We start from the raw sequence: 72,089 nt of genomic DNA on the forward strand, positions 1-72,089 counted from the left end.
TATGGTTTGATAGTCAAGCTTTATGTGAAGCTCTAAGAGAATTGGATTCGGAGCCTTGAATTGGACTATGGAATATCAATTGGCATTTGAGACAATAAAGGAAAAATTGGCAAATGTCCCAGTTCTAGGATTACCAAACCCTAAAAAGCCCTTTAAGCTATACATACATGAAAGGCAAGGTCACAGATTGGGGGTCCTCATACACATTCTTGAGGATAGTCCACAGTCAGTGACCTATTTCTCTGAGCAATTAGAACCCACAGCCAAAGGATAGCTCCTCTGTTGGAGGGCTGTTGCAGCTATTTGTGACATACTACAAGATGTTATGTTAACAAGATGAAGTGTTAACACTTGGGCAAGAGATAATGGTGTATGTGCCTTATCAAATATTAACCCTTTTAGAACAGAAACAGGATATTGGCTAATAGCTACAAGAATGAGTGGATAGCAAGCTATATTGTTAGACAATCCAAATGTGACTTTATAGCAACAACAGCATTGAATCCAGCAACTTTGCCACCTGATAACTTGAACACCACCTCAAGTAAGAATGAATGTGTTAAGATCATTGATGCAGTATATTCTAGCCAGTCAGACCTCCTCCATCAACCACTGCCGGCACCAGATTATGGGTTATTTACAGATGGTAATAGTGTCATGGACAATGGCAAGCAATGATCTGGATATGTAGTGGTCACACTGGTTCGGATAATAAAAGCACATGCTTTCCCCCCAACTACCTCCTCACAAAAGACAGAACTGATTGTTCTAACATGGGCCCTGGAGTTATCACAAGTGGAAAAGGTAAATATTTATACCGACTCAAAATATGCTTTTGTGATAACTCATGCACACCAATTTGGAAAGAGAGGGGTTTATTGATCTTCCCCAACAATGACATTAAATATTCCCAAGAAATCCTGTGATTATTAGAAGCTATCTATCTTCCTGCTGATGTAGTGATTATGCATTACCCAGGGTACCAGAAGGGGAATTCTCAAATATCAAGAGGTAACTGGTTAGCAGATGCAACAGCCAAAATAGTGGCCAAAAACTCACACTCAAGAGATCCTTGAGTGGATCTCTCTGCCTTTAAACCCCAGTACAGGCAATAAGATGAAGAGAGAACACACACAAAAATGGGGCTTTACTCAAACAGACCCCACTGCTTCATGGAAAATGAACTCCCACTGGATAATACTATTACCTGCATAGATAGTATTACCTATGCCCTGATAGTGAATCTAGTCTTAAAGCATATGCATGAAGGATCACACTATGGGAAGGATGCTTTAATGGATTTTATTAGGCCTCATTTGAAGGAGACTTATCTATAGAAAATGGCCCACACAGGCACCCAGAGATGTACTGTACGTGCAAAGAATAATCCAAACAATGAGAGACACTTACCAGGTCAAGGGATACAATATAAATTGGAATGTCCTTTTGAGGATTAGCAGATAGGCTTTACCCACATTCCTAGGACTACTTGGAATTGTAAATATTTACTAGTATTTGTAGGTATCTTTTCGGGATGGTTTTAAGTGTTTCCCACCTAAACAGAAAAAAGTCCAGATATTGTAAGACTGTTGCTGAAGGAAATTATTCCTAGATTTGGTTTATCCAGCACTATTCAGAGTGATAATGGGCCTGCCTTTCTATGTGAGGTGGTATATAAAGTAAATGCTGCTTTACAGATCATCCAGAAATTGCATCCTTCATGGAGACCTCAATCAACAGGAAAAATGGGGGAAAGATGAATCATACGTTGAAAAAGACTTTGACTAAAAGCTGTCAAGAAACTAACCTGAAATGGGATAAGATTGTACCTATTTCCCTTCTCTGCATTAGGATTGCCCCCAAAAGTGGGCTAAAATTAAGCCCTTTGAGATTGTATTTGAGAGACCCTTTTAAACCGAGGCTCTAGGGACAGCACCCTTAGACTTAGAAAATGAAAGTAAGATTAAACAGTATGTACAACATTTGAGTCAGGTATTAACTGTTTGCACAAGTTTGTCCTCTCCAGGTCTATGTATGCTTCAGATGAGCCACTTCATCCTTTTAGACCTGGAGACAGAGTACTATTATAAAAGACCTGTAAAAATCAAGAGCCTGATCAAAAGTTGGCTGAGAAATGGATGGGGTGTTATGATGTTTGACTAACCATCATACCTCTCTAAAATTTTCAGGTATCAGCCACGGATACACTATACCAGAATGAGGAGGGTTCTAGCTACTGATGACAAAGAAGCCACTGAAAGTCCCTGCTGGGAAAGCCATCCTATTCAAGATTTAAAAGACCTCTTTAGGAAAGGAAACCTATGACAACTATGTTCGTTCTGTGGTCCATATTAATGATGTCTTCTCTCTCCTTAGGTTGGAAAGACAATGCACTCGTACAGGTAACTCCGAATTTGGCTATAGTACATGTTCTACTGATTGCTGGATAGGTCATCCAAAAGCTCAGTGGATGCTGGACCATGGAGACCTCTTGGCCCACCCTATTTATAACACCTGAAGGCAACTGATTTCCAATTACAAAGGCCCAAATACTAATGTATAGGCTTAGAATAGTTAGATTCTTCCAAAATGATCATGAGGTACCCAGTGTGTTATGATCCCTCCAATTACTGAACTAAAAGAGTTAATCTTCAAAGGACAGAGCAGGCATATATTCCTCAATTAGCTATCATGTGAAACCACCTCCCAAAAGGGAGCAACTCCCTACGTGTAAACGATAGTCTGTTTTCTTTCTGGCTATGGACAATATCCATAGCCAAGTTCAGGTGGGCAGGAATTGGATGGAATTAGCTGCTCTATTACTGAGCTGATTCTAAGACCTGAGGAAGTCTCCACATTTTGTCTTTGTGCTCTATTTGGGTTTGTCTTTATTTGCAAATTAGTCATGGCCACAGACCATATTACAAAGTTTTTTAACCCCAAACGGTGTCGTCTGGCCACCCTGGTGATCCCCTTCTCCCTTCATCCTAACAAAACCAAACATTGAGCCACCTCCCTAAAATTATTTCCCAGACCGACTTGTGATCTTCCAGGCAATATCCCTGATGGGGATGAATATTTCTTTCATTATATATTGCTGTGGTGGGGGAGCTGCTGCCCAATAACATGTGCTTTGCAGTCTGTCTCAAACTCTCCACCACTGGGGATAATACAACTGCCAAATATTTGGCTAACTCACAGAAATCAGTAGAATCCCTTGCTAAAGTTGTCCTGGATAACCGTATGGCTCCTAACTGAGCAAGAGGGAGTTTGTGTTGTTGTTAATTTGTCTTGCTGCACATATATCAATACCTCCTCAGAGGTAGAAACCGGTATTGATAAAATCAGACAGCAAGCCACTTAGTTACAGCAAACCCTATATTTCTACCTGCTCTGTTCCAGGGAGGATATGATTGGTTCACAAACCTCTTCTCCTAGATACCATCAGTATTTAAGTCCACATTACAAGGCATTCTAAAATTAGGACTCACCCTGATGTTAGAGGTACTATGCGTACACCTAAGACTTAAGCTCACTACATTGTGTATATAAAAAACTTCAAGCAAGCCACATCAGCAGTCATAAATTAATGCTTCAAATCCACATTAACATATTCCATCCCAAGGTCCTGAATATACCCTTTATCAGCCTGAAGAAGCTACAGAAGGTGAGTCTTCTCCCTCAATACCATAGATACGGAATAAAATTAACAGTGGGGAATTAAGGCCACCTTGACCTTTGTAACTCACATGGTGATCTTTCATATGTGTTCTTAAGTTCATGTGATTGACTTCCTAACCCTCATCTTGTATCTATAAATCTTACATTCCTTTCTAGGAGGAGAACAGAAAGCCCTCATACATCACTGAACAGGAATCAGACCTCTTGTACAAACATCAAGCACCTCTGAAAATAAGCACCACTAAATCTACATGGAATCAGGAAACGTTTCAGGCTACTGCACCCCCTCACTGATCAATGACACTCTGTCCCTTTAAAACCCTCTTGGCTAGGCAGAAACACAGAGTTGGCTTTTGGACAAGAGTCTGCCTTCTCCCCAGCTGGCTGGCCTCCTGAATAAAGCTCATATTCCTTGCCAACCAACAGCCATCTCTTGAGTATTGGCCTTTTGACCAATGGGCAGCCGAACATGGGACTTGGTAACATGCCCTTCTCATAGTTGGAGACCACTGAATTAAAAGCTATCAGAAAAAAATCCTCTTCTCCTATACCTTCTCAATCTTTATATCTCTTTCTTATATTTCTTATTTGAGAAGCCTTGAATTCTTGAGGACTAAGAAGTCTTCCTTGTTTTCATTTGAATTTTGATACAAATAACTTTGTTCCAAAGAACATCAAAATAGATAGCTTACCAGGGGTGCCTGGATGGCTTAGTCAGTTAAGCGTCCAACTTCAGCTCAGGTCATGATCTCATGGTTGATAAGTTCAAGTCCCGTGTTGGGCTCTGTGCTGACAAATCAGAGCCTGGAACTTGCTTCAGATTCTGTGTGTCCCTCTCTGTCTGCCCCCTCTCCTCCTGTCTCTCTGCCTCTCAAAAGTAAATAAACTTTAAAAAAATAGTTTAGCAGATATTAATATTCATGCCCTATTAAAATAATGTTTTATGTAATATTTTGTAGTATTTATAGATGGACTATGAATAGTCCTTCTTGAAATGGTTTTATACTTTAAATAATATAAAATTAATTAATGCTTTATATATTTAAATAGTCATACAATAGGTAGAAATGTTGAATGACTAAATTAAAGGAATTTAGAAAAGATTATTTATTATCCACTGTACTTAAAGCTTAAAAGTGCTGCAAACAATTTTATTAGTTGTCTTTAATTAGAGTTTAAGGTAAACAATAAAGGAAACTTAGATATACTAAACTCCCCATAATACACCCTATGCAACAATACAGAATTATGTCTAGTATGCTACTCAAGATTAAGCATTAAAGAAAAAGCAGCAGATATCAACATTTACATTGGCAAATGCATTTATCTTCAGTAGATTAGAGCAAATATGGTCTTTTCAGACAAAGTGGCTCTAGTGAGGTGAATTTACTTCTTGGTTTTAAATTCTGTACAATAAAAAGTAAAGGGATCTCAATTTAAAGCTGAATTCTTCTATGCAGCACATTTTATATCTACCTGAATTCAAGTTTATGTGCCTAATGAATGAGTTACAATGCTCAAGCACCTATTAATAATGAGAAGATGAAGTTAGATAAGATGCGGCTTGCCTGATCTTTGCAAGTCTCCCAGAACCAAGGTGCACTGCCATTTAAGCATGCATCTTTAAGAATCGCAGTGTGTGCAAGGATGCTTAGGTTTCAAAAAAATCCCTCAATGATGAAGAAGAAATTATCTGTTGTGTCATCACCTCCCAAGAAGCTCTTCTATAAATAAGGTTAACACAGACCAAATAAGACTTTTCCTTTTGGAGAAACAAGGACCACACATGTGCCTGTGATAACTCATATGTGTTTCATAAAAATGATAAAGTTATTATGCGGTGGCCTATTTGGCCAGTTTTGAATTAGAAGCCTTAGAACAAATTCCATATGTCGGAAATTGAGTGAGTAAACTCGTGTTGAATAATGAGAATGATAAATTAAAGAATATACGTGTGATTTATCATTCCTTCCTAGAGAACACCTTTAGCAATAGCAAATGTAAATTAAGATGACATTACAAAACAGATTAGGGGAGAATAGCATGCAGAATTCCAGCGAGATTAACAATGAGGACAGGAGGCATTTTAAAAATCACAGAAGATATTCAAGCACCTACTGGTCTTGGAAAGAGTCAGTGTTCGTCTAGTCCCTTTCATCCAAGAATCTCACTACATTTAAATGTATTTCAAATTGATTTCCACGTGCTAAAGCATTCATATTGTAATTTAAATCCAACAGATCAAAATAAAAATCACAGTGCCCTGTGTTTATTAAAAACTACAAAACAGAAAGAAAACTACTAATGAATCCCTCTTGGTAAATTATTCACAGACACAAACACAGGGAAGATGAGCAGAAAACACTGTGCTTCACTAACACTGTGGGGTAGGATAATTTATTGGAAAATTCATTTGTGTTTTGGTTTCTCTGCTAAGGAAAAATCAGAAAGAATGAGTTCACAGTGTTTTGTGCTCTACATTTTTCCATCCGTTCTGACTAGGTCCTTGTATTTCTTTGCCTCAGGGGCTTCTCAGGGCCTAAAGCAGAAGGTGCTTGAAAATAACCTCTCTTCCTGGCTTTTTTAAAAGTCCAAACCAGGGGTCACACTCTCAAATACCAACAGAGCCAGGCTGGCACCTAAGTGAACAAAGTTGGACTGGGTTTAATTTTTCCCACGTAGGCTCCATTTAATTGCATATTTATCTATGAAGGAATGTTTTTACACTAAGGAATACATTTTTCCATTTTCTAAAAAAAAATTATTTAGAATTTTGGTCCACTTCTCTTTTGATAGTGTCAATGAAAAATTGCACCGGAATTAAACAGGAAAGGAAAACTTTATTCAAGATTATAACAATAGAGGTGAAGACCGTTGCCACAGGAAAAAGACACTGAAGTCAACTTTGCTGAAACAGAAAGTAGGAGGATTCTTAAATGCTGGAGAGCAAGCTAATGAAAAATATAGGGGAACATTGGGGAAGGCTGGTCTATGTGGTTAGGCCATCTGTGTTGAGTTCCTATCATCCCAGAGAGATTGGGATACAGGGGTACTAATTCTTTTGATTATTACATTTGAAAGGAATAGCCCCCAGGTCTTTGAGAAAGACCTTCCAAGGTTACAAAAATGGGCAAGAACTTGGGAGAAGACTTACATCTCAGAGGGGCAGAGAAAAAATTCAGAGGACTAAGTTTTCTAAATAAGTAAGCTCAAAAAAAAAAAGAAGGTCAGAGACCTATTACCAGGAAGAAGCCTATACGAAATTTAGTTAAACCAGGGGGAAACTTAAGGCCTTCATGGTCAACAGTGACATAGCTGTAGGGAGATATTTCTCTTATACTAGGAAGACAACAGTGTAAATGTGATAACTGGCAAGGACCAGCAGGTTAATGTCCTGGGAGATGTTAGTTGTCCTGATGAGGAAACCTGAAGCCTGCAAGCCTCATCTAAAGGGAGCAGTAGTACACTGCCCCAGCTAGTGTTCTCAGAAGGAACTGCAGACCTAGTTTTGCCAGATCTGTTAATTTTTCAGGAGTATCCATATTTTTATCTAGGCAATTAATTTAAAGTTTTTCATCACTTTGAAATACTAGCAATAGACAAACCTGGCCAGTAAGTGACCAAGCTATCATCTCTGGCCAAAAAAAAAAAAAAAAAAAAAAAAAAAAAAAAGTGTGTGTGTGTGTGTGTGTGTGTGTGTGTGTGTGTGTGTGTGTGTGTAAAAGCATCCTAAGAAGAGAAGAAAGAGGGGAAACTGCCCTTTTTATTCAGGGTTTGGGGATAAAAGAAGTGAAAAAGTGAAAAGACAGTTTAAAGGGAGGATTAAGGACTGTCTGCATGGGTAATGGATCATGAAATCAACTTGACTCCAAGCTTCCCTTCCACTGGAATCATAGGAAGCTTAAGGCTTGGAGTCAAGTTGATTTGATTCAAATTAAAAAAGAAATTTGATATTTTCTTTTCAGTGAAATTTGTGGAGTAAGAATCATACCCAGATAAAATGCATGTGTGATTTTACTGTTCTCATAGGTTACTTCATATAATAGGTATGTTCATTAAGGAGAGAGGGATATGATTCATATTCTACCATTCTAACAAAAATATTAATATTACTTGTTTTCTATAACTGATGTCACTCTCTTGGTTAACCCCCATTCCCATCTATAGGGTACAGCATAGGAGCTGAAGGACTTCAAATTTGCCAAACCAGTCTTTCCATTTTTCAGACTTTCTTCTTTGCCTTTTCAGTCTCTTTTGAATCCCATAGTCAGAATTTTAAAGTTAAATCTTCAAGTCAGGGCTGTCTCTCTTACTTCAAAAAGGTCACCATTTCTTCTCCCTTTTTTCCTTTTTTCAAGTGGCGCCTGGTTGCAGGAAAACACATATTCTTAGTGAAAGAAAGAGTCTCACCAGTGTGCACTAGAATCTGATTGTCCTGGTTCTTTATCTTGGGCATCAAACTTATAATAAGTATTACATCACAAAGACCGGTATGTGTAGAGTTTAAGAGCACAGAAAGTAGGATAATATTGCCTAGGTTCACAGCTCAGCTTTGCCACTTATTAGCTATATGACACTGGGTAATTAAACTTTCTGCATCTTAATTTTGTCCTGTACAACAGGGAGATAAAAATAGTACTTACTCATGGAGGTTTAAGAGGATTGAATTATTTAATATGATCCAATTATTTCATATGAGTGCCTGATCTATGGCAAGTTCTCACTAAATATTATCTATACTACATTCTATGACTGATGCCAGCTGAGGAGTGGTTGGTGATGTACTGACATCTCTATGGTTGTTGCTATTGCTTCTGGTGAAGATGATACACATACATACATGGTCCCTTCCTTGCCCCAAACCATGGCTATATGGTCAATATCTTCATAATTGTCCCAGAAGTTCTTTGCTATCTTCACCACGAAAGACATTGGTAGGTTTGGTTAATTCAATTATGATACATGACTCAGTTAATGATTATGACCAGTAGGAATTTAGAATCTATTTACTATGAAAATATTATAAAGTTATTTAAACTTTTGTCATTTCCATTCAAATAGTACTTACTGAACATTCATGATCTGCAAGAAAGCAGGTTAAGAGCTAGATATGGGAAAAGGGCTTACTCAAATTATAAAAGCATAATTTCTACTTCTTTAGAGTTGACTGTCATCAAGAAGTAGAGACAATTATATTCATATGCATAACACCAGAAATAAGGCAAATGTACCTTAGTTCAGAAAAGCATTTTACGTAAATACTAATACCCACACAGAATAAGGCATTTCCACTGAGAAAAATGCCTCTAAGAAGAGGTAGCACATACAGTTTAAAACATCTGTAGGGATTCAATTATCAGAGAAGAAACACAATTATAATAGGGTAAATATCATTAGGGAAGATGTGATTAGTTTTTCTTTTTTAATAATTCTTAATTTGAGACCTGTTTTGGGGTTGGGACTAGAGATAAAGATTGGATAAATTACACGAGGGAGTAACAAAGGATATACTCTGGGCTTTACTCCCTGAGCAATGAAGAGGCTTCAAAGGTGCACAAATGTGTGAAGACTCACATTTGTGTTTAAGGATAAATACTCCACTGATAAATGTAACATAGAACTGAAAGAAGAAAAGTTAGAAACATGTGGACTAAATAGTTTCACTTGCAAAATTTTCCCTAATGTCCCTAATGGGCATTTATTTATTTATCTTGAGAAGTTGGGTGCATTTGAAATCTATTTATTTACGTTGATTTTAGTTGTTGGAAGAAAAGGGTGTATGAGGAACTAACCCGGTTGCTTAAGTAACAAGTTCTCTTTGCTGGGTTGTTTTACATCTCCAACGTGCATATATATATGTGTGTGTATATATATATATATATATATATATATATATATATATATATACACACACACACACACACACATACATGTGTATATATATATGTATATATACACGTATATATACATATATATACACATGTGTATATATATGTATATATACGTGTATATATATATATATATATATCACAATAATTCTGAATTGATTTTGAGTGACTTAAACTCAAAACTTAAAGGTAAAATGAAGACTAAAGGAAATGGAAAAATATCTCTATTGTTAAATAAGGAAATAGAAGAAAAGATAAAACTCTGAACCTAGTGTCACAAAAGAAGCAAAATATGAGTGTTGATAAAAAGCACTAGGTTAGCGTGTACAACTGGACAGAACTTCAATAATGTGATTTAGAAGCTAAAGACTAATCTGTCAAAAGTATCTCTTTGCCAAAAGGTTATGGCGGTCACCATTTTATATAAAGTTCCATTAGGGATAATGTGTTCATTCCAGAAAATGTTTATATATTATTTTATAGGAGTTTCCTCCAAGTATAAATTCAACTCTCCAGAAATATTTCTTGGAAATTGTTTTCTTTTTTTTTTAACATTATAGTGTAGATAATGGAGTCGGCTATATTATAATCCTCAGTTCTGAATTATTTGTCATTGTATTTGTCTTTTCCCTTTAATAATGATTGCCTTTCCGTTCCCATATCCACTGGCAAGTGTTCCTTGTTTTCATAAAATGTGTATTGTTATCTTGTGTGCATATATTTTAATATACATAAGTTGATTGTGCCATAGATCTCACTAAACATTTTTTCCCATTAAGCATTACACTTTTTTTTAAGTTTTTATTTTAACTCCAAGTAGTTAACATACAGTGTTATATTAGTTTCAGGCATACAATATAGTGATTCAACACTTCCATACATCACCCCAGGCTTGTCACGACAAGTACACTCTTCAATCCCCATCACCTATTTAACCCATACTCCCATCTCCTTCTTCTCTGGTAACCATCAGTTTGTTCTCAATTAGGAGTCTATTTCTTGATTTTTCTCTATTTCTCTTTTTTCCCTTTTCCTCATTTGTTCTGTTCCTTAATTCCACATGAGTGAAATCATATGATATTTGTATTCTCTGACTTCACTAGCATTACACACTCTAGCTCCATCCATGTTGTTACAAATGGCAATATTTCATTCTTTACTATGGCTGAGTAATATTCCATTGTAGATATATATATGTACTACCTGTTCTTTACCTATTCATCCATCTATGGACACTGGGAGGCTTTTATCTTGGCTATTGTAAATGCTGTGATAAACATAGGAGTGCATGTATCCCTTTGAATTAGTGTTCTTATATGCTTTGGGCAAATACCCAGTAGTGTTGAGTAACTTTTTGAGTAAAAAAAAAAGTTTTTCTCAAAAACTTTGACTTGTTCCTTTCAGAAATATTCATTTTTACTAATTTTGTATTTCTTACTTTTATACCATCACTTTTAGTCTCTCCTTCCCAAAGAGCCCCCTTTAATAATTCTTGGAGGGCTGGTTTAGTGGACATAAAATCCTTCAGTTTTTGTTTTTCTGGGAAAGTTTTTATGTCTCCTTTTCTGAATAATAATCTTGCTGAGTAGAGGATTATTGGCTGCAGATTTTCCCCATTCAGGAATTTAAATATATCATGCCACTCCCTTCTGGCTTGCACATTTCTTTTGTAAAGTCTCTTGTTAGCCTTATGGGTTTTCTCTTCTAAATTACTTTCTTTTGTCTTGCTGCTCTTAAATTTCTTTATCACTATATTTTGCAACTGTAATTATAGTATGTCTTGGTGTGGTCTGCTTTTGTTGATTTTGATGGGAGTTCACAGTGCCTCCAGGATCTGGATGTCTTTTTCCTTCCCAAGATTAGGGAAGTTTTCAGCTATTATTTCTTCAAATAAATTTTCTTCCCTCTTTTCTCTTTTTTCTTCTTCTGGGACTCCTACAATGCAAATGTTGTTGCAATTGACAGAATCACTGTGTTCCATAAGTCTATTCTTGTTTTACGTAATTATTTTTTCTCTCTTTTGTTCAACTTGGTTACTTTCCATTACTTTGTCTTCTAGGTCACTAATTCTTTCCTCTGCTTCTTCCATCTTGCTGTTCATTCCATCAAGCATGTTTCTCATTTCATTTATTGAGCCCTTTACCTCTGCTATGTTATTCCTTATCTCTGGGTTAAGGGTCTCACTCATGTCTTCCACTCTTTTCTCAAGTCCAATGAGTATCATTATGATAATTGCTTTAAATTCTTTACCAGGCAAGTTACTTATATCTGTTTTGCTTAGCTCTCTGGACATTCCTTGTCCTATTCTTTCATTTAGAGTAAATTTCTCTGTCTCTTCATTTTGTCTGCCTGTCTGCATTGCTTTAAGGATGTCAGCTATGTTTTCTGGTCTTGAAAGTGGTGAGTTTACGAAGAGAAGGTCCTAGAATGTCCTGCAGTGCCATGTCTCCTGCAACAGAACCTAGTGCTTCAGGAGAGTATCCTATGTGTTTTGTGTCTCAGTCACTTTTCCTTCAGATGACTGTATGGACTGTCTGTTGTAGACTGTGTTTGCTCTCTGTGGTGTCAGTGGGACCCAGGCAGGCCAGCTCTGAGGGATCATGCCCACTAGGTAACTTGTAAGCAGGGTGGTGGTGTTAGCAAAATTTGCACTGGGTCACTAATTCTATGCCAGATCCCCGAAAGTACTATGGTAGCTGGCGACCACACAGGGGTGGCTGGGGACACAAGGCTGAGGGCACTGGCTGGTGATGGCTGTGCACTCAGCAGCTGGACACAGTGTGCATGGCTTTAACAAAATTTGCTCTGAGCCCAGGGCTGAGGCTAGCAGGCATGGAGTGGGTGAATCCTTAGGAGAACTCACTGGCATGGCTCACTGCTAGCAGACTAGGTAGTAAGTATCTGTGCAGCTCCACCTCCTACACATGGCCCCGTGTTTATTCTGAGGGTGAGGGAAAATGGCACCTGCCATAAAGATTAAACTTTTAAATTCCCTCCTTGTTTTTATATGTAGATATATTGCATTGCCTTTGACTTCTACTTGAGTTCTGTGGAGTGTATTAATTACACTTTATCAATTCCGACAGTGATGGACACCATGATTAACTCTAATTCCCTACACTCACAAGAGTGCTGTCGTGAATACTCTTGCATGTTTCCATTAGAAATCTCTATGATAATCTCCTAGGAGTGGCATTTGTGGGTTATAGGCTGTACTTACTCATATGAATTATAAACAATGTGATCTCCAGAATAGATATGCCAGCCTCTCTCTTACCAGCAGTGCATGGACATTCCTGTATTTCTACATCCTCACCAACACTTGCAATAACCCAGCTTTCTAATGAATGTAAAGTGATATCATATCATGTTTTCATTTTCAATTCTTTGTTTATTAAATTAATAAATGAATTTGAGCATGTCTGCAATATGCTTGTTAGCCTTTTGTGTTTTCTCTCCGGGGAACTGCATATTCTATTTTTCTAATAAACTGGTGCCAAAAAATTGATATACAGAAATTCATTATTTATTCTACATATATGTCTCCTCAACATTTTCAGGCCTCCCAAAAACAACTTTTCAATCTTTTGAATAACTGTAATCTGTTATCTTGGCCTTAATAATTTTTCACTGAGAACAAATGCTTAATTTTGTTTTAATGAAACTCTCAAAATGTTAATCTTTTCTATTTTTGCTTTGAGATTTTTTGGGGGGGGGGCACAGAATTCTTCCTCACTCTAAGGTAACAAAAGTCACTACCTTATCTCAAATTAATTAAAAATTTTACCACTCACATTTTTATTTCTAAGTTTTACTTTAAAGCACCTGTACCCATGCAATCTTATGGAAGTAATCATTTTACATGTCCTTTAAAACAGGGAAAAGTGAAGATAGGAAACAGAAAGGATAAAAATTCATCTAAAAAAAATAACAATACATAGTTCCTTGATAGAAAACAATACAGAGAAGGGTATATCCAAAGGATCAAATCACATAAAAGTTGTTAAATAGTGGTGGTATGGACTGAACGAGGCCTTACCAACCCCATTCATATATTGAAACTCTAACGTGACTATATTTGAAGATAGGGCCTTTAAAAAAGCAACTGAGTTAAAATGAGGCTATTAGGGTGACCTTAAGTCAATCTGACTGGTGTCCTCTTCAGAAGTGGAGATTAGGATGTACAGAAAGAACCACAGATGCCCCTGCAGAGAGAGGAAACCATCTGACGATACACTGAGAAGGGGGCATCTACAAGCCTGGGAGAGCTAGGCTTCAGGAGAAACTGCTGACACCTTGATCTCAGAACTCCAGGCTTCAGAGTTTAGTAAATAAACTTCTGTTGTGGAAGCCACCCAGCCAGTGATACTTTGTTATAAGCAAGAGTAGACACTTCATTTAACATGGATCTACCAAACTAATACAAGTGGATTAACATGAAAGTGAAACTTCAGATGGAATTTCCAGAAAACATTCCTGCTACTAAATAATATTGGAATTATAAGACAATTACTCCAACTAAATGATGGAAATAGCATCCCTTGAAAAGATTTACAGCTACTAAGTGATAAATGCTAAATATCTTGTGCTTCAAGTGGTGTTTAACAGATGGGGCTGTGGATTGTTAGCTCATTTGTAGCACTAACTTCCATGTTCTATTAACTATTGTTCATTGTTTACTGAGTTATGCTGTTCTAAGAAGAAATGTGAATGGTGAATATACTGGAGAATAACAACATAGCTGTACATAAACAAAAGTAGCTGTTAGCTTAATTCCCCTTAAATAACAGTTTTAAGAAAGCACTGATCCGCTCTACTCAAATAAATCATTTATTCTTTAACCAAACATAAGTTGAAGAGTAACTTCTATTTCTTAGTTCCTTTGGTTCTCTTTGGCTCTCTAGTTCCCATTTAATAAATAGTTCTTTATTAGGATAACAGTGACTACTATCCTTATGCAAATAAAAGTGAAGCATATTTCCACTTGTTATCAATGCTCTGACAGCAGAAGCTTAAGTTCAAAATAATGTTGTTTTTTTTCCTTAAATAGACCTCTTTCAACCTTTAGAAACTCTGTCGGTCTGAGATAGGTTTCTTAATATATTCAATGCTTTGATGATAACCAGCGCCAGGGCTGTATGCAACTGTCAATAAATACACATGGTGAGAAAAAGCATTATGAAATAACTCAAGATAAAATTTATTGGTGAGAACTGGAGCCACTATCATCACTCAACTGTCTCCTTTCATTTCGCCTAGGAATATGGCTTTTAAATTTTTTTTTTAACTTACCAAGGAGCATATTGCAGAAGCTAAAGAAATGGTAAGGACTCACTCATTGATTTATGTAATGCACAAGCCTCCTGGCCTTAACTGGACTGAAGTTTACCTGAGTAATTCTTATATACCTAGACGATGACACCCTTCTTAAAGTGGTGATAAAACACCAACTCTGTCCAACGTTAAACCAGCCAGGCATAGAGGACAGCCACCTTCTCTCATCCTCATTCCTGTTGATAAGATTATATATCACTGGGACAACAGCATGTCTAATTCAAAATACGAAATGCCTCTTTGTTCTCTCACATACACTGAGGAAAAACATTTCGAAGTTTCCCAGCTCCCTGAGACTAATCATGACAAGTTGATTCTCATCAGGTGACAACCATTTTACTTGGGCCTATCAGAATATGTGCACTATAAACCAATTTGAAATGTCTTGAGATGATATGGCTTTCAGAATCTTATTACCTTATCTTTATTTTCACAGAATAGGGTCAACAACTGGGAGGAACATATTATGAAAGGGCATATGAAGGTAGTCTGTCTTTCTCATTGTTGCTGTGTTGTTCCCAGCTCTTGTGTGTCCCCATTCCATTCTAGCCCTCACTCCTGCTATCTCACAGTACAATGAGCATAGCACTGGTGTTGTCTTGATCTGGATTCAAATCCTGACTTTGGCACTTAATATCTGAGCCACTTTTGGGAAGATATTTAACTTTCTGAACTTTAATATCTATATCCATAAATGAAGTTAAGAACATTTACCTCATAGTGTTCTTGTAAGAATGAATTAAAATTATGAATTGATACTTCAGATACTTAGCATAGTGCCTGGAAAATGTGTGCCTCTTAATAAATGTTAGTATGTTCAAACTCTGTCTATATGTAGGAAAGACATTTTATAGATATCAAAGATTATTAACACTTAATTTCAAGTATTTTTAAAAGGGAGACGAATTTGTTTTGATTCAAAAGACGGAGAATCCAATGTTTTAGAACTCAAGATATAAGCAAGAGTAGACACTTCATCTAACATGCAACTTAGTATGTGCATCTAATGCCATAATGAAAGATATGTTTCCTATTGTCTTATTATAGAAAGCCTCATTCTATATTTTTCTTATTAACTCTTTAATTGCCTGAGTTAATATAGTTTTAAATTTTACGATATTGAATTGTGCCATGTTCCATTGCAAAAACTGCTCTAACAATTTTTCCTTTCAAATGGTAGAATAATGAAGTCTGAGGATGCTGGGATATACAGGCTGCAACATTTGTCTTCTGAATTTATGCCAAATCCTTGACTGCATATGTACCAGCCAATATCTCAGGATTCTGACTTCCTTTTGGATTTTGATACTTTTAGCTTTGGCTTGAAATAACTTTCCCAGTCCCTTAAGAGTAAGGCCATGTTTTTCTATCTCTTGTTTTTAGTACTGACTTACCAAAGCGCTGTTTCTAGTAATGTTCATAACCTTCCAGGAAATAGGTCACCTGACTTGGGTGTGCTTTAGATCTTTTTTCACAGAAAGCTTTTCGGTTGCAAACCTTTGGACTCTATGCAAATCAGCTCTAAAGCCCAGAACTGGCCTGACTGAGGAAATAAGTACTTGGGTACTGTTCAAAGTATGTGTGCTAAAGGTCCAGTTTATCTGTCTGATTGACTTTTTAAAATTTCTGATTTATCACAGATAGATATTTTTTTTAAATGCTGTGTTAATTTCACCTTATTTGACTGGGTCATGGAATACCCAGATACTCAAACATTATGCTGGGTACTTATATGACAGGGTCTCTTAATGAAATTAACACTTAAATTGGTACACTGAGTAAAGCAGATTGTCCCTCACTTTATTTGGGTGGGTCTCATCCAACCACCCGAAGGCCTAAGTACAACAAAAAACCAGACCCTCTTTCCAGTAAGAAGGAATTCCTCCTGCTTGACTGATTTTGAGGTGGGACATTGGCTTTTCCTGCCTCCAGATTTAAACTGGAATGTCAGCTTTTCCTGAGTCAAGCCTATTGGCCTTCAAACCAGAACTAAGCCATCAGCTCTTCTGCGTCCCCAACGTACTGACTCATCCTGATGGTGAGACTTGTATACCTTCATAATCTCATGAGCTAATTCTGTATAATGAGCATAGTATTATAATATATAATGTATATGTTATATGTATATGTTATATGTATGTATATATTATATATTATATATTATATATGTATGTATATTATATATGTATATATTATATATGTTTATATGTATGTATATATTATATATATATAATGTATATATTAGAGACAGAGGTATGTAGAGATACATAGACATATATCCTATAGGTTCTATTTCTCTGGAGAATTCTGACCATACATATAATAAAATTATTTCTTACAAAAATTAAATAATTAAAACCAAACATGCAGAACACAAGGTCCAATTTTTATTTTTAGTATTACTCATTTAAACAGATGTGAAATTATTCTGTAAAATTGCTCTAAAAGTTTGTAAGTGCTTTCTCTCCATTTCTGTTCTTACTTTATTGGTAACCATTAAGGAACCATTAAGCTCATGGATGCACACATGTCTACAGTCTAAACTTTGAGCAGCACTATTCTAATATATTTTAATATATCACTAGTGAATATGTATGTAAACCTTTCTTTTGAAGTAAGGAAAGGTTGTAGAAGAGTAGTTAAATTGGCATAGATCCTTTACAGTATTAAAAATATTCTGAACACACCCAGTATTGAACTTCCAGTATTTGTTACACTAAACACATGAGTAATACAAAATCAGTAAGACAAAAACATTTCCTTAGTGCAAAGAAGTAATCCTGCTTTCAAGGAGAAAGGGATGATAGGAAACATGTAAGCAAAAATTCATTTAAGCAAAAATGTAGCACATATTAAATTGCCAAGATGTGTGATATTTTATTTCGTAAAGATAGAAATCGGTATTGTTTGCACAATTGGCTTTCTTTCCTTAAACTCTGCAATCATTATGGAAGATGTGGGATAAAATGGACCTTGTAGAATGGGCAAGCCAGACAAGTGTAGACAAAAAATAATATTCCCCAAAGAAGTAAGAGATGATTAATAACACACCAATAGGCATGAGCGTGATGTGTCAATGGAAGAGTAAGGAGATGCATGGCCAAAATGTTAGAAAGAAGTATTCTGAGAAATACCATTGAGGCCAGGTAATGGACAATTGTGGAAAAGCAAGATGAGATGATTTATCTACTGGTAGAAATAGTAAGTTCCAGAGGTTGTGAACAGGACAGTGGCATAACAAATGCTGTGTATTAGTACTGAAGGCAACATGCCACTGCTATCAGGAAAAAAAAAATTGGGAGTCAAGAAAAAATCAATATGATGGTGTCGACAGTTACCTTTGACAATTCAGACACAGTTGATGACATTTTCAACCAATATTGTTTTGTTTTGTTTTGTTTTGTTTTTGTCATCAAAATAGGCTTGAGACTCAGTGAATATGTCTTTTTCACTTCTCAAGAACAAAGGTATTTGACATCAAAGGAAGAAGATAAATGCTTCACATGAAGTAGACTTTGAGGTCTTTGAGAGTTAATACTCATGGTGATGATGGGTATTCTTTCCCATGAAATTTAGAAGATACCTAGCCATAGTCGTGTCCAGTGAAAAGTAAACTTGAGCCAAACTTCCCAGTGCTTTCCATGTACCGTGACACTAGAACTCACACCTCCTCTTTTGGAGCTTTCAGAAGGACAGCGAGAAAGAGGTAAATACCTTTGACATCTGGCTGAAACCTGATGTGTTTTTACAAAACACAGAGATAGGACTGGGTCTTTATTATCATGTGAACAGCAACGGAGAAGCTACAATGGGAAAGGTGAAAGCTGACCCTGCATGAATTCTAAAACAAAAACTAGAGAGAGAGGGGGGAAACTATAGGAGATCTAATGTAAGAATTAGGAAAATGGAGTTGGGGGCATATAGGTGGCTTAGTTGGTTAAGCCTCCAAATTCTGCTCAGGTCATGATCTCACAGTTGGTTGGTTCGAGCCCCACCTTGGGCTCTTTGCTGACAGTGCAGAGCCTGCTTGGGATTCTCTCTCCCTCTCTCTCTGCTCCTCCCCTGCTCCTGCTTGCTCTCTCTCTCTTTCAAATAAACATAAAATTCTCTCTTTCCCTCTGTTCCTCTCCCCCATGTGGTCTCTCTCTCCAAAATGAAAATTTAAAAAATTAAAAAGATAAAAAGATTTTGAAAATAAAAAAAGGAAAATGGCTTTGGGGCTACAGGGGAGATCTATGCAAAAACAACCTCTAAAATCCAAAAGAGTAAAGCCTCGCCTTCCCTATCCTTTTCCCCCCAACCCTCCAAACTTTGTCCCCGGTTTTGTGGATTACGTGTGGTGAATTAGCTCAATTTCAAACTCCTACACCGCTATTGTCCTACAGCCTCAAATAGTTAGAAAAATAAGCATGTCCATCAGGGGTCACTCTGTGATAATCCAGAAACATTGTTAAGCAAGGGTTAGGGACAGGAGGGGACACAGAGGAGAAGGATAGCACATATTCTTGTGGTCTGGTGGATTGTGGACTTTTAGGGAGATTTAATAGGCAGTAAACTCTCTTCAAACTTAAGAGACTAAATTGACTTGTTCCCTGAGGCTAATAAGTACCTGTCCAGAATTTAAAAAGAGGCTAGGTCACAAGAGTTTTATTAGAAAAACTATTCTTGTGTAAAATGAAGAACATAAAGACATCAGAATCCTAGAAGAATATAGTAATATCAATTAATTCCATGAGCAAGTATTTACTGAACGTCTATGTTCAGAGTACTGTATTAATCACTGCCACTGAGATGCTAGATAATCTGGAGAGACATAAATGGCAAATACAAGGTATTATACATTGTGTTATATAATGAGATGCTAAATTCTGTGATACAGACGTTAGGAGTCAGAAAATGAGGGAAAGGGTATCAGTGTCGAGAGATAAGGGAGAAGAGAATTCTTCCAGGAGATGAAGCCAAGTTAGCCATAAATGACAAGTAATATGTGAATAGGCACATATTATGGAAGACACAAAGGATCCAGTTATGGATGATTATATTCAGAACTCCAGGCGCTGCATAGGATCCTTTTCTTGGAAATAAGCTAAGCTTATTCCAAGTCCAAGTGAACTGAGAAAATTCATCCCCCCTCACAAAGAACTATCTCATTGCCTGAAAGTACTCATTTTATCACTATAATTTGTGTTAGCGTACTCAAAATGTCACATCAATTTTAAGAGTTTATCCACGTGATTTATACATCAGACTTTCTTTGGCATCCAAAATCTCAACTTTCCTGTTCACACTTCCTTATTTGTTCCTAGTCACAGACTGCCACAATGACTGCTTCCTTGCTCCTGTTTTATTGCTTCCCCCTCATTGATAAATACAGGCAAACAGGAACGGCATAACTTATTTACAGATAAGAAGCTTACTATTTATGATCAATAATGTTATATCTCTTTGATCTGGCAACTCAGCTAGAACCATAACAGCCAGAATTTATTACTAGTAAATCAATATGAGGTTCCTCTGCCATGCATCTCTTTCAGAATCTGTGTAAGTGTAAGGGTTAGCATCATATAATGAGTCCATTCTCTTCTAGATATCTGCATGTTTTTGGATATTGTAAACATGGGAATTAATTTTTCACAAGAGAATCTAGACTACATCTTCAGGGAATGACATGTCTATCACTTAGTGGTAGCTAAGGTGCTGGTTCTAAAGTTGTCTTAAGATTGAGTATATGCTGGGGCGCCTGGGTGGCGCAGTCGGTTAAGCGCCTGACTTCAGCCAGGTCACGATCTCGCACTCCGTGAGTACGAGCCCCGTGTCAGGCTCTGGGCTGATGGCTCAGAGCCTGGAGCCTGTTTCCGATTCTGTGTCTCCCTCTCTCTCTGCCCCTCCCCCGTTCATGCTCTGTCTCTCTCTGTCCCAAAAATAAATAAACGTTGAAAAAAAAAAAATTTAAAAAAAAAAAAAAAAGATTGAGTATATGCTGTGAGAGAAATTTCTTAAACATTTTAAGGGCAGTATCTGCATGCTAAAATTTCTTTTCCATGTCACAGGTGCAAATGAAAAGCATTCTATTCACAAACTGATGCTCGTTTCTCATTGATTTGTTTCCTGTGGGATTTTATTGTCAGGTATATGGGGTTCTGCTTTAATTCCTGGATTCCAATGAGGTGAAACTCCCTGGCATGTCTCAGGAACTAGAGCATGTTAGGCAAACAGAGAAATAGTACTTGCCTTAAATTGTACTCGGATGATCTTTGCTTTGATTTTGATGGATCACCTAGCAATCTCTGTGAGTTTTAAGCATCTACATTTTCTGGGTTCCTGGTCACAGCTGTAGTCAGTTACCCTGACAGGTCCAAAGAATGTATGTAATGAAACACTTTCTTTTGCCAGGGTAATAAAAGACTATAAAGCTTCTAGGAGATCCATGAAAACTGATAGCATCCTTGATGGGCTTATAGCTTAGAGATCTCATCAGTATCTACCTCTGTCATAATGTATAACAAAAAAGAAAAAACACTGGAAAACTGACTTGTTTCAGGAGGTGACTGCGACATTCTCATAATCGGATCGGAGATTCTATCATTGTTATCTTAGCAACAAGACACTGCCTTACTTCTGAGACCACCTTGGTGGAAATGATTTTAAGCAATTCATGTTCTCAGCCTGTCTGCCTCCCACACCAACATATTCTCAGTGGCTTGTATAACCACAGAAAACGAGTTTGTATTTTCCTTGATAGCTCTGGAAATGTGACTCAAAGGGGTTATTCACAGAGCAAAAACGGAAATAGGTGTAAGTTGATAGACTTATCTGAGTCATTTAGAAATTAATTGTAAGTCTTTGGTGTTATCTTAACGTGAGAGATACGTAGAGCTGTGAGCTGCAGAGTAATAATAACAACTTTTAAAATCAGAAGGGCCACCTTATGTGATGGCAAGTGAACATATGCGCAGGCATCTATATGGGAATTTTGCCTCATGAGATGACTTTATTATTGAATCTTACAGGACACTTGAGCTGCACTGTTCATCAAAAGATCTCAAGTTATTCAGATAGGACATTAATGACACATAGAAGGCAACATTGAAGCAAAGTCCCCTAACCCGAATAAATTGAATGACAATGAACCAAATTGTCCATCCATATTTTGTATGGTTAAAAGGAGATTTTCTACTGTTGCATTTATTGATGTAAAACTTTCCCAAAATATTTGTAGCTCCTTGTAATACCAAGATATATCCTAATGATCTTTATTTGGTAGGCATCATACCTTTCTAGTTCTTTTCAATTGGTTAATCTAGTTTAGTTCTTCTGATGTCCTATAGTGTATATGTTCCCTTTTTCAGTAGATATAGACAAGTTTCTAATACATACCTGCTTCCCTTCTCTTCAGTTGTTTGTTTGTTTGTTTGTTTGTTTGTTTGTTTTAAATCATGGTGGTTGCCACAGGGGAAGTTGCTGGGGTGATGGCTGAAATACAAAAGGGAGATTAACAGTACGTTAGTCATGATGAGCAATCAGTAATGCACAGAACTGTTGAATCATTTGAAACTAATATAAAACTGTATGTTAATTATACTTAAAAACAAAAGAATGGTATTTACTGAAAAAGTTGTCCAAAAATAAATAAATAAATAAATAAATAAATAAATAAATAAAGTCATGGTACAGACACTATTTCTTTAGTAGATCATGGATTGGGGTTTAAGTTAAATTAAAGTTTCAATACCACATCTGCTACTTGCTTGCTGACAGATTTTGGACAATTCAAACTTGTTAAATCTGAATTTCTTTATTTACCAGATGTATAAATATAGTATTATATTATGCTATATACAAAACCAATAGGGCATTTGTGAGGGTAGATTTTATTTTAGAACAGTTCTTTGAAAGTATCTAGCTTAAAGTAAACAATATTTTTATGAACTAAGGGTAAAAAATATTATTCATAGGTACCTAAGCTACATTTGCTAAGTAAGGGTAACTACATAGATGAAATATTCTTCCCTGTCAGAATTCTATCCAGAACTAGGGACAAAAAGTCAAGTGTATTTTATATATTTAACTTTACTTCTTGATATTTATTTTTGGTGACCTGGGCTCAGTTAAGTATTGTTCAGAATAATATTATCTTTGTCATCAAAGACCCATGCCTAGAACTCTGAGATCATGAGTTTCATAATTGCACTTCACTCCTAAAACTTTAAACAATCTCCAACTATAGTATTGACTTATGATTCACAATTTATTATTTATTAATATTTTTGATTCATTAAGAGGGGTAAAATTACATCCACCTTCTAATAAAATTCAACCCAAGGGATAACTGTGAATAGAAACTGTGTCCACTGGATTGTCAAATATTAGTCATTTCTGTTTTACTTGATTAACTAAAACAACTGACTGGTGACTTCCTGGAAACAGTGGTCCCTCCAGGGCCACCCATGGGTCCCTTGGCACCCTGGTTGGAAGGCAATGCTCTACATAATTGACAAATAATTCTCACTCATGAATAAATAACTGTGCTGACCTCCAGGCTGTTGCCTATAGAACATGGTACAAATTCCTTCTATTTTTTACTTTTTAATCTTTCTTAAAGTATTTTACTATTTCTCCCTTCTGTCAAAACATATCAATGTTATTTTGAAAAACTTTGATCCATAATGCCACTGTTCCACCTTTTCTTCCTTTTCTGTATAAATATCCATCACTGCTGACATTTAATGTTCATGAATGATTGTAGCAGATTTCACTTATGCATGATTGGGTATGATTTTCTATATTTAGACATGTGTTTGGTTTATCCATAAAATTTCTCAAAGGTTGTTAAAGCAATCACATTTATTTTTATAGAATAAATTTGACCAAGATATTTAAAATATTTTTTCAGCTTATAAATATAAGTACATACTTTCCTGCCAATTAAAACAAACTAGTAAATCATTAGAATAGACATTTCACAAAATCTTATATGAAACACATTCAGAGAATTCAAATTAGAAGACCTGAGCAATGTCTTTTGATAAAACTGTACTATACTACAGCCTGACATCTTATAGATGTTGGACTCCTTGTTCTTGTAATATTTCACCTGCTGCAGATTGAGCCTTAAAAGATCAGTTGAGATGCCACATTACAGCTTTGCACAGATGTGGCCACCAATGTAGGGTTGCTTTAAGAGTTAGCTGGGTTTTTTGTTTTGTTTTGGGTTTTTTTGTTTTGTTTTTGTCTAGTGTGATTCAAATTACCTGTGGTTAATTCCCACAGAGAATTAAAGAATCTTATTAGGAAACACTGTATTTTATTTTAGACACTAAATTTCTTCTGTATGACTGAGGGAATTATCTACCAGTCTAGAAATAGCTTTTAATTAAAACATTTTGGGCACACATACATCCACATCTTGGGGGTCTTGCTCTATAGTGTTTTGTTTTGTTTTTTTTTTTTAAATCATAAACCACCATTTGGTTAATTAAGATGCAGGGACAACTTTTACTCACATACCCAGAAGACATTACTACAGCATGGTTTCCTTGGAAGTCAGTCTTACTGCTTAGGCCAAAGGAAGTCCAAGTATACACACGCATACACACTCACACACACACATGCATGCACATCCATGTGTACACATATGGACGTGTTTATATGATGTATACTGATGAGTATACATATACATGCACAAATATATCTGCATAATGCATACTTGATTAAATTACAAATTTTATTTTAGATATCAAATAGCTTAGTAATTGTAACTCATGGGAATTATCTAGTTTAAAGCAGATATAGCGGTCGAGGAAGGAGAAATGATCAGGTACTCAGGCATGAAAGGCAACCAGTCCAGAGGGCAGGGGGCAATGTGTCCACTCCCACAGGTTGCCTAGCTCTGTCATGAGCCCTTTTTGCATAGCATCACTGTATAGATACTGCCACCCTAGCCACTTTGTCAAGAGTCTTTCTCTTACCCAGGCATTACCACTAATTTTTATGGGTGCTGGATCCTCACAAAGTAAGTTGGAGTCAAGTTCCACAGATAGATTTGTAGTCTGATTGGCTATTACTCCTCTGCTTCCAATTCTTTTCTATTGTCATGGTCCCCTGAATATGAAGTGCAACCCACCGATAGCACATACAGAATCTTTATGTGCCTTGCCAAAAGGCATCACATCGGGGCAGACCAAACAGAAGGCACGAATCCCCCCACCCCGACGCCCCACAGAGGATGCAGACTATTTCAGAGTGCAAAGCTGAGTGAGCCTAGTGAGGGAAGGATTTCTGCCCCCACCTGCAGGCTCTCAGCCAACCGTCTCTGTGCAGGGCACAATTGACATAGGCCTATGTGTCACCCTTAACGAGAAGCCTGCACTGGGCCACATAACTTACGCTATAATAACTTGTAATGGCTTAACCTAAGTTAATTTTTCTAGACCCCTGCTGTAATTCTTAACACAACTAGTCTATGTTGTTTTGGGATCTTGCCAAAATCAGGGAGAGCTCTTTCCTTTTTACAAATCTCCCTGTTAATTAATTGCTTAGTTTTTTTCAAAGCTCTGAGATGAAATTTCAGGACATTATGAAGTAGAAATAATGTCAAAGTTTTTTTTTTCTTTCTTTTTTTTTTTTTTTTTCAAATGCCCGTTTGGAATCTTTCCAAAACAAATGGGGTTGACAAAGAGGTTTGCCAAAATCAAGTTTAATAGCCACTATGAGGCAACTGCTTCAAAAGAGGATACTTCCTATCCTCCTCTATAATCTTCTCAGAGACGGGGAGCTTCGATAAGGAGGACATCCAATTACTAATTTTTCCCCTTTTTTGAAACACTCAAAGCAAGGATTTCTATGGCTTCTAAAATAAACACTTTTTAATTTTTTTTTTATTTTGAGAGCGAGTGAGCATGTGAGCAGGGGAAGGGCAGAGAAAGAGAGGGAGAGATAGAATCCCAAGCAGTCCCCACACTCTCAGTGCAGACCCCCTACTCAGAGATCAGTCTCATCAACTGTGAGATCAGGACTCAAGCAGAAATCAAGAGCCAGGTGCTTAACCTGGACACCCAGATGCACCTCCAAAATAAACATTTAAAAGTAGCAGTCAAACAAAACTTTCGGTAGATGAAAGATAGGTAGATGAAAAGACTTCCACTACGTTTTTCTCCCTTAAACAGCATGGGTAAAATATCTCTTGGGCTAGAACATTGATGGTGGAGACAACTCATTTTTCCTATTTCTCCCCCAAGAAAACAAAAGAAGAATTGTGGTCTGGTCAAGTGTAGAAAGCTCCCTCGCTGAAGCCAGTAGCATCCCCAACTGTATTCAAGGTATAAATTACTTTGAAGGTTTTGGTATTATGTTGACTTGGATTCAAATTCTGCCTCTGACACCTCTAAGTAAAGAGTTAAGGTTTTTGGAATACACAAATCAAGTTATTAAATCATGTTGTTTCTGAATATAATGTAATCCATAATTTCACTGACCACAACATCCTCTAGGGAATCAAATGGTTTTCCCACTGTCTGAGAATATCTACATGTTTGAAATATAAAATACAGCTATGAAAGGGGAGGCTTGAGTGACTGTTTTTATTTTAAACAAGTGAAGGATCTGCCGACTTTGGCAGTATCTATACCAGAATTAGAAAACACCAAGGAGCTCTTTGTGGTCCCTGGGCAAGGGTAAGCTGGACTTCCTGAAGTGAAACTCACTGTAAAAAATAGGAATAATTTACTTAAGTCTCATTTTACTCAAATCCTTCTAGATATAGTTAGATATCTAGAAATAAACCAAGCAATCTGTGAACCAGGAAGGTAGATTTAGATCACGTATCAATGTTCAGGGGCAGTACTTGTATAGATGTATAAGTGCTATTACTGGCTTGATCAAGAAATAAATAATTATCTTTAGACTCCCTCAAAAGTAGTGGCTCATAGACTTTTCTAAAGAAGCTGAAACTTGAGTCGCAAGATGCCCCAAACGCATACACAGCAATCCATTGACAGAATGCAAAATGTCCAGGCCTCCTCACTGGGAGTCCTCACTGGGATTTCTCACGGTTTATGTTGACAAACTTGCAGTCAGCAAGTTCTTATTTAGAAAAGTACCTGTGGATGTTGTTTCCGGTGAAATACAGGCTTGAAGCAAAGCCTGAATACAGCAAAGCTGAAATACAGACTTATGCAAAATTAGGAAGTTATGTATACAGAAAAGTTGTGGGATACAGAAGTGGGATACCTTAATATGTGAATAAAATCCCCATAATGCCATCTATAAAGGTTTTAAAATAAGAAAAAGCCCCATTAAGCCCCCATATCTGTCACATCAATAAACATGGAGAAATACATTAAACCAGAGATGTGAACTACTTATCTTAACAGAGGGACTGACAACAGTCACTGTCTGTATGACTGGACTTTCTGAAGCAATAATTGGTTAATAGTACAATTTAGATCTCTTACTTAAATTGAGTTTGTATTTCACTCTGAATTTCAGTATTACATTAATGACTATTGTAATGAACTCATTAAATCTGAAAGTCAATGTAAATTTATTATCAGAAGACTTTTAGTAAATTACATTGGCAGGTGAGAAAAAAATGGTTTAATATTGTCTATTTGATTATTTCATAACCTATGTACAGATTATAAAGCAGTTTCTGGTTGCTAAATTCTTATTTCAGTTGTAATTACCTGCTATAGAAGTATACTTTTCAATGGAAAATCATAGCATAATGATCCATGATTCTCCTTACCACATCTTTTCATGGAGAACACTTCTTATATTTAAAATTTGTTTTATGGCATAATAAGATTCAAATATTTTAACAGGGTTGGGGGAAGGAATCAGTCTCCAGATTACCCTTCCTTATCCCTGTTTCCCACACCCTTCTGAAAAATTAATAACTAAAATTTTTTGGTTATTTTCATTTCTAAAGTTGGTGTTCTTCTGATGTGTTTTAATTTTTTAAAAATATATTACCTATGATTTCTTTCTATGAAAGTTCGGGGTTTTGTTCTAGAACCTACCTTCTATCACTCACTGAGCATGTGTACACCTATACATATGTAAACATCTACACACATTCCACTTCCTATCCTTTTTATGTAATTTTATTAATTTTTAAAGAAAATTTTGTTTGCGTTGTTAACACAATGTAAATATTATTCAGTGCTAAGTCATGAAGTTCACTATGATTATATTCTCTTTTTTAAGCACATTTCTGTTGACTCTGGAGGGAAAATTGCCTTACTTATCACTTGTTTCATTTTCTTTGTCACTAACAGGATTCAGCCGAAAACCCTACAAGGGAAGTATAAATATCCGTTCAATATTTAAAAAAAAATCACATAATCTATCAGAGAGATATATTATTTTCTTGGCTATATCTTCTCTGGAGACTTTTAGGTCCTTCTCATGTCTGGACCAGCTGCTTTCTAGGTCTGCTGCATGGATGTCACCCTGGGGGAGGGGGGACATTTGTCCTATCCTGTTATTATGCTATGCTATATTAATATATTATTCTAATTATTTTAGAGAAATTAGAAACTTGGTGTGAATGGGAAAATTTTTTAACATGTGTATACCTAAGGTTTCTTTTAATTTTAGCCTCACACAGGACTGAAAGTTTTATGTGATACTGACTGCTTATTTGACAATCCTCTGACCTCCATATTCTGAAGATAGCATTTCTTTATCATCCAGCTCTTAACTGTTGAGAAGCCTAATTCCCTATGTTTGAGTTAAAGTGTGCAATGTTTGTTTTTTTTCTTTCCCATGGATGTCTTCAAAAATCTCTTTTAATTCTCAATTATTTAGAAATTTCCTGATGATGTTTGGTGTGGGTCATTTCTCATTCATTTTGCTGGGCCCCTGATAAGCCTTTTCAGTCTAGAAAGTCATGTTCTTTTTTCCTCTAATATTTCTTGGTAATTTCTTCCTCTTGTTTTCTCTGATCCTATTTCTGGAGCTTCCCTCACAGAGTAAGATAATAGTGAGGAGAAAACTGGAGCTCCTGGTTTAGCTTCAAATTTTCTTTCCTATCTTCCATTTCTTGATCTTTTTCTTCTGCCCTCTGAACGATTTCCTCAAAAAATATAGACATATACAAGGAACCTTTAAAACTTTGTTACTTTCTGAAGGTAACTTTTAATTTTATCTAAGCATTTGGTTTTTGTAACTTGGATGCATGGAGGCAAAATTTTCTCCTACCTCAGTGACATAATCACAGTGTGTTCACTTTGTTTTGCTCTACTTACCATTTTATTTCTGTTACCTCAGTGGTTTGCTCACTTTGTTCTGTCTGTCTTATTAGAGGCTTTTCTAAAATGGCTGGCATTGCAGGACTTCCATTCATATTTCCAAGAGAAGATCTAAATACAGACTGAAAGCCCTGGGCATGTGCAGGGCTTGTTGAGTGATGGGTTGTGAAGCTGGACGTACTCCTTTCCAATTGCTATCTTTAACAAATTACCTCCAACTTGGTGGCTTAAACAATACAAATTGATTATTCTACAGTTCTATAGGTTGGAAATCCAACACAAATCCCACTGGGCTAAAATCAAGGTGTTCACAGGGCCATGTTGCCTTGTGGAAGCTCTAAAGAAAAATCCATTTACTTCCTTTTTCTACCTTCTTGACAGAAGCCACTCACATTCCCTGCTTCCTAGACCTCCTTCTCCATCTTCAAATCTAGCAATGGTGGGTGAGTCCACTTCTTTTCACATCATTTGAACCCTTCTTCCATGCTCACTCCTCCTACTGACTACTGCCAGGAGAGGTTATCTGCTTTTAAGGACCCATGTGATCAAATTGGGGCCATCTGGATAATACAGGATAACTTCCTTATCCGTAACTTATGATCCTTAATCACATCTGCAAACTCCCTTGTCATGCAAGGTAACATACTGACATCATCCAGGTATTAGGATCTAAATATCTTTAAAGTCCATTATTCCACCTACCAGAAGAGGATCAAGCAGAGACCCAATTGTTTTGTTGGTAAACAGTTTTCACTAGTTTCAGTTCTTTGCTATCTGAGTGCCCTAAGCTTTGTGTATAAGCCTGGGTGCCAGCTTTCTATGAGTCAAATGCTGGAAATGATGGGGGTCAAAGTGATTAGGATGCAAGGTTCCTTTGTCTGTCCCTGGTACACTTGAGTTTAGGGACTTTCTCATGCAACCTCTGCAGAGAGCAAACCTCCAAGTGTGCTTAGAGTTAGGGGCAGGCCATCAGCTCTCCACACAAAGTGAATATGAACTGTAAACCCATTGTGTTATTCTTCAAGTCTGCATTCTCAAGTCTTATAGGCCAGCTTCTTGATGCCCACCAGCCTGCAGTCAAGTTTTCAGCTTTCCCACAGCTGCTGAGTTACACTGTAAATCTGCTTTCCATCTTCCAAACTTTGGTTGGCATTTCTCATCTGTTGTCATTTCCTCTGCTATTCTCTGGCCTTATCCATTTCTGAACACTTCATTATCATTTCAGTGAGTTTCAGGAGACAGTGAAGGCGTGCATGTATGTTCGATACATCACCTAGATTTGCATCAACTAGATTTCCCTATGCATAGGAATTAATGAAAACATACACCTTCTTATGTCTCCCTATTCAAAGTTAGTTTTTGCAATTTTGTTTGCCTTATGCTGAGTCATTCTCACACTGTAGTATTCTATAGTATTAGGTATGGTATGAAGGATTTACAGTTTAGATATAGTTAAAACAATCTTATGCAACAACAATCTGTCATTTGAATGCATACGTATAAGGTGTTTATTTTGAAAGAAGAGAATATTAAACTCTAGGGGAAAAAGGGGAATGATCATAAGATAGAACTATTGCTACCAAATTAAATGTGCAAAGATTATGGTGGGCCATCATTACAATCTAAGTATCTGCATCATCCTTACTGAAATCTATTCACTGATCTTGGTAATTTTGTTTTTTTCTAATTTTATACATGCTTTACAGCAGAAGAAATGCTGTTGGGTGTTATCAGAAAAAGAACAGAAAATAATTATAATAATCCATAGAAAATCTTTAACTTCCTTTTTTAATGTTGTTGTAAGAATAAGTGAAATTCAATTCATTTTTATAATGTATCAAAACAATGTATTTCTCAAAATAAAAGTAGGGCCAAATGCTAAAAATTCATGTGTTTTCTTTGCTTCCTTGCATTTTCTTTTAGAGCTCAATGATATAAATATTAAATAATTGGATCCAGTGTATAATTTGGAAGCAAAACTTTTTTCATGTTTAAAATTAATTGAACTTGCAAAAACAAATTGCTAGAAGGCATTTGGAATGCCCCAGGCTCAGACATAATGAATAAACCCTGTCTGATCTCCAGGGTATTACCTTTGGTAAGCTTTTTCTTTTGTTTGGAAACTTTCATTTTTCTTAAGATTCTAAAATTACAGGTTGTCAACACATATGGTACATCTTGTAATCTACAGCATGTAAATAGTAGGCAAATAAATACATGGATTTGTAAATAGTGAAAATAAGATATGGTGAAAGAAAGGATAACTACTATTCTTGAAAATTAACATTATAGAACTTTAGCTTCATGATAAAGGAAAGTATAAGGTAAGATGGAATCTCTGCAAAAACAAAGCAGTGTAGGAAGTAAGAAAACCAGGAAAGTAAATAATAGGCTGGGAGGAAAACGTTACTTTGCTAAGGGACATCTGAAAAATTCAAGTTAAATGACCCTAAGGCATGGTGGTTAGCTCAGGTGTCCTTCAAGCAGGTGGAGACCAGGTAGAAACCATGATAGCAGGAACTGGTGCCCAGGCAACACCAAGGGACATGGGAATCTGTGAAATCAGTTTTAGGTGATCTGTTCATTAACAAGGCACTACCAAGAAACCTTGGTGAAAAGGAGGAGGAGATACTTGGGCTCACCAAAACTCAGCAATTATACTTGGATGCAGGGAAGAGCATTAGAGCCTTAAGTAGGGGAGCTATCATACAGGTAAGCTTACATTACAGGTAAGGGAGTATTAAGTTTTAAGAGACAAATTATTAGGTCTATGTCAGTGACACTAATTCCATGCCTCCCCATATAGTGAGAGTTAATGGCTAGTACATTTCCTACCAAGATCAGTATTTTTTGTAATAAATCCACAAGTAGACTTCAGAGAGAAGGGCTGGGGGCGGTAGGGACAGGCAAAATGAAAAATCCATTAATCGCCACAAAGTTGATTTTCTGAGGCTTTAAATGAAGGTGTATTTGGATAGGAGTTTAGTCCCACTATGACAACAAGTACACGAGGTCGAATTTTATGATCAGAAACTGAATATTTGACTCCAGATATTGACAAGCTCAATGGTTCTTAATCCTAGCTGTGTGTTAGAATCACCAGGGTCTTAAAAAAAAAACAAAACAAAAAACAAAAAAAACAAAAAACAAAAAAATAAACTGAAGCCTGGACCTCCTTAAATCAGATTCTCTGCAGGTAGGGCTTCGGCAGCACTATTTGTAAAGACTCCCCCGGTGATTCTAATGTGCATCTAGGCTGAGAACTACTGGACTAAACAAACTATTAAGAGGTCATTATTTTCCCTTAGATTGTGATTCAAATGCTTTTTGGAAACAAAGGTGACCTTGAGAAATTCTGGGGAAATTGTTTAGTTCTGTAAGTTCAAACAGAGCAAAGACCAAGTTTGCAAAATTCAGCAGTGAATAAAACTCTGAAACTCACTCTGCAAGTTTCAATTATTTTTTATAGTTCCTATGCATTTCTATAACATACCCAGAAGCTAGTCTGATGTCTCTTTTGCAAGTCCACTGAGGAAAAACAATACCTTTTTTGCAAATTGTTCTTCTTTCTATACACTAAGCAGAAAGGAAGATGGAAGCTATTATGTTGATATTTTAAGGGAAAAAAATCTTCCAACCATACACTTTAAATATCTTGCTAATTGAAGCAAAAGTAGTATATTTTTTTCTCTTTCCTATATTATCTGGAAAACTACCTTGATTATGGACTCTGCAGGCGTAGGAAGAACCTTCATCTAGAGAAGTAGAATTCATGATTTATTCACATCTGTAATGCTAATGAGTCGTCAGTCTATGAGGAAAATTCGAGTCTATCAGTTATTCCAAGGGTACTGAAAGCTTTCTTTACATCTAGCTGTTCATCTCTGTGACATTCCTGGAGGGCGTCTTTTGATAGTTGATTATTATTTGAAGTGGCAGGAGGCAGGCAACTTCAAACGAAGCAGCTTCTTCAGCCAGAACTAATAGTCTTGGGAAGATGCTTCCTATTCAAAATATACCTAAGTTTGTTGATTGTGACCACAGGAATTTGGGAGATATTATGAAACAGTGTATATTGGGGATGGGAGGGAAGGGAAGAATGGAAACGGTCTTGGAAACAAGTTCATACCAAGAATTAGCGGTATTCCCCATCAAAGAGAGATTTGCCAAGAATACAGTGTTTGTGAAGGATGTGATTAATTTTTTCCCTGAACGGAATCAATGAATTCACCTCTCAAAATGTAAAATGGTAGTATTCTAGAGGTAATAGAGATCCTATTACCTCTATAGAGGTAATAGAGTAAAATACCTCTACAGGTAATAGAATAAAATAAAGGTCTAAGCAGAGGAGGATAAACTGGGTATGAAAGTAAATAAACTATTCTTTTTCAACTCAAACAGCCCAATTTATTTACTTTCATATTGGTAATTCTACGCAGTCTTTAATTTGACAGAAACAACAACAACCATAATAATAAAGTCATTATTAAACCCACTACCAGAAAGGATCCAGTTAGAGTTAGTTGCCACATGGAACCTTAAAATGTATATTAACACCAGGTGAACGGAAGTTTCACTGTCTAACACTGCAGCACATGGTTAGTGTTTAGAGTGCTCACCTCACACCATACTGAACATATACTTCTGGCCATTTCTGGACTCTTCCTTTCCACCACTCCACTATTTATTCCCCCTTTCTTCTCTTTTCCTTGGCAGTTAGCCATGAAGTGTGGTGTTAACACCTCTGCCATTACTTTGGTCCCACTGGACATGCCTCTGTTTCCATACCCACTATGTGGGGCAAGTTTGACTTATCTCCCTTTCTCTTCATTCTAGCTCTTTGGAATCTTTGTACCTTATTTTCACTTGGTTTGGTAGATTCAAAAATATTGATGAGATCAAGAGCACAAATAAATAAGGCTCAGAGGTAAAAGGCAAAACTACTAACGATCCTATCTTCTGTGTTTCAGGCACTTACTGAAGTAGCTACATCAAAGTTACTATTTGCTACTGTCTCTGGGTACCTTCGGAACCAGCAAATGCAAAATATTTGTGGCAAGTCTGCAGTTGAAAGGGAACCTAATGGTATTGTAAATCTTCTATCCAGGATGAAATTATCTTGTGAGAAGTGACACATTTGTGAACCATTCTCATAATTGCATCTGGGTGTGCATCTGTTTGTCTTAGTCACTCACAAAACCTGGTTTTCTGATGACCTAGCGACTCTACAATTTAAATCTCCATAAACTCACTGAAGGGCTACAAAAGGAAACAGAGCTGGAATCCACTTCAAGCAATTATCTGCTCAAGCACCATCTCCCATAGATCCACATGGAAATATCAGAATAGGGAGTAACATCTTAAGAGCTGAAAATGGAAATTGCTTCTTGGATTTAGGCTGTAATGATCTTATTCCTCCACAATCCCTTACTCCATAATTTAACTTTGCTTATTTTCCCTGGAGGATGTGATCAACAACCATTTCTCATATGTTCCTTCTTATTCTGCTTTTCCTTTGCAGTATCCTCACATCCATAATCATCTACTTGCAAATAGCTAGTAAATAATCATTTGGTCCTCTCTTTCACACATGAAATTGCCCATTATGCTTAGAGCAACTAACTCTTTATTGCATTATGATTTTAGTTGATTTGTTGATTGACAAACTGATTTGCTCCTACAGTTTCCAGGATTCTTTTGACATGCCCATCATTTCTATCTTACTTGTGTCTCCTATCTGAACGCTCCTCAGCTTTCAACTCTTAACAGTGTATAAATCCAAACTGAATAATATCTGTGACCACTGCCAAATAAATAATTCATTGCAAATGAAATAATTAACCCTGACCCCTGCGTTTCAAGTTTCCTACATTCTATTGGCATTTTTGGTGAAAGTCCAAGTCAGTCAGCATGCTGCTCTCTGACTCTGCTGTACTTTTGTTTTCTCGATTTTCCCTCACCTTCATCAGTGTAGTCGCATGTGCATCTCTAAATGTACTATGTGTCTGATCAACTTATTTTCAGTTTGGGTGGTTCATTACACTATTTATGACTGCTAGTTATTTTAACTCAAGATTTTAATTAAATAACACAAGGTACATTTCTAGGATCTTCAGGTATATATAACAGATTAGACATACTTGTTCTGCAATCTCCACTGTTAGAGATTGCCAGCAAAATTAAAAATCTTAACACTAATGAGATGATGGTAACTACTCTAAACGTTGTATAAAACTCTGTGATAAGTTTACATGTACTTAGAATTCAATAGCAACCAGAATTTGGAAATCATCAACTTGGATTTTAGCAAATATTTCATGAGAAACTGACATGGTCTATAAGCAAAGATTAATCAAAGGTCATTTAGTATTGTCATACTAAAGAGATGGTGCTACCGAAGACATTGAAGAAGTATCCTGGGCAAAAGCAATCAACTGTGCCCTAAGGCAGAAGCCAAGCTATTGGCAGAGAAGATTGATCAAGGACCCTGGGGACAGGCACTGCACCCCCACCAGACTCTGGTGTCCTATGTCTTTACTGGATCATCATCATCCACACAAAATATGCTTAAACTTAGTAAGCCTCTTTTTAAATAAAAATAGATTATGCTGTAATTTTGTGATAAGAGTTCTTTCTAAACATGTGTGATTCTTCCCTCTAAAAATATTCTTAATTAACAAATAAAACAAAATCATCCAGGATCTTGATGATATGTGGACCTCGAATTTCTATGTACCACACATAGAAAAAATATAGAACGCCAGTAAGAAAAAAAAAAAAATCAACATCTCTTCAAGAATATGGCCCAGGGAGGGGCGCCTGGGTGGCTCAGTCGGTTAAGCGGGCCGACTTCGGCTCGGGTCACGATCTCGCACTCTGTGAGTTCAAGCCCCGCATCAGGCTCTGTGCTGACAGCTCAGAGCCTGGATCCTGTTTCGGATTCTGTGTCTCCCTCTCTCTCTGACCCTCCCCCATTCATGCTCTGTCTCTCCCTGTCTCAAAAATAAATAAACGTTAAAAAAAATAAAAAATAAATAAAAAATAAAAGAATATGGCCCAGGGAAGCATATCGGTGTAAATGCTAATTTGCGTATCGACCAATTGAATTGTCACCCTTTCTGGGGAATAGCCACAGCAGCAGTGCCTTCCCCTGGCATTAGCACAGTCTCTCAGTTCTCCTTTGGTTTGGAACCCCCTGATCTTAGTTCATCACAGGAGTAGAGTTAAATTTCTTCTCACAAGTGGCTTTTATTCAATTGTTGAGAATCCCCTTGTATTAGAGATGGCACTTTTCATTTTCCTGGTGAGTGCTCCAGGAGCAGTATAAGGATAAAGACCTTGTGCTATACATTTTGTATCCCTAGAACATTTTGCTATAAATAGAAAGCCTTTATACCACTGGAATGATTTTGAACAGACTTTCATTTATATAATCTTCCTCATTCTTATTTATATCAAATAGCCACAAATAAACATGGACTGGTGTTTTCCCAACACTTCCCTAAACAAGTGAGAAATATTTTGATAACTAAAATGGCCTTGGGAAATTAAGCTGTGTGCAAAGACACCGAGTATCATCCTAAGAGAATGACATAGTTGAGTCCTATGATAGCCTCTTAAATAGCAGCAGGAAGGAATAGACAATGCCTCAATGTGCACATGATTTCCAGACAGTTTGAAACATTGTACTGTCATGGGGACAGAAACCTAGTCCCAATTAGAGTCACTTTACAATATTTATTTTCTCCTTTCCCCCCCCCCCCACTGTAATACATAGTTCCTCTTTTTAAAGAGGGTTGCCAAAGTTGGAGTGCCCACACCTCTTTGGAAGCCTATTCCTATGGAAATTATAGCATTTGTTTTATTCAGATTCCGATAATGCCCTCCAGTAAACATTCTTGCAACAGCAGAGCTGTAGACTCTAAATCACTGGGTGCCATACCAGGAACTAAAAAAAGAAAAAAAATGTATATAGAAGCTGAATCGTTTAAAATTAGACAGCACCAAAGCATTTGAGAATATGCTGTAGGGAATAATTTTGCTTTGCGTTAGGTAGCAGGATAAATACTTGTGTATCCTAATTTTATGATTTTTCTGCCATGGTAATGACATTGTGAAAATGGAGTACTGCTTTCTTGGGAATAGGAGCACAGATACATCTGCTGACCTACAGAAAACTTCTAAAACATGAAAAGCCTAGGGGGAATTCAGTGCCAGGTGGCAGCAAGTATTTCTAGTTAGCTCTCCTCTCAAATGCCTGTCACTGCAGGTGAACAGCCACAGCCACTGACAGGGATCTGGAGGGCAGCTGTAGTGCAGGTAGTAGAAGTTGCCTGCATTCTTTAGAGAATCCCTACTGACATTTGAATATTCAATTGTGGTTCACAGAAGTAAGCAACTTGAAAGAATGGTGATCATGAATTTGCTATTGCTTTAGCAAGTTGTAATTTTAAGTTGCCCTTGTCCCAATGATGTTGCTTACTATGGCCTTTTAGTCAATAAGGACTTAACGTTCAGCTGCTGTTTCTAGCACTTTGCTGAGATCTTTTGGCAGAAGATATGACAGTCCTTCCCTCAAGGAGCTGTAAATGAAGTCATTGTTTCTTAATTGCCTTAAAAACATTTTTTAAGGTAAAATTCACCTGAAATACAATTAGCCATTTTAAAGTACACATTTCAGTAATACTCATCATGTTGTACAGCAACCAGCTCCCTCTAGCTTCAAAACTTTTTATCTCCTCATTAAAATACCCAGTACCCATTAAGTAATCACTCCCCAACCCCCCAATTCTGTGGTAACCCCAAATCTACTTTCTTTATCCATAGATTTGCCTGTACTGAATATATTTGTATTTACAGAAATCATGCAATGTATCTTTTGTTTTTTGCTTCTTACACTTAACCATAATGCTTTCGAGGCTCATTCAAGTTATAGTATGTATCCATGCTTTGTTCCTTTTTATAGCTGCATTCCACTGTGTGTACGTACACCACAATTTCTTTATCCATTCATCCACTGATGGACATTTGTATTGTTCCTATCTTTTGGATATGATGCATAATGCTACTATAAATATTTGTGTGTAAGTTTCCTTGTGGACATGTATTTTCATTTTTCATTGGTATATAGTTGAGCATGAATTGCTGGGTCATATGGTAATGCTGTATTTAACCTCTCGAAGAACCACAAAACAATTTTCCGCCATGCTTCACTATTTTACATTCCCACCAACAGTGTATGAAGGTTCATATTTTTCCACAACCTAACAGATGATACACATAAAATATTGATATAATTCTTATCATTTTAAAACTTTATAGCTATAAATCACAAAAGAAGAAATCTCAAATCAAAAACCTAACTTTGTACCTTAAGAAATTAGAAAAAGTAGAGCAAACTAAACCCAAAGGCAGAAGTATGAAAATAATAAAGATTTGGGTGAATATAAACAAAATGGAGAATGGAAAAAACAATAGAAGCAGCAAAAAAACTTGTTTCTTTGTAAAGAACAACAAAATTAACAAGGCTTGAGTCAGAGTAGGAAAAAAGGAGAGAAGACACAAGTAACTAAAATCAGCAATAAAATTACTACTGAATTTGGAGAAATAAAATGGATTATATGATAATATGAACAAGTGTTCACCAAATGAGATAATCTAGATGAAATGGAAAAACTCCTAGAAATGCACAAATCTTAAAACTGGCTCAAGAAGAAATAGAAAATCTCAAGAGACCTATAACAAGTAACAAAATCAGATCAGTAATCAAAATCCTCCCAATAAAGAATAGTTCACGACCAGATGGCTCCACTGCTGAGTTCTACCAAACATTTAAAAAATTAACACCAATCCTACTTAAACTCTTCCAAAAAAATAGAAGAGGAGATATATTTCCTAACACATTCTAGGATGCCAGCATTACCCTGAACTAAAGCCAGACAAAGATACCACAAGAAAACTTAGACCAATATCCCTTATGTATAGGGACAAACAACTTCTCAATAAAATACTGGCAAACCAAATTCAATAGCATATTAAAAAGATTAGACTCTGTGACCAATGGGATTTATCCCAGGAATGCTAGGAGTGTCCAACATAAGAAAATTAGTTACTGTCACACATCACATTTAGAACATGAAGAGAGAAAAAATTACATGATGATCTCAATAACTACAGAAAAGCATTTAAACAAATCAAACACCCCCTTCATGATAAAAAACTCTAAGCAAATCAGGAATAGAAGACTTTCTTAATTTCCTTCTTAGCAAATTAGTTTTGTTGTTGTTGTTTTCTTTCCTTCTCTCAATTATTGGCAAGTGTAAAGGCAATTCCCTTCAATTTAAGTATACATTGTATTCATCAGGCATTGACAAAACACTGATGCTTTAAATAAAATTACCAAATTCTAAAATCTGTAACTCCCCAAAATAATTAGTATTTCTTTCTCAGAGGAGGATGACCTGGGCTTGGCTCAAAGCTTTAAGCTGGGTTCTGTTTGACCTTACATGTCTCTTTCATTTATCTTAGACTAGTGAATAACTAACATAGACCAGTCTATGCATCCAGGGCCAGTTCTTCTTGATAAGAGATCATAGGGATTCAAGATTATAAATAGAAATACATGTTGTTTCTTAAGGCATTGGCTCCAGACTAGCACATCTTCACTTTTGCTCAAATATAATTAATCAAAGGGAAAAAAGTATATTACAAGCCCAATATCAATGGAGGAAGTAAATATAAACCTTGTTAAACTGCAGTATCACATGGCAGCAATGAAAGGAGAGTTGAGAATAATACAATTCACTAAAAGCCTGTCATAATAATAATGGAATATGGAATAAATAAACAGCATAAGAAAGGAGAGAGGGACAAATACCAGGAATGAGGGATGCTCTGTAAAGAAATATTTATATGAAAAATAGGCTAATTTCTGCAACACATGATCTGAAAATCTCAGGGGCTTAAAAAAAAAAAAGCTTATTTCTCACTCACTCAGAATCAAGTGTGAATGTTCCTGGTCTGCTGGCTTTTTGGGTGGCTGTCATCCAAGCAGTGACTTAGATATTCAGGCTGTTCCCATTTTCAAGTTTATCCTTCTGTTATCTGTCTTGCAGCCAGGAAGAGGAGAGGATAAGAAGAAAATGTTTGCCAAAAGCATTCAAGTTATTTAACCATCTTGCCCTGGCAGTAACATACAACTTCAGCTCACATTCTATCAACCAGAATAAGTCACATGACTTCACCTATATGCAAAGGTGGGAGCTGGTAAATGCAGTCCCTGGCTGAACATTGAATAGTCAACTACATCATTACTCTGAGGGCAGCAGAATCCCTGGTGATCCATTAGCTCTTTGGCTTAAAAAAGAAAAGTGGAATACACATTTTTGACTAGGAATCCCTCTCTATCCCAAAGTTAATGTAGAATAGAAGCTTTGTAATTGCAACTAAACTCTCTTTTGTTTTATTTTTATAAGAACAGAGGAGTGTGCAAATTGGTTTAAGTCAAACTACAATGATTTCTCGAAAAATCAAGAACTATAATAATCACTAGCATCTACCTAATATTTTCGTTTTACTATTGATATTAACACATATTATTTAAACTGTACCCCAAATTTGTGCCTTTTTGTTTAGTGTAATACCAAGAATGACCACTATAAATGACTTCACAAAGAGATATACTAAAAAAACACAAATAAGTCATAATGGAATCCTAAAGTATGTTCTAGTAACCCATAGGGAGACAATATAAAATAAATTTAGGTACAAGAATAGAACAAGCAAACAGCAAACAAATAATAAAATGTCAGACTTAAGTCCTAGCATAACAATAATTATCTTAAGTATAAGTGGTCTAAATATATCAATCAAAAGACAAGCATCAGCAGAGTGGACAAAAAAAAAAAAAACACATGATTTGACTGTATGTCATACAAGAAACCTGCTCCAAATTAGAGGACAAAAGTAGATTTAAGTAAAAGGATGGAAAAAGCTATACCATGAAAACATTAAGCAAACAAGCAGGAGTGAATGGCTATATTAAATGAAGACTACAAAGCAAATTACTAAACACAATAATGGGCATTGTATACTGATAAAAAGATAAAATCCTTGCATGATGATGCACAATGCTAAATGTGTACCAACCAAACACCAGAAGCTCAAAATAACAGTAAAAAGAAATTGACAAATCCACAATTATCATTGGAAATTTCAACACCCCACTAGGGAACATTCACTCCAGGACTTCGGTTCTTTCTAAACTTCTTGCTTTGCCATTCTCTAGAACAGTGCCCTCATGTAACTAGAAAAATCTAGGTTACTAATCAACTCTTATTTTAGAATGAGAAAGAAAAATGGGGCTAAATCCAGGGAAAGTTATTTTATGTATGCATTTACATTAGACATAGTCCAGACATCTCACACATCACTTTAATTTCCCATTAATTAGACCTTGATCTCATAACCACATCTGGCCAAATGGGGACTATAATCTCTAATTGGATGCCCTACACCCAAAAACAAGAGAAGAATAATTACTGAATCATTTATGAAGAACCGTTACATAGAGAACCAACGTAGGTAAACAAAAGCCGTAAATGTAAAGTAAGAGCTTTATGACTGGGACAAATAGGGGGAAAATAGAAAGGTTATAGACTTAAAAAAAACAACTAGATGGTAAATCATAAATTCACACCCACTAAAAAAAACTAAGATTACTAGTTAAAAAAGAACAAAATGAAATCTAAAAGAAACATCTTTGAAATGTAAGAATATAAATAGCTTAAAGACATAGATCTGTATCTTTATCTGGAAGCATGCTGTACCATATGTAAAAATTTATTGAGCTCTTACCTTAAAATGAGTACATTTTATGTACTTTGTGAAGTCTGACTGTTTGGACAGAAAGGTTTAATACAGCATGTCTTGGTTGCTCAAAACCTGCTTATTCCAAAAAAAGTCTCTCTTTAGGATTGACCCTTGGCCCACTCTTAGCACATAGCTTCTGAGCTCTTGGAATATTCTGCCTGCTAGGACAGTTTTGTATGCCTGAAGCCTTTGGCCTGGCAGGATTTATGATGAATGCCTGTTTTTATATGCTTGAAAACTTTGGGCCATGCTGTACTATTTTGATCAAGTAATTTTAACTAACAATGTGATTTATGGTGAATGCATGTTTTTTTCACTGGAGTTGAAGAATGGGAGAGAGCCTGAAGGCTGAGGTCAGTAATACAGGTGCTATATACCTATGTGACCAACCCCCAATAAAAACCCAGGACAGCAGACCTGGTTGAGCTTCCCCGGTTGGCAAATCCTTGCCAGAGTTGTCAGACATTGTTGCTGGGAGAATTAAGTGCATCCACACGTCACTCTACTCACGGGGGGAGACACCAGAAAGCTGATGCTGGTTTCCTCCTGGAATTTGACCACCTGTTTTTTTCCCCTTGTGGGCTTTGGTCTGTATTCTCTGCAGTAATAAACTGTAACCATGAGTATAATGGCTTCCTGTGAGTATTATATATCCCTCTTACATATCAAGGTTGTGGTTGACCTTTTCAATAAAAAAGTGAAAAAAAGAGAAAAGATGCAATGAAAGAGTAAATGCTTTTAAAAGAAAAAGCTAGAGAATTGAGAAAGGAACAAACTGACAGTTAACAGAGGGGAGCTGGTTGGGGGAGAAGTTAAATGGGTGATGGGAATTAAGGAGTGCACTTGTTCTGAAGAGCACTGGGGTGTTTTATGGAAGAGTGGAATGACTATACTGTCCACCTGAAAGTGATATTACACTGTATGTTAACTGGTATTTAAGTAAAAATTTTTTTAAAAAGCAAAATTTTAATTTATTTGTGTCCTTAAAGTATTAAAGCAAAGAATTCAAGATCTATGGAGTCTATAGTTCGAATATGCTTGTGACCAAGAGGGATGTGAGCCATGTACCTAAGTGATTTAGAAAGGAATAAATGATTATTAAAGGGCAAAAGATAGTAATAGTCATGATTAAAGAGACTGATTTAGAATTTCTTTGAATATCAGACTTTATTTGTAGAAAGCCTGATTTGTTCTTACTAGGAACAGAATAAAAGTGTACTTAGTTTCAAAAACTAGCAGCTAAAAATATATGTATTTTGGTCACCTCATGTTTAGTCTCTATCTGATGAATTAGAACTGTTCATTCACCAAGCATTCACTAAGTATCACTTAGGTTGTTATTTTGTCATGCCCTTTTGTGTGCCCAGCTTGGTGCTCTTAGTTGAAGCATACAGGGAAAAATAAGATATGGCTCTGGCCTTCAAGATTCCCTGTATATTTGGGCAAATAGGCATGCAGATAAATAGGTCTATAACTGACGTATGAGGAACTTTGGTGACACAAAGAAGAAGCATCTACTTCTGGCAAAAAAGCAGAAAGGAAGTTACTAGAAAAATGGGTGATGATGCATGTACATTGGTACTATTTGTCTCTTGATAATACATGGGTGAGCCACAAGGAGTCCTAGGAATGAGACCCATTGGTTATCAATAAACCACCTCTTAACAAGAAAATCATAATCCAATGCCTCAGACAAGAACTTTCTGGCATACTTTTATGGTGTTTATAGTGATGGCAACTTAAATAATAACAGAATAGAATTAACAAAGAGAAGCGATATTCATATTTTATACATCAGTATGGTAGAGAAGAACTTTCAATAGCCTTCTCTCCTCATGAAGGTTTAAGAGTGATAAGGAACAGAAATATTATTACATAAAGCAATTTCAGATACTAATATACTTGTTTACAAAGCTAAATATGGGTATATGGTTTCCAGGAATTCAGAGTAAAACAAAAAACATTATTTAAAAAAAATAAAACTTTTCAGTATCATCACATTATTTTACCACATTCCAGAATTGTACTAGGTACTAGGTACTAGGTAGAGGGAACATAAAATTAAAATCGGTATGGTTCTTACTTTCACAAACTCACACACAATGGAGAAGGCAGAAAACTTAAAAACAATTCTAATACATTATGTATTATTGCATTAGAAGTGCCCTGACCTCCATAGACTGGGAATAATTACAATATTACTAAAATATGTAGCAGTAAAATAAAGCAATTATCAAAACTAACATAAATAGGACAGAAGTCCCTAGAAAATTCTTCAGAAGACTAAACACTAAAAATGGGGCTCATTCTATGATTATATTCACTTTTTCATCTCTTCCATATGCTTTATATATATTTTAAAGCAAGAAGGTCAATGAGACTTCCCTCGAGAGCTCCAGCTAAGCTCTATTTGTACATATCATCAGAGAGGCAATGCTGTCACGCAGATGGCCCCCTGGTCTGGGCAGCTTGACGAAAGTGTCTTTGTGTTCCTAATTAACTAGTGAACAACTGTGCCAATTGCTTTGATACATTTGAAACCTTCTGTTCTCAGACTTTTGATGTGCTGTTTATTCAGGAGCAATACCTGCCTGCTTTACTGGCCCCAGCACACCACTTTTACAGGGCAGAGCTGTCGTGAGATTGACAAGGATTCCTCAGTTCCAAGAAAGAAGATCATGAGGAAGCACTAACCATATTCAGGTAGTCTACTTTAGATCTCACTGACGAAAGGATCAAGTCTATGACTACTGACTGAAAATATTTTCTGGCAGTAACTCAATAGATCTAGGGCTCACAGTTCAGTAATGAGCTGCCATACCAACTCCTTTGATTCTGGGAGTTCCCAAATCGGTAGCAGTATTTAAAGAAGCAAGGTTTCAAGGATCTTAACTCTTGAAAAGATTAGTAGTAAATTAGATGCTGACATAGGAAGTAAATTAGAACATCAAGTGATACTAGATTAATAAATGTTAAAGAGTATGCCAAATTATATTTAGCATACAAAAGGAAAGATAAATGTTAATAAAGCCCAGAGTCCCAGATCACTTTTGTGCATATAAATGTGTGAAATGTAATGGGAGGGACACAGGTTAGTAGCTTTTTAAAAATTTCCTTGACTGAGTGTAATGTAGACAGTCTTGAGGCCATGTGATAAAGTCTTTTTCACTGATAGGCCTATCAAGTTTTTAAAAAAGGACATTTTTCAAAATTAAAAATTCTAAGTCCTCAAGTATATATTTGGAAAGGCTCCTTATATGCATCAGAACTAGTGTTTATGATGAAGAAGGAAAGAAGTGATGCCACTGTCTAATCCTAAAACAAATTCGAAAAGCAGTCAATTTGTTTCATCTTAATAAAGGAGAATGTTTTGGTACATTTTTTTTTTGAGAGAGAGAGAGAGAGAGAGAAAACGCTCACAAGTGAGGGAGAATGACAAATGAGAGAGAGAATCTTGAGCAGGTTCCACTATCAGTGCAGAGCCCAACATGTGACTGAATCCCATGACTCTGGGATCATGACCTGAGCGAAATCGAGAGCTGCATACTCAACTGATTGAGCCACTCAGGTGTCCCGCTAAAGGAGAATATTTCAATCAAGATATCTTAACCTTGTCACTGTTGACATTTGGACTGGATAATTCTTTGTTGTGGGGGATGGTCCTGTGCATCAGAAGATGTTTAGCAGCATCTCTAGATTTTGCTCACTTGATACCAATAGCACTCACCCCCATTTTGACAATAAATAACGTCTCTAAGCATTGCAAACTGCCATCAGGGGCAAAATTGTTTGAGAATCACTGGTTTCAATTAGAAACAAAGGATTTATAATCTGCTGTAGAATATGGTACATAATTGTCTCTACCTGCTTCTCTCCTCCAAATACAACTATCAACTTTTTTAATGACAAGAGAGGACCAAAGAAGAACTTGGAAATGTAGTAATAGGAAAGGAAACTGTTCAGGGATCCCAGTACTGTAGCAACAATATAGCAGCATGGTTCTTATAAAATTTCACCCAACAAATGAAAACAACCCAAGTCCATGGTTTTCATTCCCTACCAAAGAACTGAAGGTGGATAAGGCAAACTCATTTCTTGCTAGGACCCAGTGAGAGTGCCACCATCAACATAAGGCTATTCCCATAGAACCAGCAAAGAGGATCATTTCTCCATTTTCCATACTAACAATAATAGGACAGGGAAAGAGCTCACTTTTTGTATTACACTTGAGGCTCCCTTCACCCCACTTACTCAGTGGCACTGCATAGTAATGGGACATTAGGACACCACTTGATGGTGCCTTACAAGCCACTAGCTCATTATTAGAATGGAGATGATAGCAAATAGAATTATAGACACACACACACACACACACACACACACACACACAACAGAGCCTCAGGGATCAGTGGAACCATATCAAAAGATACAACCTGAGTATCACTGGAAGATGAGGAAGAGAGGACAAAGTGTGGGACTGAAGAAGGATTCAAAGGAATTATGGCTGAAACTTCCCAGATTTGTTGAAAGGCATAGACCCATATTTTCAATAAACTGAGCAAACCCCAACAGCATAAAGTCAAAGAAATCCACACAAAAACACATCATAATTAATCTTGGGAAAACTAAACACAACAACAATAAAATATTGAAATAAACCAAAGGAAAGTAATACATTACTTATAGGGAATTTGTACTAAAATAAGAGCAAATTTCTCATCAAAAACCAAAGAGACTGGACTTCTGGGGAAGAGAGCAGAATATTCTATTATATATATATATATATATATATATATATATATATATATATGTATATGTATATATATACGTATATATACATATATATATATGTGTGTATACATATATATATATATATATAATAGGACCACCTTAAGCTTATCTCATTCCGCAGATACACCTAGATAACACCCACATCAGTGTCCATAACACAGAAAATGACCCAAACCCCTGCAAAACAGACTCCCCACAGCTTAGCATAGAGAAGAGGCCACATCAAAGAATGTTGAAAGGGAAGAGACACGGTTGGAAACCAAACTTCCCCAGAAGACTGTCACAGGAAGAAGAGCCAACACAAGCACAGAGAAGGGAGAGAAATAGACACATACTAGGCACACCAGACACCCCAGGCACAGGAGACCATTCTGGGAAGATGAATCCCCATTACTTTTGGCTTTGAAAACCACAGAGATTAACTTTGCAAGTTTTTATAATCAGTGAGGCTTAAGACCTTGAACTTTAAAATCAGAAGGCTCAGCTCTGGCAAACTGAGTGCCCACCCTTAACTAGACAGAAAACAACTTCACTGAGACACAGCATAGAAGCAGCAATTGAGAAACACCTGGAGCATACAGGAAGAAGATTTATTTACTCATATCACATTGTGTACCAGAGGAGCAGGGATATTTAGGAGACTACTCAAAGAACAAAAGAGCTGGCATGTGCCATTTCCCTATCCCCCAGCATAGATACATCAACACTCTCCACCTAGCTTGCTAACACCAGGTACCTTTCCCCTGTGCTCTCCCGTGGACCTGCCCTGTTCAATCTGCCCTTTGCCGGAGCCCACCCAAAATAGTGCTATAAGCATGGCATTATGCAAGTAGCCCCAACAGAGTCCTTACTATGCCACAGTGAATCCTGATCCAGGGAGAGGAGAAGATAATTACCCGTATCAATTTGACTGTGGGCAGGCTGGGGGCAGACATCTGGTCTAATTTCAGTTTCCACCCACCCACAAAAGCATCTCAGGGGACAACACAGGGAGAGTGCCCTGCAGTTCGCTGCAACTGCAGCTCTGGCAAAAGCCTGGTCCGACCCAACTCAGGTCCAACATGGACCCAGACTATCTCATTAACAAAACAGGGACCAAACCCTGCCCACAATAGGCAATGAAAGCCATTGCAGACAACTGAACTGAAAGGAAAATGCAACTCAGCCACAAGGCTGAGCCACAGGCACCTGGGTGGCTCAGTTGGTTAAGTAACCAACTGTCGATTTTGGCTCAGGTCACAATCTCACAGTTCCAGGAACGGAGACCCGTGTTGGGCTCTGAACTGACAGCATGGAGCCTGCTTGGGATTCTCTCTCTCCTCTCTCTGACCCTCCTCTGTTCATTCCCTCTCTCCATCTCTCACTCGAAATAAATGAATAAAAGAAAAGAAAAAATACCCAGAGTTAAACAAAATGATGATATAGAGGAATATTCCCCAAATCAAAGAACAGGAAGAAATCATGGAAAGAGACCTAAATGAAACGGAGATACATGATATACCTGATAGAGAATTTAAAAGTGATGGTCATAAAGATACTCAGAGGACTTGGGGAAAAAGTAGAGGATCGCAGTGAGACCCTCAACAAAGAAACAGAAAATAATTAAACCATCAATCAGAAATAAAGAACTCAATACCTATAATAAAATATACACTAGAGGGAATCAATATTAGACTAGAGGAAAAAGAATGGATCAGTGATCTGTAAGAGAGTAATGGAAAATCAAGCTGAACAGGAGAGAGAAAAAATAATAATAATAAATGAGAATAGGTTGAAGGAACTCAGTGATACCATCAAGCATAATAACATTCTTATTACAGGATCCCAGAAAGAAAAGAGAGAGAAAGGGGGAAGAAAATTTATTTGAAGAAATAATAGCTGACAACTTCTCAAGTTTGGGTAAAGAAACAGAAATCCAGATACAGGAGGTACAGAGAGGCCCCAAGAAAATCAACCAAAGGGGTCCACACCAAGAAACACAGTAATTAAAATGGAATAAGTAGTGATAAAGATAATTTTAAAAGCAGCAAGAGAAAACAGTTACATACAAGTGAAACCCTATTAGGCTACAAGATGATTTTTTACCAGAAACTTTGCAGACCAGAGGGAGTGGCATACCTATTCAAAGTGCTAAAAGGATAATATCTGCAGCCAAGAATACTCTATCCAGTAAGGCTATCACTCAGAATGGAAAGAGATAAAGAGTTTCCAAACAAGAAAAAGTGAAAGGAATTCACCACCACTGCACTTGCCTTATGAGAAATGATAAAGGAGATTCTATGAGTGGAATGGAAAGATCATAAGCAGGAGTAAGAAAAGTAGGAAGCATGAAAATGATAAAATAGAGTATATCTATAAAAATCAGTCAAGGGATTCACAAAATAAAAGGATGCAAAGTATGACAACATATACCTAAAATGTAAGGGGGGGGTAACAACATATTGCTTTACAACTTTAAGTCTACTTGACAGAGAGAAAGCAGAGGAGGGGCAGAGAGAAGGGGAGAGAGAGAGAATCCCAGACAGGCCCTGCACTGTCAGCATGGAGCCCAATGAGGGGCTCAAACTCACTAGCCATGAGATAATGACCTGAGCCAAAACCAAGAGTCAGACACTTAACCATCTGAGCCACCCAGGCACCCCAATAACATATTGCTTTTAGAATGGGTTAAAACTTAAGCAACCATCAACTTAACATGGGTTTTGGTATGCAAAAGATGTTACATACAAACCTAATTAATGGTAAACACAAATTGAAAACCAGTAACAGATATGCAAAAAAAAAAAAAAATCAACAGAAAGGAATCTAAGTATATCACTAAAGAAAGCTAGCAAAATGTAAGAGAGCAAGAGAAGGAACACAGAAGAACTACAAAACCTACTGTAAAACAAGTAACAAAATGGCAATAAGTACATACCCATAAATAATTACTTTGAATGTAAATGGACTAAATGCTCCACTCAAAAGAAATAGGGTGATGGAGTGGATAAAAATGCAAGATCCATTTATATGCTGCCTACAAGAGACTCATTTCAAACCTGAAGACACATGCAGACTTAACTTGAGGGGATGGAGAAACATTTATCATGCAAAAGGAAGTGAAAAGAAGGGGTAGCAATACTTCTGTTGAACAAAATAGATTTTTTAAACAAAGAATGTAACAAGAAACAAAGAAGGATACCACATAATCATATAGGGGACAATCCAACCAGAAGATATAACAATTATAAATATTTATGCGCTCAACATGAAAGAACCAAATATATAATGCAGTTAATGACAAACATAAAGATAGTATTCTATAGTAATAGTATAATAGTAAGAAACGGGGTCTAACAGATTGATTCAGAACATTCCATCCTAAACAGAATACACATTATTTTCTTTTTCTTAAAATTTTTTTTAACGTTTATTTATTTTTGAGACAGAGGGAGACAGAGCATGAACGGGGGAGGGTCAGAGAGAGGGAGACACAGAATCTGAAACAGGCTCCAGGCTCTGAGCTGTCAGCACAGAGCCCGACGCGGGGCTCGAACTCACAGACTGCGAGATCATGACCTGAGCCGAAGTCGGCCGCTTAACCAACTGAGCCACCCAGGTGCCCCAATACACATTATTTTCAAAGGCACATAGAAGATTCTCTAGAAGAGATCCCCACATTGGGCTCCATGATGACCACGGAGCCTGCTTTAGATTTTCTCTCTCTCCCCCTCCCTCTGCCCCTCTCCCCAACCTGTGCTCTCTCTTTAAAATAAAAATTAAAAAAAAAAAAGGAGAAATAAGAGTGACACCACAGAAATCCAAACAGTTATAAGGCCACAAAAGAAGTCTTGACATAGGCAAAAGGACAGAAATAACATCATGCTGCTTTTCTAACCACAGCACTATGAAACTATATTTCAAGCACAAGAAAAAAATATGTACAAAATTATGCTTGTACATCAAGCACAAGAAAAAAATATGGAAAGAACACCAACATATGGAGGTTAAATAACATGCTACTAAACAATGGGTCAATCCAAAAAGGATTTCCAAAGAGGAAATTAAAAATATATGGAGACATGAAAACGAAAACAGAACAGTCCAAAATTGGGGATACAGCAAAAACTGTTTTAAGAGGGAAGTTTATAGCAATACATGCCTCAGACAGCAAGAAACATACCAAATAAACAACCTAACCTTAAACCTAAAAGAAAGAAAGAACAAACAAAACCCCAAACAGGCAGAAGGAAAGAAATAATAAAGATTAGGACAGAAATAAATGAAATAGAAACTAAAAGAAAAAAAAAAAAAAGAAAACAATAGCACAGATCAATGAAACCAGGAGCTGGTTCTTTGAAAAGATCAACTGTATTGATAAACCTTTTGTCAGATTCATGAATACAGAGAGAGAGAGAGTGACAGAGAGAGAGAAAAAAATTTCAAAAAAAAATCAGAAATAGAAGAGGAGAAATAGGGGTACCTGGATGCCTCAATCAGTTGCAAGCTCAACTTTTTATTTTGGATCAGGTCATGATCCCAGAGTCGTGGGATTGAGCCCCACATTGAGCTCCATGATGACCATGGAGCCTGCTTTAGACTCTCTCTCCTTCCCTCTGCCCCTCTCCCCAACCTGTGCTCTCTTTAAAATAAAAATTAAAAAAAAAAAAGAGGAGAAATAAGACAGACACAACAGAAATACAAACAATTATAAGAGAATATTATGAAAAATTATACGTCAATAAATTAGAAAAGCTAGAGTAAATGGAGAAATTCCTAGAAATATATAACCTCCCAAAACCGAATCAGGAAAAATAGAAAATTAGTACAGACTGATCACGAGCAATAAAATTGAATCAGTAATCAAAAAAGTCCCAATAAACAAGAGTCCAGGACCAGATAGCTTCACAGGCAAATTCTACCATATATTTAAAGATGAGTTAATATCTATTATTATCAAACTATTCCAAAAAAAAAAAAAACTTCCAAATTCATTCTCAGAGACCAGCATTACCCTGATGTCAAGACCAGATAAATACAAAAAAAAAAAAAAAAAAAGATGACTGTAGGCCAGTATCTCTGATGAACATAGAGGCATGAGTCTTCAACAAAACATTAGCAAAACAAATCCAATAATATATTAAAGAAAGAACTCACCATAATCAAATGGTATTTATTCCCTGGATGCAAGGGTAGTTCAATATTTGCAAATTAATCAATGTGATACTTCACAACAAAAGGATAAAAACCAAATGATCCTTTCAATAGATACAGAAAAGCATGTAACAAAGTACGACATCCATTCATGACAAAATCCCTCAACAAAGTAAGTTTAGAAGGAACATACTTCAACGTAATAAAGGCCATATATGAAAAACCCACAGTTAACATCACATTCAATGGTGAAAACTGACAGCTTTCCCCGCTAAGATCAGGAAGAAGACAAGGATGTTCACCCTCACCACTTTTATTCACCATAGTACTGGAAGTCCTAGTCACAGCAATCATATAAGAAAAAGAAGTCATCCAAATGGGTACAGGAGAAATAAAACTATCTGTAGATGATCCTATACAAAGAATCTCTACCAAAAAACTATTAGAACTGATAGATGAATACCATAGTTTGCAGGATATAAAAATCAATATGCATAAATTTGTTGCATTTCTATACAATGATCATGAAATAACAGAGATTAAATAAACAATCTCATTTACAACTGCACCAAAAATAATACAATACCTAGGGATAAACTTAACCAAGGAGGTCAAAGACTTGACTCTGAAAATTATAAAACACTGATGAAACAATTTAAAGACAACACAAACAAATGGAAAGATATTCCATGCTCATGGATTGGGAGAATATTAAAATGTCTATACTACCCAAAGTAATATACAGATTTAATACAATCCCTATCAAAATACCAACAGCATTTTTCTTTCCCCAGAACTAGAGCAAATAATCCTAAAATTTGTATGGAATCACAAAGACCATGAAACAGAACAAAATAGGAGGTCTCACATTTTCAGATTTCAAAGTTACAAAGCTGTAGTAATAGGTTACAAAGCTGTAGTAATCAAAACAGTATGAAACTGGCATAAAAGTAGACACATAGATCAATAGAACAGAATATTGAGACCAGAAATAAACCCACGATTATATTGTCAATTAATCTATGACAAAGTAGGCAAAAATATACAATAGGAAAAAGACACTCTCTTCAACAAAGGGTTTTGAGAAAACTGGGTAGCTACATGCAAATTAATGAAAATGGACAACTTTCTTAGACCATACACAAAAATAAACTCAACATTGGTTAAAGATCTAAATGTGAAACCCAAACCCATAAAAAACCTATAAGAGAGCACCAGGAGTAATTTCTCTGACATAGGCCATAGCAACAGTTTCTAACTATGTCTCCTGAGGCAAGGGTAACAAAAGCAAATAAAAACTATTAGGACTATATTCGAATGGAATTCTTCTGCACAGCAAAGGAAACCAATCAGAAAAACCAAAAGACAACCTACAACCTACTGAATGGGAGATACTTGCAGGTCATATATCCAATAAGCAGTTAGTACCCAAAATATATGAACAACTTACACTATTCAACACCACCCCCCCACACAAATAATCCAATTAAAATGGGCAGAAGACATGAAGAGACATTTCTATAAAGAAGACAGATGCATGAAGAGATGATCAACATCTCTCATCATCAGGGAAATGCAAATCAAAACCACAATGCTGTATCACCTCACACATGTCAGAATGGCTAAAATAAAAAAAAAAAAAACACAAGAAATAAGTGTTAAAGAGGATGTGGAGAAAAAGGAACCTGCATGTACTATTTTTTTGGGAATGCAAACTGGTGCAGCCACTGTGGAAAACAATATAGAGGTTCCTGAAAAAATTAAAAATACAATTACTATATCATCCAGTAATTTCACTACTAGGCATTTACTCAAAGAATACAAGAACACTAATTGGAAAATATATATGCACCCCCATGTTTGTTGTAGCATTATTTACAATAACCAGCATAATAAATATAGAAGAAATTCAGTTGTCTATCAGCAGATGAATGGGTAAAGAAGAGGTGAATATATGTAACACATGCATCTTGGAATATTTGGCATACAAAATAATGGAATCTTACCATTTGCAACAACATGGATGGATCTCAGGAGTGTAATACTAAGTGAAATAAGTCAGAAAGCCAAATAGCATATTATTTCACTAATAAAACAAACAAAAAAAAGCACACTCTTAAATATAGAGAACTGTTGGTTAACACAGGGCAGATGGGTGGGGGCATGGGTGAAACAGGTAAAAGGGATCAAGTGTCACTTATCTAGATGATCTCAGAACATATAGAATTGTTGAATCACTATATTGTACACCTGAAACTGATATAACACTGTACATTAGTTATGCTGGAATTAAGAAAGTAAATAAAACAAAAAGAAACCCAAACAGAAAAGAAAACCAATAACCAAGGAGACAATGAAGATATGCCACAATAATTTTCAAGTGCTGAAAGAACTGTGGACAGTTTATTTTATATTTGGGAAACAGTCCTTCAGCATTATGAAAAATAAAGACATTTCCAGAAGAAAGAAAACCAAAAGAAATTGTTACTAGATATACTCTATACAAAAAAAAAAAAAAAAAAAAGCTAAAAGATGTTCTTCCCAAAGAAAGGAAATGATAAAATGAAGAGTTTTGAAGCATCAAGAAGAAAGACAGACAGAAAGGAAAGTGGGTCAATACAATAAATTAGAGATACATTACAATATGAAACAGAAAGCTGGAGGCATTGTTTTAAAGGCATTGCATAGTCCAAATTTAGAAGATTAAGATTGTGTTTGAAAACTAGAAATTTCTCTTTATAGATGGTATAAGATATATCCAAATGTTTTCAGAAATTAGTATAGTTATTTGTCTGTCATTAAATCACCAAAAAAAGAGAATATTGGGTTTCTTGTTCCCCAGAAAGAACTGAATGAGCATAAGTCTAACTAGCCAAAGACTGTGGTAGCATTCCAAAGCGTTGCCCATTAAATGACTGGAAAAACATTTGTAGATAATAGGTAGGTGCAGAATAAATAGGGAAATGAGGTATATAAGCCCACAATAATTGGTTCAAGAATAATATAATAATAATGACAATGTCACCTGAGTTTTCATCTTTGTGCTTCAGAGATTTTTTTTATCTGTTGTCTTCATTGCTTAGAAAAAAAAGTATTTTATTTATGAGTCTATTTATTTATCTCCTCAGACACTCTTCCACATTCTGTCCACGTCACAGGAGGACTGATACTCTCCTCTACTATTGTGTCATATTGCCTTTGGCTTAGTTCAGTCAATAGGAACCAATGGTGGGAATATGTGGGAGAGGAAAAGAAACTAGGGAAATCCTTCCTTCTTCTCTGCCTAGATGGTTTCTCCAATAGACTCTGTCCCTGTGTCTCTTCTTGAGTGTAGTTCCCTCTGTATACTTTTCATGCTATTAGCTTACTTTGTGTGACTTTGGACACGAGGCCCCCTCTTCTTAATGCCCTTGAACCTAAGATGGTAGTGGTTTCCTGCCATTGTTACTCTTGTCCCATTTGACTCTTAGATACTCTTTCACCTGTGAAGCTAATTCTTGAATTAAATTTCCTATGTTATAAATAAAGTGACATTTGTTTTCCTAGTTGGACCCTTAAAATATACCTTAAAATCATTAATAGAGGGCAAAATACATATTTTATACCTTAAGATATACCTTAAAATACTGAATAGAGAGAATAAATCCCTAGAGGTCATTCATTTTAATCCAACTCTGTATGCTATAACACATGATTATTATTTGTAGTTCTTCTTTTTACATACATATAAGTAAAAGCTAAAATAGGCAAGAATTTTTAGAGTGAATAAAAAGAAGCCATGATCAACTATTTGTCTATGCTGGGATAAATTTGACTTTAACAGCCCAAATTCAAATGTCTTTAGAATGGACTCATCTTCTGGCAGGGCCCAGGGACTCTGATGCCTGAAATACCTATATCAAATTGACTCTAAGGAACTCTTCATCACCCCCAGACCATCCCATGCCCATGTCTCAGTCTGACTTCAACAAATCAATAGAGACCTTTTGTTACCATGAATCAATTTGTCATCACGATTAGTAGCTAAAATGCATTATGGCTACTTTTTATATCTTTCATTTTCTAAAGCAATACATTAAAACATTAAATTTTCAGGATATTTCTAAATGAATTATTTTGAAAACTGACTAAATCAAAAAACTAAACACGAAAAGAGAGATTTTTTAGAGCACAAACTGACCTAAGTTTGACTATAGGATCTGGGAACTCCACAGGGCATTGGGACAGGGAGGAGCTAACAAAAGTTGCAGCAAGATTGCCAACATGAGATTTAGTGTAACAAGGTTGTTTATAGACATATATATGGGAAAAGTTCTTCGTGAAATAAATACATTCAGGAAAAATAAGAAAACATACAATAAGCTACAAAAAAAGTGCTTTAAAAGATAGCATTCAAGGGGCGCCTGGGTGGCTGGGTCGGTTAAGCGTCCGACTTCAGCTCAGGTCATGATCTCATGGTCCGTGAGTTCGAGCCCCGCGTCCGGCGCTGTGCTGACAGCTCAGAGCTTGGAGCCCGTTTCAGATTCTGTGTCTCCCTCTCTCTCTGCCCCTCCCCTGTTCATGCTCTGTCTCTTTCTGTCTCAAAAATAAATAAACGTTAAAAAAAAAGATAGCATTCAAAACGTTACCAAGATGACTTGTACATCATGAATAAATGTCAGCTTAGCTTTTGATACCTTTGAGACAATTAATCTCTATGTCCCAGCCTTTTGGGATCTACAGGAAAAGAAATCAAGGAAGAGTAACAGAGAAACAGGTGAAATTCCTTTGGTCAATTCTCCAGTGAGCTCTGTTTTTCTTTTCCTCCCATTTTCTTGGGGACTTCTAGTTCCCCCATATTGTTTCTCATATCCACACTCTCCTGTGTTACAATCTCTTGTTAGCACTTACTCTGTTTGAGCCTCGTCTTCTTGAAAAACCCCAAACACATTCCTTGAACATTTATTCTCATACAACTGCCAGCTACTTCCTCTCACAGACAAATTTTATTGAAGAAATTTGTTTCAATTGATTCCTCCATTTCCTGGCTTCCTGTTTCCTCTACAACCCACTGTAGTCTAGATTCTTTCCTTGTCACTTCAGTTAAATTTTACGTGGAAGATGATGGTATCCTTTGGTTACAAAACTCATTGAACATTGAGTGTCCTTACCTTACTCAAACATGTGGAAGCATTTGGTGTTGTTGATCCATCTCTACTTCCTCAAGTGTTTTTGCCTTTGGTTTCTGTGATATGATATTTCCATTTCTTCACAGATTTCTTTGAGAGATCTCTCACTTCTGCCTATCTTGTTGTTGGCTCATAAACTAGCCCCTAAACACAGATAGCAGGGAGAGACCAAAGAGAGGCAGACCACTCCAGACTCGTGGGTGGCAGGTTTTATAAGCAAGGGAATTCACAAATGAGGCTTGTCTTCCACAGCAGTAGACCATTAGCCATCTGCCCCACCCACCAGAATCTTAAAAGGACCTTCACTGGTTTCAACCACATATACTGTCCAGACAGTCTCAATAGCACCATCTCAAGGCTGTGTCCTTGGGGCAGCATGTAGCATGGGGAAGGCAAAAAAGACCATACAGTCTAAAGATCGGGGAGAAGACAAGAAGTCTCTGATTGCAGGATCCAGCTCACAGGTGGACCTGAGGTCATGTCCTCTGGATAACCTCCAACACCTGTAATTGCTGATTAACATCAGGTTCAACATAAGGTTTTTTTCCCTGTCTTCTCTTTCTGCATAGTTTACCCAGTTATTATCTACTGACTGCTGAGTTTGAGTCATTATCTACACACTAATTCATTTTCCACATGACCCCTTGTCCCACACAAAACTCACCAATTTTGTTCCTTATTTTCTATCACCTTCTTATGTTGCTATAAAAATTACATAAATTGAACTACCTAAACAGAAACCCAAACACAATATTTGACTCCTATTTCTCCTTCTGTCTTCAATTACCAGGTTTCCTGGTTTCAACTTTGATATTCTGGAAATAGGATTCTCCATTCTCTCCATCCATCACTCTAGTTCAAGACATCATTATCTCTTACCTGGATTTCAGCAAAAATCTATGCACCCAGACACCTTTATTCAATTTTACTCTCCTCTTATCTTTTAAGTTGTTCTTCACCCTGCAGACAATGCTTTCCCCAAAACATGAATATGATTTAATTTACAAGCTTTATTTAACTATATCTTGATTCTAAGTCTTTTGATTCATGAGTAGGTTGTTTCATGAATGCATTTCAGATTGTTTAAGGATTACTACACTTATCTGTATATTGGTACAAATATCACAAATACACATGTAAATATATATTCAGAGATTAAATGTTTTGAGAACATTTATATTTTATGTAAACAAAAACTCATGACTGTTAAAATTAAGTCATATTAATATTAATAAGAAAGAAAACATAATTTTAAGTATACAATGTAATTAGCAGTGCATTTTTCTGTTTCTTAAAGAGTTATGGGACCAATATTTCCAGAAATGATTTGAATACAAGATGGCTTTTTAAAATGTTGTCATTATCCATTTATTCAGGCCATTTGATTTCTCCTTCCCTCCCCAAAATATCTTACAAAAAATTCCCCCAAATCTTCTTCTGTTAACTAAAATTTAGCCTAATCAAGCCCAGCCAGCTGAGCATCTTCTCTTGGAACACAAGCTAAAGGGAGAGCAGGTGTCACCAAGAGTAACACAGGCCAATGAGAACGAAAGCCAACAGCCATGCTGACATGGATATCCCAGCCTGTCTACAGAGTGGACAGTAGTGGAGAGAGCATCATCACTCTGGAATGTGTTTGCCTGTTTCTTTCAGTCCTGCTTCTTAGTTCTGTATTCCATTTCTACGTGATTCCCATTCTTGACGTTATGATTTTTCTATGCCTATGTCCTAAGACTCTCTTCCTGTTTTCGTCTTTTCACAAAGATAACATTTGGTGGAACCTAGTGCACAGGTTTTGAATAAACTTTATTTGCCTCTACTTTATTTGATTATACTTACCTTCCCCATTCTGATTAGTATTTTAAAAACATTTCCCACTATCCAAGTCAAACATTTTTTGTCCAAGCTTTTTTCCCTCCTAATAAAATACTGTTTACCCAGTGTGTAATACCCTTCCTGTCCTCCTTGTACAGCCTCATCTTCTAAACCATGACTCAGTGCACCAATCTTTTACTCTCATCTGTAGACAAGTTAAAAAAGAAACCTTCTTTGTGGTCTCACTGAAGTCTTTCTTGTTCATTTTCTGGTATCGAGATCTATATGACAGAATGGGCCACTTGGAATTATGGTGACTGATGTACTGTACTGGGTTGTGTACTAAGTACTGACACTAATGGAAAATTTTATATTCCACAATTGCATTTGCTAAGCACTGCTTCCATTGTGTTAAATAATATCAATCCTAGCTAATAAGAAATGGAAGGATAAATAGAGTACTTTCCTAACACACTATTTTCCAAACTTAAATATGGATATTTTATGATACTGTGTTTGCTGTTTTGGAGAAGCTGTTCCAGAGAAATGATGTTCATAAGAATCTTTTCCCCCTAAGTTAGTTTCTGACCTACCAACAGGCAGGATTACAGTTTGAGACTGGTTTTTTATTTAAACTCTGCTAACATTTTATCTGAACTGATTTCTCTATCTCTAAGGTTTGGGGTCTCCACTGTCCTCTTAATTATGTTTTTTTAAAACAAAATAAACCCTCATATTTTGAAAGGAGCAGATATTAAAAAATGAGCGTAATTCTGAATCAGTATCACAGATAATTTAGAGGCTACATGTCTTACTTCCTAATAACACAACTGACACAATGACATGGAATAAAAGGTTAGAAGTAAGTTTATTTACTTTCAGAATTCTTTGTTTAGATATATAAAAAAGAAAAAAAAACTTCTAAAAATGGAAATATTGTCTTTTCCTAAATGTCTCTGGGATTGTGTGAACTACATTTGTTGTGTCTGGTAGACCATCACTTTGGATCAACCTGGCCTAATTATTTTCTCAGAAATAAGGGACCAAGAAGAATCATGACCATGACCTCAACATTTATGCCCCAAGTGGGAAACTTGTTTTAAAAATCCTGCCATTGTAGCCCTATTCATATGCAAACAATCTTTGTTTAGAACTTGTTATATCCAGTGACCCATCTACAAGGGGACTTGCATCAGCATTGTTTTTTTTAAATTTGAGAGAGAGCCAGAGCGAGAGCAAGAGCGAGAGCGAGAGAGGAAGTGTAGGGGAGGGCCAGAGGGAGAGGGAAAATCTTAAACAGCGTGGAGCCCGACCCAGGGTTCCATCCAATAACCATGAGATCAAGACCTGAGCTAAATTCGAGAGTCAGACACTTAATGACTAAGCCACGCAGGTGCCCCTGCATCTGCACTTTTAAATTCAAGCATCCCATGTGCATTAGTTTCCTGGGGCTGCCATAACAAATTGCCACATACTGGGTGACTTCAAACCGCAGAAATTTATTCTCTTACAGTCCAGAAAGCCAGAAGTCCAAAACCGAGAAGTTGGCAAGTTTAGTTCTTTCTGGAATTTCCAAAGGAGAAACTGTTCTGTTCCTTTCTCTTAGCTTCTGGTAGTTGCCAGCAGCAGTCCATGGTGTTCCTTGACTTATAGATACATCACTCCAACCTCTGCTTCCATCTTCATACAGCATCCTTCCCTGTATTTCTGTGTATTGTCACAGAAATGACCTTTATAAGGACATCAGTCGTGGGATTTAGGGCCTACCTTAATCCAGTATTATACCTACAAAAAGTCCATTTTCAAATAAAGTCACATTCTGATGTTGCAGATGGGCATGGGGGGGGGGGAGGGAGAAGGGGACACTATTTAACCCAGCACCCCATATTCCCTACTTTGGCCAACAAAATATGAGAAGTGTTTCATGCATTTTGGGTTTAAATGCTAACATTTTGTCTGCCATACTCTCTTACTTTTCTCCTGACTCTGCCAATGTATTAAAATGGAACCTCCATCAGCCCAGAAAAGAACCTCTGTAGTGACATATGATGTAACAGATCTCATGTACAATACATAGACATAATTGTTTTAAAACACTAAGCTTTTCAAGTTTTTTGTTTTTTTCCCACGGAATACCTGGGTATAATGACTGATTAAAAAATTAGTACTTGATCAGAAGTGCTTCCTTAACAGTCAACCTAAAATATGTGTCACTAGCTTTGAAGCCAGTTATTTGGTGGCAAGGAAATTTTTAGAGGAATCTTAATTGTAATCATTGCATGTTATGCAATGATTAAATATTTAGAAAAAGTATCATATGTGATAATTTACAAGGGAGGTATTGAACCTACTAAGCTGTATCTTTACATGAAGAGGTGAAAATCAATGGTAGTAGCATGTTGTCTTATTGGTTGCACTTGCCAGGATAATACAAGAGACATAAGCTCAGAAAAGACCTAGCTATTTTGCAAGCAGAATGTAAAGAAAGGGTCAAATGGCTTTCTGGGTTGCAAGTTTAACCAATACTCATCTTTACTTATTATATGCACAACAAGAGGTTGAATAAAAAAGGCCAACTAAAACTCAGGCTTAAGGATCAATATCAGGGTGTAGTTATCACACCCATTTACAAATCTCTTAATGGATATATTTTCCCCACAAATTCCTTCATTTGGAAAAAATATAGCCTAAAGAAAAGAGAAAAACAGCATTCTCCCCGATGGAAGCCCAATACGCTTACATTTGTTCAAATTAAATCCAGGGGAAGAGACATGGTTTCAGAAGAATTGGTGTTGTCTACTGACACATGAGACTCATAGCACTCCAACAGATAAGAAAACAGTTAACTTTTTGAAAGAATTGTACAGACAACAAAACTTGGACTTAAAATCATTGTGAGTTTTTTTGATAGTTAAAACAAAGGCTGACCTCCCCAAATTGTTATTTTTATTTTTTTTACATTTATTTATTTTTGAGAGACAGAGAGAGACAGAGCACAAGTCGGGGAGGGGCAGAGAGAGAAGGAGACACAGAATCTGAAGCAGGCTCCAGGCTCCAAGCTGTCAGCGAAGAGCTAGACGCGGGGCTCAAACTCACAAACCGTGAGATCATGACCTGAGCCCAAGTCTGACTCCCAGCAGACTGAGCCACCCAGGCGCCCCCGACCTCTCCAAATTCTATGGACAAGAAACAGGCAGAGATGATCAACTACATAGAAGTTCATATAACATTAGAATATTTGTCTTATTGGCAAAAACAAATTATCGTAGAAAATTATCCATTAATTTTAGCTATAAATAAATATAGCTATACATAAAAGTTCTTCATTATTTTTGCAATATGAAAATATATCATACTGCCTGGTGGTTATTGGTAGTTACTGATTATTTCCAATATATATAACATGAGAATAAATATAGATACTTCCTTTTATTTATGTTTTCATGTAATTGGAGAAGCAGTAAGCTAATAATAGGTGCAGATTCAAACATTTGCCAAAATTTAAATCTTTTGTATTTTTGTCTCACTTTCCACAAGAGATAGTGTAGTGTGGAAAACTTTTCAAATGTCTTTCAAAATGCAAATTTAGAGGAAAAAAATAATTTTTTAAATGTTTATTCATTTTTTTGAGAGAGACAGACAGAGTGTGAGCAGGGGAGGGGCAGAGAAAGAAGGAGACAGAATCCAAAGCAGACTCCAGGCTCTGAGCCGTCAGCACAGAGCCTGATGTGGGGCTTGAACTCATGAACCGTAAGATCATGACCTGAGCCGAAGTCAGCCGCTTAATCAACTGAGCCACCCAGGCACCCCTAGAGCAAATTTTTAAAAAGGAATCTTTCAATGTTTTAATAAACTAGAGATTAAAGCAATGTTTTTCATTTTCTAGTTTTTGTTTTTTTTTTTTTTAATTTCCACTAGAGAACAATGTTTGTCTTCAAAAGCATGCTCTAATTTTAGCAGCAGGTACATTAGAATATTTCAGGTAGGACATTTAGGTACATATGCCCACAATGCAAACCTGAATATGTTGCTTCCTGTTGCTAAGACTGACTGAATCAGGCTGTGAGCCTCACTCGTCCTCACAGCAGTAGACATAGTGAGAAAACAGAAGACAATGGGGCGGGGGGTGGGGGCGGGGGGGGGGGAACAAAACACAAGGCTTTGTATCACATTGTGTATAAAACCAGGTAAATCTGATCTTAGAACAATGCACACTTTTGATATGCAGTGCTAGCTACTGTAGTAGGGGAAGGCAGTTCAGTAATAAAAGTAGAAAGCGATGAAAGGAGTAAACATCAAAGAAATAAAAAAAACAAGATGTGGTTTATGGTTTAAATAAAAAAATCTGTACAGGCTGCATTTTGAATGTTCAGAAAACAAGTAAGCTAAACACAAGCTATATGTTTTCTTGTCAAAACAACGGTATGAACTCCATCAGTATTAAATGGGTATGAACTCCATCAGTATTAAACGGGTCCATCTGTGTGCATGACTGCACTTTTGTAAAACCAGTAACTTTGAAGAGTGCCTTTGACATTATTTCAAGCTAGAATCTGTGATAGGATTGTTATGTCAATTATGAGTAGTTGATCAAGTAATAAATTATTTAGTCATAGACATGAAAACACATTTGAAGAGCATTTTCAATAGTTTAATGTAAGCTTAAAAAATGAAGCAAGAAAAAAAAATTCAGTACAAGTGACAACTGCTTGCAGAACTGAAGAGAAATGGAGAATATGTTTAAAACTTCCTATATTTTAGGGGCTTCTGGGTGGCTCAGTCAGTTAAGCGTCTGACTCTTGATTTTGGCTCAGGTCACCATCTCATGGTTTGTGGGCTCAAGCCCTACATCTGGCTCCATGCTGGAGGCGCAGAACCTGCTTGGGATTCTCTCTCTCTCTCTCTCTCTCTCTCTCGCTCTCTCTCTCTCTGTCCCTACCCTGCTCTCTCAAAATAAATAAACTTAAAAAAAAATCCTACACTTTAAAAGCTGTACTTAATGTGTTTTGCTTATAAAAATGATTATATTTTGGGGGGGTGCCTGAGTGACTCAGTCGGTTAAGCGGCTGACGTTGGCTCAGATAACGATCTCACTATTCTTGATTTCGGGCCCTGCATTGGGCTCTGCACTGACAGCTCAGAACCTGGAGCCTGCTTTGGATTCTGTGTCTCCCTCTCTCTCTGCCCCTTCCCTGCTTATACTCTGTCTCTGTCTCTTTCTGTCTGTCTCTCTCTCTCTCAAAAATAAATAAATAAATAAATTAATTAATTAATTAATAAACAAACAAACGTTAAAAAATGATATTTTAATGTAAAGTTACAAGTTACATATTATTAATAACAAACGCCTTGCCTTAATGTCTCTACCTTCCCAATTTTGTTCCATAATAATGAAATCATGAAAGTATTCATGTGTCAGAAGAAGAAAAGAACCAGAGATGTTTATTGGTTCCTACCATACCACAAGCATTCCTCTAGACAAGGAGAAATAAAGTACTATGTATACCACTGGGATATTACATAGTAGTAGCAGGAGAAGACAAGGAAATAGATTACAGCATATTAGAAGTGGTATTAGAAGAGTAGCAGAAAATCTCTTGTACAGGTTCTAGCCACAGACAATTCCTGAGAGGAGACTGGACCGATAGTAGCTTATTTGGTTAATGATCCTAAGAAACACCAGTAGGTCAGGGAGCAAGTGAAACAGAGAAGGGAGAAAAGACCAACAGCTAATATCAAAAAAGCAGGGCGCTGTTTGGGTCAACTGGGACACTGAGAGATGGTATAGCATGCCTAAGGTGCTAGTATTTGTCCTTGGTTAGTGTTTCTCAAGGACTTCAGCTCTGTGGCATTTCAGCCAGGCCAGCGCTTGCAGGGGCTTGCAATGACACATAGCCGGATGGTACAGGGACCGATGGAGAGGGAGGGACGTGGACAGGAGAGTTGTTACTATCAGTTATAGAAGTATACCAAAATGCACCTGCCCTAAAGGAAGAATGGGATTGGGGGAGAACTGGATGTTCCTTCCAAGAAAAAATTAAATGAACTGAATTTTAAAAGTTAAGTCGGATTTAGCAAGAAGCATGATGCAGGGAAAATACCAAAAGCAACAACAACAACGACAAAAACTCCAAAACAAGAAAGTTAAAGCGCAGCATGCCACACCTTCAGAAGATGGTAGCTTATTTAAAATTTTGTTTCTTTTTGTTTTTGTGCTTGCTTTGAAGGGCGTGAGCAGAAAAAGGAATGAATATTTTAAATTTTAACAGAGTCCTTTCTCGGACATTGTGGTTTAGTTTAGAAGAGTTATCTTGAAAACCATGGGAAAACTGTGAGAATTTTAAGAAGGGCTCTTCTTTTAATCCTTCTTCATTTGTTTTCTCTTTTTTTTTTCCAAATATGTACTGAGCCACTTCTCTCTATCAGATTTTGCATGAGGTCCTGAAGATAAAATATTTTCTGTCTCTGTCCAACTGGGGAAAAGACAAACCAGTGGTTTTTAACATAATCATTTACGTGGTATGCTAAGAGTGGCCAAGTTGCAATAGGAAGTTGTTAATAGGGAATCTGTAATAGTTGAATATGGTTCCCTCCAAATTCACGCTCAGCTGTAACCTTGTGTTGTGACCTGATTTGGAAATAGGGTCTTTATAAATGTAATTAGTTAAGATGAGGTCATACTGGGTTACAACAGACCCTAAAGTAAATGACTGGTGCCTCTGCATATGGCCGTGTGGAAACACAGACACACTCTGGGGGAAGAAGAGCATGTGGGGGACAGAGACAAGGACTAGAATGACACAGCTACAAGTCCTGGATCATCTAAGACCATAGGCAACCACCAGAAGTTAGGAGAGAGGCATGGGACGTTTTCCCCCTAGAGTCTTCAGAGGGACCCTGGCCCTGCCGACACCTTGATTTTGGACTCTAGGCTCTAGAATTGTGAGCAAATAAATTTCTGTTGTCTTAAGCCATCCATTTGCAGTATTTTGTTAGGTCAGCCCTGGGATTCTAAGAGAGCATCTTACTCAAACCTGAGGAAAGTTGAAGAGAATGGTTGGCATTGGGAGGGAATATTTCAAGCAACATGAAGCAAGATATATAAATATCCAGAAGAGAGGGAGAAGAATTTGCTCTTGAATAACAGAAGAGTTTTTAAATGCTTATTTATTCATTTATTTATTTATTTTGAGAGAAGGAGAGAGCTAGATTCTCAAGCAGGCTCCACACTCAGTGTGGAATCTGACGTGGGGCTTGATCTCATAACCATGAGATGATGACCTGAGCCGAGATCAAGACTTGGACGCTTAACCGACTGGGCCACCCAGGCACCCCAAGAATCTTTTTTTATAAGAGGAAATACTGAAGTGTGAGGTGAGGAGACTAAGCTAGGGAACAAAACAGGGACTATTTAATAAAGGTGCTTGGTGCTTATAAGTTAAGGATGTCAGGGCAGCCATCACATGGTCTTAAGCAAGAAAAACAGAATCATACTTGAAGTTTATAAAAATCACTACAAGTGCATTATATTCTCCACAAGAGAATGGGCAGAAGAGGGACAAATCTGACGGCAGAAATACCAGCCATGAGGTTATTTTAGAAGTCCAGATAGAAAGTAATCATTAAATAGGGAAGGTGCCAGTGAGGATGGAAAGGTGTGGGTAGTTTTGAGAGACATTTATGAAATAAATGAATTTTTACAATTTGATGACTGTTAAAGTGTAGATAGTAAGGAAGAGAATGCTGTCCAGGGTGATCAGACATCTGCTTGGACCACTACGTGCAGTGACATTCACTGATTTAGAACAAAGAGAAGAATGAGCAGGTGTATGAGGGAGAGCTGATCTTAGGTTTGGACATACTATGTTAAGGTGTCTTTGGGATGTATAAGTGAATACATCTAATGACCTGTTGAATATGTGGGTCTGATGCTCAAAAGAGAGATATTTGTGAAACAGTTGGAGGGGGAAATACTGATCAAGGAAACAATCAGATTAGTGGTAACGATTAGTGGAAACTAGTGGGAAAGGATAGTAGGGATAAGAACTTGGTTGGGAGCAGAGATTAAAGTGATATTAATGAAGTAAAATATACAGGACTTACTGGAGAGGAGAATATTCCTAGAAGGAGGTGTGGAAATACTATGTTTTATTTGGGGAGAAACTTGAACACATACGTACATTAAAAGAAAAGAACCAATGGGGAGCCTGGGTGGCGCAGTCGGTTAAGCGTCTGACTTCAGCCAGGTCACGATCTCGTGGTCTGTGAGTTCGAGCCCCGCGTCGGGCTCTGGGCTGATGGCTCAGAGCCTGGAGCCTGTTTCCAATTCTGTGTCTCCCTCTTTCTCTGCCCCTCCCCCGTTCATGCTCTGTCTCTCTCTGTCCCAGAAATTCTGTGTCTCCCTCTTTCTCTGCCCCTCCCCCGTTCATGCTCTGTCTCTCTCTGTCCCAAAAAAAAAAAAAAAAGTTGAAAAAAAAAAGAAAAGAACCAATAAAGATGGACAGATTAAAAACAAAGCTGAGCGAGATCCATTCAGAAAACAGGTTTGTTGTAAAGGATAATTATGAGCCAATGAGGCATCCTTGATACCTAGATGATTCGTGAACTAAGACACAGCCAGGATTTGCTCAGTGACTGTGTATATAAAAGATGGCAGGCACCCTCAAGAAGATTATATCTCCATGTGCAACATCAAAAGCTGTCCCATTTTTCTCTTTAGCAGCATCACTTAATAGTGGAGGTGAAGGATGATGATCCTGGACTGTGAGGGCTGGAAAAAATTTGCAACATGGAAAGAAGCTTAAATAATAGAAATACATGTATAAATCTTCATAATAGCTTTTCTAACAGCTGGGCTTGAGATGTTTTGTCACATATTCCTGGCCACTCGCAGGTTTTATACAGTCAGTAGAGCTGGACTGGCCTTGGTACTCACTACTTCAGGAACTTTACAGAGATCACCGAGGACGTGGAAGCAAGTCACAGATTCGAGTTTTTAAATGGATCCTGTGAAGGAAGGAAATACAGAGGTGAAAACTGGGATATATTTGAAGGTGTGGGATTTGCATGAGGAAGAGAGATGGGAACTGATAGTGTCCAGTTTCTCTATAAGGTAAGAGGTAAGGCTAGTTGCTGAGAATGAGGGTGGCAGGAGTGGTTAATGGGTGGAGGATGGTGAAAGAGCTCATTTGGGACAAAAGAGAAAAGTTGTCACGTAGAACACTGCTGTTCAGTATTGAAGACCTCGTAATCATTTCCTAATATATTTTATCAGAACTGTAGTAGAAAGAGGTTGTGAACCACAAAACACTAAGTAGTGTAGGTTTAGTTTGTGATTCAGCAAATGAGTGGAGTCCATTGTGGTCCTGATCGCTGTTTGCTAATACACTATTGGTCAAGGGCAGTGATGGTTCACGTGTTCATTTAGAAACAATAGCACGTGAAAAGTTGCAGTATATAAAATGCAGCTTTTCTTTGTTAGTTTTTGCTGTTCATTTCCTTTACCTTTCTCTTTTAAATTTTTCTTCCTTTCCCTTTTTCTATCCTTCACTTTGTTAATGTTTTCCTTTTTCTTCATTTTATTTTAATTTATTATAATTTTGTTAATGTTTATTTATTTTTGAGAGATAGAGAGAGACAGAGCATGAGCAGGGAAGGGGCATAGAAAGAGGGAGACACAGAACCTGAACGAGCTCTAGGTTTTGAGCTGTCAGCATAGAGCCTGACACAGAGTGTGAACCCACAAGCCCTGAGATCATGACCTGAGTTGAAGTCAGATGCTTAAGAAAATGAGTCATGCAGGCGACCCTCCTCATTTTATTTTCAGCAAGCATATGCTTTTTTTTTTACATCTTGTAAACTCTGCTTTTATTATATTTCAGATTTACATATTTGACATTTAAAAAGTCAGGTAATACATTCAGACTTACCAGGAAATGCAATTAATTTCTAGACTTACTATTCCTTTCCCAAGTTTCTTGGCAAATACTTCACCTGTTTGAATCAAGACTTCTGCTATTTGTTTATTTAAGGTTTAGATATTAACTTTTTTCTCCTAAAAACGGCAGTTGAGGATTTAAATCTCCTGCACCCACCCCTCAAAGGTACATTTCCCACTCTCCTTCGTCCTGCCATAATTTTATCACAATATTGATTACATCAACTCTTATTTAGGATTTTTAAGATGTTGACTATGTGGATATTTTTCAGAGCAGAAACAACCCCCCCTTCCCTTATCCAACTTTTTAAATTTCACTGGAGGTTATAATTACCTGGAAGTTCTTTGGCTGAATTTTCTATGTACCCTGGCACTATCTCAGAACCAAATCTCCAATAGAAAGGTGCATTTCCTCTTGGGATGGTAAAACTCATCAAGGAATTTACAAGTTCCATTTGTGTACTTTTGCCTTTCTCAAACTGTCCATCTTTCTCTCCCAGTGTATGCTGATAATCTCAAACTCTGACAGCCCTTGTTGATATTTCTTTTCATCCTCAGCTTGGAGATTCTATTTGTCTCTTTCCTGTTATATATTCTACATTGGCTGCCATCTCTTATACCTTCTTTGAGAACACAACCTATACCTGTGTCAAAGCAAAAATTGCACCCAACAATTTAAACAAGCAAGGGAGGCCTAATTCAAAGCGACTGTAATAACAGAGTGAGACCAAAACTTTGAGCTCAACTCCAGTGAAAGAAAAGGCTGGAAAGTTTTTAACTGGTGACTTGGAGGGAATTGTTGACCATCTGTGCTTGCTAACAGGCTTTATCTAAAGAAAAATATCTTTATGACAGAAAGTAGTTTTACAACTTGGAGGAAGGTGCCTGCTTAAGGTAGAATCCTACTCTGTCAGGGAAACAGTGATCAAATGTCAAAGAGATGGTTCCAGGGTTCCAGAGAAAGATACGCCTGGATTATAAAACTACCAAGAGTCTTTTGAGACGATTTACATCTCAAAGAAGCAGAGAACTAATTTACAATTACAAGTTTTCTAAAGCTAATGCTTTAAGAAAAGGAGGTCAGAGGGCTCCTGGGTGGATTAGACTGTTAGGAGTTCCGACTTTGGCTGAGGTCATGATCTTGAGGTTTGTGAGTTCCAGCCCTGTGTTGGGCTCTGTGCTGACCATTCAGAGTCTGGAACCTGCTTTAGATTCTGTGTGTGTGTCTCTCTCTGCCCTCCCCCGCTCACACTCTGTCTCTATCTCTCTCAAAAATAAATAAACATTAAAAAAAGAAAAAAAGAAGAAGAAGGTCAGGCACCTAGAGTAATGAAGAAGTTTGTCTAAATTTTAGTATTGCTGAGGGAGATATTAGGGGCTTCTTGGTTGTCTTAGGGAGTTGGCTAGTCTTTTGAAACATTTTTGAAACTTTTTTGAAATATTATGTGTCTCCCGCTTAAATGACAGTTTGTTTTGATGTAGAATTCTAGATTGAAAGTCATTTTTCCTCATAATTAAGGAGGCTATTGTTTCAATGCTTTCTAGTTGCAATGCTATTAACAAATGGTATGCTACTCTCATTTTAGATCTTTAATATGTGCATCTTTTTTTTTCCTTTCTGTAAGATTTTGGTCTTATTTTTGCTCCTACAATTCTGAATTTTAATTCAAAAATATGTTTTTGTGTGGGTCTCAGTTCATTCTGCCAGGTCTGCAGTATGCTTTTTGTGATGAAAAACTGTATCCTTTAGTTTAAGGAAATGTTCTTACAGTATTTCTTTGATGGTTTCCCTTCTATTTTTTCTTCCGTTTACTTCTGTATTATTGGAATGTTGACACTTGTGGGTTGATTATTTTCTTAAATCTTTTTTTCTTCCTATATTTCCAATTCACCTTTGCTGTTGTTTTTCTGATTTTCTGCAATCTATCTTCAAGTTCAGCTTCCATTTTTCTCTAATTGTATGGTGGTGGTGAAAGTGGTGGCTATTTTTCAAGTTTTGCCCTTCATTTTATAAATTCCAGGAGATCTTTCCTGTTGTCTATATTTTTTTTTCCTGTAGTGCCTTCTGTGACTAGTGACCCAATGATGTCTCTTAGCTTGATAGACATTTTGAAGTTTCCCAGTACTCCCCACATGCTCCCTCTTTCCTCCAAATTGCACTTTCTTGTATATATTTTTGTCCACATGCTCGTTGCTTTTTGTTTTATTTTGTTTGTCTCTTTCTTACATATCATTGGCTTTCCTCAAGTGTCTGCTGATTATTACCTGCCATTTATACTTAAGTGTGAGGTCCTGAAAAGGTGATGGTCAGCTTTTGTGCACAGGTGAGCTTTGTTTATACCAGTCCTCATTACAGAGTGATAACACAGAGGCCTAGCAAACCTGTTGGGGCTTCTTCTAAATGCAGGGATCTATAGATCTTTTCTGCTGGACTCTCCAATATTCTTGGTTGGGACACTGGGTTATAAGTGAATATAGTGACCTTGACTTCCACTTGTTGTATTGAGTACTGAGTCTCACCTCTACTCCCACGTTTGCCCTGAACTCTAGGTGCAGGGCCTCTCCAGTTAACTCTCCAAATGGATGACCCCTCATTTTCCTTCACTGCTGGTGGAAGCAGTTGCCTACATGTAAGTCCTTCAGGCGTTTGGAGGTCTGATTGCCTCTAAAGACGTTTGTGTAGAGCGAGCTGCTTCTCAAATTCCTGAGATTTTCCAGGTTTGCTTCTTGTTGATTCTCCTCTGGAGTCCTGTAGATATCCATCCTTTTCTTTTTTGCCCAGTCAGGTATCACTTGCCTGTCAGCTTGCCCTGTGTTCAACATGTGTTTTGCACTCTTGTTTACTTCATGTTGGTTATTTCATGTTTATATATAACATATATATAACTGTTCCACGTGTGTGTGTATAAATATAAATATATATATGTATATATATATATATATATACATATATATAAATTCTTAAGTGTTTTTTGTAGATTTGGGGAAGAATTTTACATAACACATGTATTCAATGTGTTGTTTCAATTCAAAGAGACATTAGTTTGTTTTTTTTTTAATTTTTTTTCAACGTTTTTTATTTATTTTTGGGACAGAGAGAGACAGAGCATGAACGGGGGAGGGGCAGAGAGAGAGGGAGACACAGAATCGGAAACAGGCTCCAGGCTCCGAGCCATCAGCCCAGAGCCTGACGCGGGGCTCGAACTCACGGACCGCGAGA

The 72,089-nt window shown here is 36.8% G+C and overlaps 2 long non-coding RNA genes across 3 annotated transcripts in view; one reads left to right on the forward strand and one right to left on the reverse strand.

The window, feature by feature from the left end:
* Positions 1-4,100, forward strand: part of LOC102901923 — an 18,434-nt gene extending 14,334 nt beyond the window's left edge. The window contains exons 3-4 of the long non-coding RNA XR_439444.5: positions 2,190-2,402; positions 3,838-4,100. This is a non-coding gene — a long non-coding RNA (uncharacterized LOC102901923). The remainder of the gene's footprint in view (positions 1-2,189; positions 2,403-3,837) is intronic.
* Positions 4,101-6,501: 2,401 nt separating this feature from the next.
* On the reverse strand, positions 6,502-57,339 carry LOC123384328. Of its 2 annotated transcripts, none has more exons than XR_006595250.1 (4): positions 57,100-57,339; positions 40,148-40,258; positions 22,281-22,376; positions 6,502-8,045 (listed from the first exon to the last, which is right to left on the reverse strand). It is a non-coding gene; the product is annotated as an uncharacterized LOC123384328 (long non-coding RNA). The 2 variants fall into 2 exon arrangements; XR_006595252.1 differs by having other exon boundaries at positions 40,148-40,262.
* Positions 57,340-72,089: the final 14,750 nt, after the last annotated feature.

Source organism: Felis catus, chromosome A1, assembly GCF_018350175.1.
Source record: "Felis catus isolate Fca126 chromosome A1, F.catus_Fca126_mat1.0, whole genome shotgun sequence".
Classification (NCBI taxonomy): Eukaryota; Metazoa; Chordata; class Mammalia; order Carnivora; family Felidae; genus Felis; species Felis catus.